The 60,089-nt window shown below is 37.5% G+C and overlaps 5 protein-coding genes across 6 annotated transcripts; 3 read left to right on the forward strand and 2 right to left on the reverse strand.

The window, feature by feature from the left end:
* The first annotated feature begins 5,589 nt into the window (after positions 1-5,589).
* On the forward strand, positions 5,590-11,073 carry LOC103701535 (S-adenosyl-L-methionine-dependent methyltransferases superfamily protein). Its single transcript, XM_008783619.6, has 7 exons — positions 5,590-5,828; positions 6,741-7,389; positions 7,541-7,751; positions 7,880-8,174; positions 8,797-9,186; positions 10,289-10,366; positions 10,557-11,073. Exons 2-7 carry the CDS (start codon positions 6,748-6,750, stop codon positions 10,789-10,791), a joined length of 1,851 nt encoding a protein of 616 aa, XP_008781841.3. The 5' UTR covers positions 5,590-5,828; positions 6,741-6,747; the 3' UTR covers positions 10,792-11,073.
* Positions 11,074-11,807: 734 nt separating this feature from the next.
* Positions 11,808-24,639, reverse strand: LOC103701533 (ATP-dependent 6-phosphofructokinase 5, chloroplastic-like). Of its 2 annotated transcripts, none has more exons than XM_008783617.5 (14): positions 24,255-24,639; positions 22,338-22,702; positions 22,022-22,103; positions 18,531-18,604; positions 18,035-18,146; positions 17,594-17,689; positions 17,393-17,494; positions 17,193-17,267; positions 16,878-17,018; positions 16,622-16,738; positions 16,445-16,549; positions 15,407-15,487; positions 13,943-14,071; positions 11,808-12,390 (listed from the first exon to the last, which is right to left on the reverse strand). In XM_008783617.5, the coding sequence occupies exons 2-14, from the start codon at positions 22,643-22,645 to the stop codon at positions 12,223-12,225; spliced, it is 1,590 nt and encodes a 529-aa protein (XP_008781839.2). In that variant the 5' UTR covers positions 22,646-22,702; positions 24,255-24,639; the 3' UTR covers positions 11,808-12,222. The 2 variants fall into 2 exon arrangements, with proteins under 2 accessions (XP_008781839.2, XP_017696924.2); XM_017841435.5 differs by having other exon boundaries at positions 22,338-22,705; positions 24,255-24,542.
* Positions 24,640-32,072: 7,433 nt separating this feature from the next.
* On the forward strand, positions 32,073-33,291 carry LOC103701532 (sphinganine C4-monooxygenase 1-like). The gene is made up of 2 exons (XM_089923577.1): positions 32,073-32,375; positions 32,609-33,291. Exons 1-2 carry the CDS (start codon positions 32,154-32,156, stop codon positions 33,149-33,151), a joined length of 765 nt encoding a protein of 254 aa, XP_089779703.1. The 5' UTR covers positions 32,073-32,153; the 3' UTR covers positions 33,152-33,291.
* Positions 33,292-35,616: 2,325 nt separating this feature from the next.
* Positions 35,617-36,865, forward strand: LOC103701531 (sphinganine C4-monooxygenase 1-like). The gene is made up of 2 exons (XM_008783615.6): positions 35,617-35,917; positions 36,105-36,865. Exons 1-2 carry the CDS (start codon positions 35,696-35,698, stop codon positions 36,642-36,644), a joined length of 762 nt encoding a protein of 253 aa, XP_008781837.1. The 5' UTR covers positions 35,617-35,695; the 3' UTR covers positions 36,645-36,865.
* A 16,899-nt stretch (positions 36,866-53,764) lies between these two features.
* LOC103701588 (protein PHYTOCHROME KINASE SUBSTRATE 1) lies at positions 53,765-56,303 on the reverse strand. Its single transcript, XM_008783710.5, has one exon. The coding sequence runs from the start codon at positions 55,501-55,503 to the stop codon at positions 54,208-54,210; it is 1,296 nt and encodes a 431-aa protein (XP_008781932.3). The 5' UTR covers positions 55,504-56,303; the 3' UTR covers positions 53,765-54,207.
* Between the last annotated feature and the right edge of the window lie 3,786 nt (positions 56,304-60,089).

Below are 60,089 nucleotides of genomic sequence, written 5' to 3' on the forward strand. Positions count from 1 at the left end.
AAAGATCAGATATATGATCTACTCACAAAACCACTATCAGTAGTGAAGTTCATGCATCTCCGAGACAATCTTCATGTGCAAGAACTATCCATTCGATTGCAGGGGCATGTTGGAACAAACTCACCAATAGAGTCCAAGTCTTCTGCGCAAGTGAAAGAGAAGCTCAATCCAAAAAATTTGTAGCTGTCACAACAGCTGTAAATTTGAATGTCAAATTCATTCAAATTTGAATTTCAAATTCATTCAAATTTGGACTCATCAGAAGAGGAATTCTTAGCCGTCGCAATAGCTATCAAATTTGGACTCACCAGAAGAGAAATTCTTAGCTGTTATAACAACTGTAAATTTAAATTTCAAATTTATTCGAATTTAAATTTCAAATACACTATACTTATATAAATCTGTAAACATGATGAATGTAAAAACATTAAGAGAAAACGAAAAATTCTTTTCCTCAACTCTCATCTTGAATTTCTTTACCACGTGGCCAACTACTCTGGGGATACTCTTTGTAGGGAAAACCCTCCCTCACTTGGTGAGATCACAAATTAAACCAAATGTAACCAACTAAGTGTAAGTTTATCAATACATCAAATACATAGAAGGCATACACAAGAGACACAAAATTTACCGTGGTTCGGTATATAGCCTACATCCACGGGTCATGCTCCGATCAAATTTCTACTATAATAAACATATTACAATGGTTTCTATTCGAGTATTAATATAATCACTTGAGCCAACACAACCCAAAAGAGAGGAGAAATACAAGATTACCTCATGAGCTTGAACAGGCCAACTCCAACACCAAATCTTTCAAACAACTTGTTGGAAGAAACCTCAACACCCTTCAAAACACAAGCTTCAATAAGTATCAATGGACATAGGAGTAGGACACACAAGCTCTCCCCAAACTCTAGCCGCCTTTTCTGACCAAGAGCTCTGATTTTTGTGCTTATGTTTTTATTTAGAAAAAACAACATCTAGGCTTTAAAGTTTGGGCTTAAAATGACTTAAGAGTCCTCATAGGCTTGGACCAAAAGGAAAAGGCCCAAACCACATAACACCCTTTAGGTTGGGGAGAGTGGGTTACCTGGTACGCTTCGGGATCTATTATTTTTCGATTTTTTTGCTGTATCAATATCCGTAATGTATAATACATTCGTTTTAGTATTAAAAAAAAGAAGAAGAAGAAAAAAAAAGAGTGAGAATAATGGGTGCTGGGGCAGTATTCGGGACCCAGAAATGGCAACAGTTACTATTGACTTGGTGCCACCAGGAGAGAAGTTTGATAGGTTGATTGCATTGCTGACTTATGACAGATTTTGGCAGAAGAAAGTTTAGATAAACACATCCATTTTTGGTGATTATGATTTATGATGTGATATATGTTCATTATCCTGGTAATACCATGTCTCTTTTTCCTCATATGCATCATGTTGCATGTATCTATTTCTTTAACAGTGTGCAAACATCAACATAGGACTTCCTTCTTCTCCACTCCCCATATCACAAGGATTCTTTGGCCCGAGTGTTCTGGAAGTCAACAATGTCCTTTCATGGCGGATGTACACCATGGCAAGATGCAGAAGATGAATGCAAAAACCATTGCTTTAATTTCATTATCGTCATTCATACTTGTCTTGGTATGCTTTGGGTTAGTCTGCATTATTTGGAAATGGAAGAAACTTGGAAGACCTCCCCACTGCTATTGGACCTGCAATTCCTTCCCTCAACTCATGTCAGGGTTTATTTGAATTTAAGTGGTATTGAGCTTATTGGTATTATATTATGGATGCTTGTTGAATTAATTAGTGAGAGTAAGTTTTGTCTAATTCTTCTAGAGCTCAAACCTTTCGGATCATCGATACTCCACTCTTTCGGTTTTCCATAGACGGGGCCTAGGCTATGCCATATAATATTGGCTTAGTTATTCTAAGGTTTGTGCCCATGGTTTGATTTATTTGTTAATTTATAAAACCATTATTTGAGCCCTTTAACTGAAACACTTCCAAGTTTTTAAAGTAACTTAAAACCATGAGCTTACCGCTATATATTGTTATTAATTTCAAATATGAAATTATGCATTAAGAAGATCTTGGATTATCATGTTAATCACAATCATAATGTGGATTATAAAACTATAAAGACGTACCTATATCTATTGCCAAAATCTGCCCTTGCTTTTAGAGAGAAGGATCATCCTAACAACGTTCCTCAAGAGTGTCTCAGAATGGTTAGAGGCACAAATTATGTTGTAGGTATGAACCCTAGAGTCTCTCATTTCTTTTATGGGTCTCCCACTATCAAGAAAACCCAAAGAATCTTCTAATAGATTTTCTACCAGGAAGAAAACCAAAAGACTTTTACCAGCAAGAAAACCAAAAAACTCTTTTTAATAGGTCTTCTACTCATAAATACAATTGGACTAGTAATAACCCATAATCATTTAATTGGGTATTATAGGGTGTGTGGGATATTTTAATAGAATATTAATTTAATAATATTCTTACATAAAATACATGTGATGAATGTAAAGTTAAATAACTGAGCCAGCCAATATTTGGGCTATTCCTTAACTTGAAATAAACCAATCTATACTATATACAATATTGCCAATATATTTCTGTTTTCATGCCATCTTGACCCTTGGATTTAGTTGAAACCATTCTATCCATTGGGATTTCAAATTAGTTTTCATTGAACTCTTGCTTCCATCTCTTCTTATATTGTTTAGATCAAAGTTGAAATTAAGAAGTTTCTGTAAGAAACTCTTTTCTCAAGCCAACTCTACTTGTTATCCTCATGCAAAATGAAATCCAAGTGGACTCTCCCAAGTCCCAACTTTGTCAAATAAATACCAACTCCCACAAACCTCCCTGTTCAAGAACTTCCCCCGACTCCTAATATCCCAATCCACTCATTGTGATCCTGGAATCCGGTGCTTATGATGTTTGGACCAATTATGTCAAAAAGTGGTAGTAGAACTTTATTTGTGGTCAACGACCAAAGGCTGTGGTGGTAGGTGGGCTAGGCTTGGTTGTATAAAAACATTATTTGTGTTTCTAAGTCCAATGTAATCTGTTAAGCTTTCAAATTTACACTTGACAATTATATGTTAAATGCTCAGGGGAAGCATATGTGTGATGTTTGTTGTCATAATGCTTCAAGCTAAGTTGATTTGGTATTTACTCATTCAAAAAGTCTCACAAAGACATGATTCTTAAGTAATACCTTAAGGAGTTGAATACAATACATGCATAAAACTCTTTACAATGCTTGCTGAATCAAATTTTTTCTTTACAAACGAATAAGAACATGATGAATGCGGCGACCACAGCTAACTAAAAGAAGCCCTATCACTAAACTCTATTTTGAAAAAAATAAAATATAAAAAAGAGCCAATGTATAGGTTAACCAATTACTTAGTTGTACGGTTATTCATTCCTAATGTAGCTTACGGAGGCCTAATGTAGTTTCATTCTAAATATTTTCCAAATAACGAGTTACTATACTATTGATTTATTTATATGATAACACTTGCTATTAAATCTTCGTTTAAAATCATTCTAGATGATATTATTCTAATAGCAAGGACAAATCCAAAATATGTTTGCATTATCTTTTAATATAATATTGCATGTCAAATTAAAAATTTACAATCCCTTCTTCTTTTTTTTTGGCATCAAGCAATGATATAAATCAAAAATTATTCTTCAGCGAAATCTGAAGTAATAAATTTTATTGTAATGATTCTCGCGCACCTGTCATTTACTACTTTGCATAGCCAACGTGTATATGCAGGTGCATATTTCGTTAGTATTAGCAAACAACTAAATAAGAGCTTAAGCGGCTGCTAGATATCATAAAAAATACCTTCTTCTTTTTTTTGTGTAGAATCATGCTAAACTCTTATTTGCTAATATTAATTATAAAGATCTATCATATCACTATTTATAAGTCAAACCAGATAAATCAATATATATTCCAGAAAGATTAATTCTTTCTGTAAATTACAGATGGACTTTATCTAATTTGATTTGTAAACAGGGATAAAATAATATTGGTAAAATATTGGATGTGTAAAAAAGAAACTCCTAAAAATTATCAAGGACATTAGTATTGCCTATATCTGATTCAGGTGCCTTTGCTGGATGGTTACAATCATAATAAATATGCTACAATTCTAGTATTCTAGACCACACGTTTCTCTATCAATTTTGCTTATTCATGAGAAGAAATAGAAAAATGCATTAAACTTGTAGTCTATGCGCCTTCACATCAAAAATTGTGGAACCAAGCCGTACCGGCTGTATCAAATTGATTTTTCAATAAAAAACGGTTTCGACCTCCTAGAGAGAGAATCTGATTGTATGTGTCCGGAATCGATCGAGATTGGCTGAAATTAGTTTCGTCTGGTTCAAATCAGTGCTAAACTATATTGATCTCTAATCGGTATGGTCCAGTACTAATCCGACAAACCTTGCTTCACAGCGTGATGTTTCATCAGTCAATCCCATTCTTGTTTGTCCGACGGGTCACCAACACCAAATCCAAAAGCTGGCCCAATTTGGATCCCACAGTCTCGGTTTACTCACAGCACCCATTAATGCATCGCTACCTAAATTCCCATTTCCTCAGTGGATCCCAACCGCCCAGCTGTCTACCATTTGGGAGTGCGAGCGCCACTCATGGCATTCACGACCTTTTTGCTCCTGCATCCTCCAATAAATCAGCCGGACAGCTCCGTACACTCCACCTCACTCTACACGTGCCGCACGAAACCCACATATGCTACGCGTCACACATTTGTTTGTCTGTCATGCTGTCTGCTACACTAGATGAAACAGCTGATCAACCTGCCGACAAATACGATTGCCAGTCCCCCAATCCCACAATGACAGCGAATGTTCTGGTCAAGAAAACTCACACTGAGTTGTTAGTAAACCACATGCGTCGATTTCCTAAAAAGGGTAATTTAGTGGCTTACGTGTCAGACAGGCACTGGAGAACTACAACTTTATCCTGTTTCAAAATGACCACTTGATCCCCTAATGGACGGCAGCCTAGATCATTTATTGGCGAGGAACAAAGATCGCGGATCCAAGTAAGTGGCACTGTTTCCGTGGTATCGGCGAGCCCGATCGCTGTCTCGTATACAACAGCATTCAGTGTTTTCGTCGACGTTCTGTATTGCCTTCTCGTGTGGCCCCACTAGTTAGAATTGTTCTTGTTCCGCCACGTCATTACAAAGAGTCGAATAATGTACGGGATACAGCAGACGATCGGCGCCCATTGCTCGTTAACTCTCGCTCCAAAGCGGTGAGGGGACTCGGATTATTGTATACACAGGGATCTTTCTGGCGGTATGGGCACCGAAGACGGTGGAAAACGATATCTCTTAGGCGCGCGCATAGACGTTTATATGCGGACACAAGATCTGCCGTCCACGTTCAAAGAAGAAGCCATCTCATCTAACGCATCATGCCCGTTGAAACGCGACACGAACGCATGACGCCACAAATGAACGGGCGGGACGGGAAGAATTTATGTTCGCATAGAACATTACATGCGTACAAAGTAAAGGTCACACCGTCCCCGCCGCGGCGAGACGCGTCGAATAATTCAAAAGAGGAAAGAGTCTCGCTGTCGAGGGGAAGCCGATATTAAATCCAAACGACGACGATAGCGAGGAAGATGATAGGAGATCAAATCTTGATTACCCCGCCCAAAATCTAGGGTGTTTTCTCTTCGAGATGGAGGAGAGGAGATTTTGGTAGAGCTCTCGGTGGATCTCAGATCCGTTTCTTGAGCTGCTTTCGGGATCGGTACGAGTTTTTCGCTGCTGCATCTCTAAATTCTTATTTGCTTCTCTTGCCGAGATTTTTTAAATTTTTTCGACAATTTTCAGCTAGGATTTGCTAGTTTCTTTAATTACAAGTCTGGAGCTTTTTTATTTCCCTGGAATCTGGGACGTTTTTAGAGGAAATTATATTATTTGCGCATGGATCGTGGTTTTTTCTTGAGCTAGGAAACTGGAGAGTGGAAAGTTAGTAGATTTTTGTGTTTTTTATTCTTGTCTTGGGGTTTCTTAAATTTGATGGAAGCCTTATTATTCGGATCTTGAAGTGGCTTGTTCGTTGAAGTTGTGTTGAGACTAAGGTGGGGTTTCAAAAGATGATACTTTTTATGTTTTTGACTAATTTTCTTGGGCTGGAGAATGATGGGCTTGCTAACTAAGTTTACTTAATCTAGAAATTTTACTGTAAAAGGAGCGCTTTTTAGATTTATCTTGTTGATGAGCTCGCGCTTGCTTTCCTTTTTTCTTACATCAATTATGCAGGGAGTTTGTTTGATTAATGAAGTTATATTTGGTAGTGTTTCTTTACTTGATAGGATATCCTAACTACTCTAAAATTTATGAGAGTAGTTTGAGTTCCAGTTCTTGATCGCTCTCACGAATTGTTTCTTTCTCTATCCCGATCTTGAATCGTTTTTATTGTTTAAATGTCATTTCTTGCGTGATGAAAATAATTTCCACTCTTTGTTTAACTTTTTTGTTGAAATCAGTAGATGCTTGGGTGTACTTTACTCCCCCTTCTTTTTTTCCTTGTTTATGTTTTTTTTTTTTTTTTTTTTTTTTGGGGGGGGGGGGGGGGGGGGGGGTGATTAAAACCTCATATTTTGATTTTTAAGTGCAATTTGGGTTGTATGCTAAAGCTGCATGAGAACTCTTTCAGGTACACCATGGCTTTGAAGGGGAATGCAGCTGATGGCAGGACTCGGAGCTCCATGTCTATAATTATAGTGGTCGGTCTGTGTTGCTTCTTCTATGTCTTGGGTGTTTGGCAGAGGAGCGGTTTTGGGAAGGGGGATAGGATAGCAGCTCAGATAACTGAGCAGACTGAATGCGCTATCTCACCCAATCTTAATTTTGAGACCCATCATAGTGGAGGAGGCGTTCCTAATGATGATGATTCAGAAGTAAAAACTTTTGAGCCATGTAATGACCGTTATACTGATTACACTCCTTGTCAGGATCAAAGGCGTGCAATGACTTTTCCTAGAGATAACATGATTTATAGAGAGAGACATTGCCCCCCTGAACAGGAAAAGCTTTACTGTCTTATACCGGCACCCAAGGGATATGTGGCTCCATTTCCATGGCCTAAGAGCCGTGACTATGTTCCCTATGCCAATGTACCTTACAAGAGTCTGACAGTTGAGAAGGCTGTTCAGAACTGGGTGCAATATGAGGGCAATGTTTTTAGGTTCCCTGGTGGAGGAACACAGTTTCCTCAAGGGGCAGATAAATATATTGACCAACTTGCATCTGTTATTCCAATTGCGAATGGGACGGTCAGAACTGCATTGGACACTGGTTGTGGGGTATGTGAAATATTAATTTAGAATCTGAACTCATCTCCAACCCCTTTTTGGTTATGCTTATGTTATATGAAATGATGTTCATGGTGATTCAGAACTATCATTTTTTTTTTTCTCTTTTTGTGATTATTTTGTTTCCATTGATTACTTTTAGGTGGCAAGCTGGGGTGCTTATCTATTGAAGAGGAATGTCTTAGCCATGTCGTTTGCACCAAGGGACTCGCATGAGGCACAGGTACAGTTTGCACTGGAAAGAGGCGTGCCTGCAGTTATTGGTGTTCTTGGATCTATAAAGCTCCCCTACCCAGCTAGAGCCTTTGATATGGCTCACTGTTCAAGATGCTTGATCCCATGGGGATCAAATGGTAAGGAGTATTTTCTAATTGGATACTTCTCATTTTTTTAGTTAGTATATAAGAGTTCCATATTTTTAACAAATGTGCATAGATTCTGGCATTTATTGTTCAAGTAATGCTGGTATTCTCTTTTTCAGATGGAATGTACATGGTGGAGGTGGATCGGGTTCTTCGCCCTGGTGGTTACTGGGTGCTTTCTGGCCCTCCAATTAACTGGAAGAGTAACTACAAAGCATGGCAACGAACAAAGGAGGATCTTGAGGAGGAACAAAGAAAGATTGAAGAAATTGCTGAACTTCTGTGTTGGGAAAAAATTTCAGAGAAGGGTGAAATTGCCATATGGCAAAAGAGAATAAATGCTGATTCCTGTCCTGGGAGGCAAGATGAGTCCCATGTAAATATGTGTGAATCAACAAATGCAGATGATGTCTGGTATGGTTCTATGCTTGTTTGACCTATTATTGGTTCCTGAATATATACAAAATGAGCATTTTTTTATTTCAGAGAAAGCAATTTTTATTATAGTGAAAATCACCTGTTCCTGAATATATATATGCTACAAGCACGAAAATTGGCGGGCGATGTTCATTATTCATTTGCTCTCTTCCTTTTCCCTTGTATCACTTTCAGTGTGAGTTAACTTTTCAAGAACATGTACACCCTCTTGCTTGCTTGGTTCATACATATGTAACATTGTTTGTAAACTTTAGTGTTAAAACTAAGCTGCAAAGAAAATGCCTAGCTAACAGATTTCATGTTCCCGTGCTGTGAGTCAGCCATATTGGTTCTTTGTTTTCCTGAGTGCAAGCTAGTATGATGTTTTATCTGTAATCTGTGACCAAGAATGAATGTTCAATAACTCACTGGCATTTTCTGTGTGTGATAATTGAGCTGGCAATTTCTGGATTATAATTAAGCTTGCTTCAATGTCCCGGAGATTTTAAATAGTGGATCAGCTGCCCATGTTTTTCTTGCTGTGTTGGTTATAGTTTTTCCTTTTTAGCTTCCCTTTCTTTCACTGTTCAAAAACTTCTCACTCGTTTTAGTGATTTAGGTACAAGAAGATGGAGGCTTGCATAAATCGTTATCCTGAGGTTAACAGTCCTGAAGAGGTTGCTGGAGGTGAACTGAGGCCATTCCCAGACAGGCTAAATTCTATCCCCCCTAGAATTTCGAGTGGTTCTGTGCCTGGCTTCTCTGCGGAGTCATATCAAAAAGACAATAAATTGTGGCAAAAGCATGTCAAAGCTTATAAGAAAGTCAATAAGTTACTTAACACTGGAAGGTATCGCAATATTATGGACATGAATGCAGGTTTGGGTAGTTTTGCTGCAGCAATTGAGTCTCCAAAATTATGGGTTATGAATGTTGTGCCTACTATTGCGGAGCTGTCCACTTTGGGTGTCATATATGAAAGAGGGTTAATAGGCATATATCATGACTGGTATGCACTTGTCTTCTTGTGGAGATCTTTCTGCACTCTTTTCACTATTTAAACTCTGCAGGGAGATAATTGTTTTGGTGTTTATTTTTCTTATTCAACTTGTTTGCACTAAAGCTAGCTGTCTACACTTGTCTGTCATCTAATCATTTTTTTTGAACTTGCTCAAGTTAGAAAAACTTTTTCCATTATTTCCAGGTTTCAGAACTAAAGCAAGACCTATTATTCTTTCATCTTCCTTTATACTGTTTTGGTGTAATGTTAACATATGCAACTTGATTGCCCTTGCATCTCCACAATTTACTATGAAATAAAAATTGGCATAAGGTCATTTTCACAGATAAAGAACTAAAATAGAAAGGACCTCATTAGTTTAAAGTTTAAACTGCTAGCTGAATATTAGTTGGGAAGTTGCATATTTGGGAGATTAGGACCCTTTTTGCGTGTTAAACAGTAAAAACATTTTCTGCAGCATAATTTTGGTCTTTCCTCCTATTGTCCCTTTGCTGACTCTTGCCTTTAATCTCTTCTTGGAGTATATTAATTCTTCCTATTGGAAAGGTACATTAGCATCAAGATTCGCCGTATCGGTATCGGACCCCGTACCACACTAGCATAGTATCAGTACGATACCGGTACCGATACTAAACTAGTACGGTACGGTATGTCTGGTACGGTACGACATACCATGGTTAGCATTCTGATATTCAGCATCTCCTGGTGTTGAAAATAAATCTCACCTATCTGTTTAATTTCTATCTTCTCCATGTATGTGACTTTTCATCCGGTTCGAAGTTTCTTTTGTTTTTATGATATGAAATCTAAAGTGTGTGGCCGCCTCAAGAGGCTTGCAAATGAGAGCTTACTAGTGACCATCGTGCATCTATATTGTAGCTTGAGATGCTTTCATGCTGAAAAGTGTGCATGTTAAATCTGCTGCTTCACCATCCAGTTTCCTCTAAACCTGAACTATTGAAATTATACATTCTTGATCTTTCTTTCTTTTGTTGTCAATATATTTTGTGAGATTGCACCAGGTACTTATTTTTCTTCATTTGTGCTATTTCCCATTTTCATATGCTTTTTTGCTTCTTTCTTGGTTTAGGTGTGAAGCCTTTTCGACTTACCCAAGGACATATGATCTTATACATGCCAGTGGTGTTTTCAGCTTGTACCAGAACAAGTAAGTTGATGTGGGGAGTTAGGGCTCCTTACATAATTTAATTGCATGAATAATATATTGAAAAAAAAAGGGATGAATACTGTTTGGCTTGGATGGAAATGAATTTCTGAATAACATTTATAGATCCTGTTAGTTGCTGGATTAACTACCAGATCTTACTTAATTTTTTTGCTTCATGCAATCAAAACAGGTGTAAAATGGAAGACATTCTCTTAGAGATGGACCGTATTTTGCGCCCAGAAGGTGCTATTATATTTCGCGATGATGTTGATGTCTTGATAAAGGTGAAGAGGATGGTCAGTGGCATGAGATGGAGCACAAAGATGGCAGATCATGAGGATGGCCCTCTTGTGTCTGAGAAGATATTGTTTGCCGTAAAGCAGTATTGGGTTGGTGGAAGCAAAAATAAAACACGCGAGCAGTAAAGAAGCGCCCTTCCTAGAACTCGGCAGTGTTTTCCACACACTTGCTACTACGAAACAAGCTTGAGTTGCGGCAAAGCTATCGACTTGGCGTGTTTTTTTCTCATCTCTAAAAACATTACGGGTTCGGATAAGCATTCTTGGGTTAAGAGTTATTGTAACCATGATTTGTTGCCAAGTAGCCATAGCTTTTCATATTTATAATTGTTGTTTCATCACCATGATGTTTTTTTTATCAAAAAAATAGAGTTGTTCCCCCAGTTAGTGGAATTTGATATTGTTAAACGCGTACGATCCAATCTTCGTTGTTCACAGCTTCAAATATCTGTCATCTTGACTCCAATAGGTTCCCCTCCATATATATGCATCTCTACGGTCGGATACTGCAGTAAAAAGATTAAAAGATGGAGCTTGCCTCCGGTTGGAAGTACTTTGAAGTTTGAACTCCTTGTTCCAAGCGGAAACTATTTGAGGTTGTTCTCCAGCGAGTAAATTCATTTCAGTAAGGTTAGAGAGATCCAATGTTATTGCAATCCAACTGAGCAGTCCTTGTGTACTGATCCTGGGGGCTTGCTTTACCATTTGGTACAGTTCAATAAGAAATTGCTGATCAGCAGGTTATGGGTTCCAGAATTTGACTGGAGCCGTTCGACCTTAATGCTTGAGAAGGCCAATGGTGTTGGGGGAAAAGGATTCAAAAGATGTCTATTTTGGTTCTGGATTAGGTCTAATCTGGGTGCACAAGATTGGCTTGAAAGCAACCAAGCATGGATTTTTGAGTCAGTTAAAGGTACATTTCAGAGCATTTGGGTGGAGGCCCCGGCTTGGATTTCACCAGGAGTCAGGAGCTCTTTTCACAGGAAGTGGATGGGGAACTCTACAGATTGGGTTTCACCGGTTGTTTTTGGAGGTTACAAACTTGATCTGGTCCATCTCGACAGTTGAACGACAGGCATGAAAGGGGTAGAGTTACAACTGAAATTTCCATTCATGGTTATATAAGCAAGAGCAAATCATCGTTACAAACATCAAATTCCTCTTGTGCATTTTATTTAATATGATATCACATAATCAGTCGTTGGAAAAAAATAGAACTACACTTAATGCAAATCTCAGGAATGATTATATGTCTGTAGACAATTGTTGAATTGCAGAAATGTACAAACTTTTGCTTTTCTTGGCTCACCAAACTTCATTTGGCTTCGACTTATTTTTTCTCGAACAAATAAAAGAAACCTGGTAATCTACAAAATTGCTATATAGATAAGACTCCTATTTAGATACTTCCATTTCCACTATTTTGGGGCAATCAATTTTCATGATAATGAATGTATTGAAACGGAGCGCCACTGAGTGAGAGCTTCAACCTTAATAATTGTATCTGTTAAGATGCATCCCTCCTGCAATAACAGGTCAGCATCTCTCTGAATACAATCAGTGGAAGTCAGGTTGGCCAGTTGATGTCAGGCATCGGTGCCACATTCTACTGTTAGGATCAACACACCTCGAAGATGTGATGACTTCTGGAATGGGAAGGTAGACATAATGGGTGTTGCATATGCCCGTTGTAATGCCACTGAACCCCGCAAACGCACCGTGTACCTACACAGAATAAGATATCATTGCAAATTAGTCAAGCTCAAAAGACAACCATTTGAACATACATGTAAATGTTTCTTAGAAAAACTATGCACCTAAATGGAAGCAATGTAGCTCTTATCATATGCATATGCATTAATAAGTGACATACTTTAACATTGATCTAACATTATTTTGTAATTAAGTAGTTGCACACTTGAGTTAAAAGAACAATCAAAAGTCTACATAATAAGGTCAAATTTGTTATACATCTGAATTTGATACTATGGAAACAACTGCTAAAATATAGCTAAGCATACTTTTTTATGACCAAAAAGATGTTTAGGAGTTTAATGATGTGAAGCCTTCTAATGGCTTTGAGCATAATATAAGAGATAGCTAATGCTGAAAGCAGTTCCATAATTCGTTGAAAATCAGAAGGGAAAAAATGGTACAATCTATTATTTGAGTAATGGATGGTACTACATGAGATATAGAATCTGACATCGTGGAAACAACTGCTTAAATATAGCTAGCATACTTTCTTGGACTTTTCTTTCGGAGTTTGAATGATGTGAAACTTTTAATGACTGAGCATTCTGATGCTTCAGGTAGTTCCAAAATTTGTTTAAAATCAAAAATGTGAAACAAATGTTACGACATACATACATGCATGCAAGCATATATGAGATATAGAAATTGGCGTTGTGGAAACAATGCTTAAATATAGCTACATACTTTCCTAGGACAGAAATTTGTTTAGGAGTTCAAATGATGTGAAACTTTTTAAGGTTGCATCCTGATGCTTCAAATAGTTCCAAAATTAGTTTGAAATCAAAAATCGGAAACAAACAATACAATATACAGCATGCATGCATGCATATGGATGGATGGATGTGTGTGTATGAGTGCTAAATAATACAATGTATGAGATATACATCAAGTGAGAAAGCATTCTGTGACTGCTTATGGCACAGTCCATTGCTGGGACATAAAAATTTCCCAGAGCTGTCAGGGATGAGAGTTGTTCCAGAAACAAGAGTCAGAGTAAAATTGAATTCAAGCTTTTCTTAACAACGTCAACCAAAAAGCAACTGTTAACATGTACACACAGACGTGCGCACATGGCAGAAGCTATACATTAGGGCCCATTGCTTGGCAAAAAAAAAGCTGTTTGCAACTTTAGGCTGGACTGTGGAACCCAGTTCATGCAAAAAAAAAGGAAGCAACCAGCAAAAGAAATTATTATAGTATAATTTCAGAGATGTAGGCAAATTGGCTGGCAACAGATGACAAATAATCTCAATAAATTATTATACAGATGATCAGATACAACAGATTAAGCATACGTTCCAGGCCAAAAACTAGACAGAAAAAAGTTAAAGAAATAAAAGAGAAAAAATCTGTCTTCCGTAAATCACAAATCAGACAAAAGAACTACCAAATTGCAGGTTCCAATCTTGTATTGATAATGTTGCCTAAAATTAAGCGAAGATACTTAGATGGATCTAAATCATGCTTCACTTCTGAGAGCAGCAGTGCTATATCATAGAGGTGCATGAACTGAGATTCTTACAGCATTCTGGCCAAGCACAGTGCAAAGGATTGCATCGGATGCATTGGCACGGCATGCTCTGATCATATAAGTCGGATCAATGTATTTCACATCTGCTGGAACGCCTATTTCCTTGAAATGCCTTTTAATCTGTAGGTATAGGTGAATGTCAAGTGTAACCAACACATTGCTGCTAACATGCAGGCAATTTTTTTTAAGAAATATTGTAGCGTATGAAGTAATTACAGCTGGAAAAATGTGCATGGAAAGAAAACATCAGTGCCACAGTTTGAGAAGAAACACATTACTAATGTGATCAGAGGAAAACATCTCTATCACAAGGAACATGCAGTATGGAATTTGTTGATAAAAATGTGGCAAGAATTCACTGCAGCATTAAACTAGAGGAGTTTTCATAACCTAAGTCAGCAGCCATGTGGCGTGTTTGACAAATCTGGAGAGTAGGGAATTTTGATGAGAAAAATGTTGCAAGAATAAACTGCAGCATTAAACTAATGGTGTTTTCATAAGAAGCTATCTCAGTAGCCATGTGACGTGTTTGACAAATCTGTGAGAGTAGCGAGCCTTCCACCGGCACTCCAGTTGTAGATAACAAAGAATCCCTTGTTTTCTGCAAATATTATAGTCTATGACTTTCAAATATGCAGACCTCTTGAAATTTAGTTATTTATTAGTTTATTTATCTATTTCATCTACAAAATATTTTGTCAATGGATGGCTGCAAGATATTCTTGCTCCTAATCAAACATTTATAAGAAAGGACAATCATTAACTGATGTTGGCTGCAATTCCCCTTTAAAGAGTGTACGAGATCTGATCTATGTGTAACCCAATTTAAACCCAGTCCATGACCAAATTCGGACCCATGTGTCGGGTATGGATCTAAACTGAGATCAAAACCTTGGTAGGGTTAGCATGATCTTGCCTGATGTGGCATGGATGGACCTAATTAGAAATGGCAAAAGTTAATTAACAAATCCGGTGTAGTCTCATAAACCAAGAGCCAAGCTAGAATCCTTATCCAATCTATCAAGTTAATGATTTGATTCTGGCTTAAATCTTGGAACCAGCGAACTGCAGAAGTCCAGGTTAGTTCTTGGTACATTAGAACCAAGCCTGATAATTACCCATTTGCAGCCCAATGTCTAGTCCATGTTTTTCACATCTAATTTTTGAATGTTAATCTGTCATACATCGATCAAATTAAGTTTTAGTATAAGGTAGTGCAGCCACAGTTGATTAGCAGTCATAATGGACAAGATGTTCAGGAAATAGCTTTTTTATTTTATATTTCATTCTGCATCCATCTAGTCTCTTTAGTAAACATTTTGACTCTCTAAATAGCAATTACATTTAGTTTACTTCTCCTAATTATGTTCTTCGACTCTTAGAGATACTGCAAAATTGGTGTATCATTTTACCAGAAAGATTTAAGAAACAGAGAGATACTAGTGAGACACAAACCTGCTGTTGAATGTGGACGCCAATATCACTAAGCACCACATTTCCTGATGCATCTGTTGCATTTGATTTTTCCAACAATTCCTGAAAGACATTGAGAGAAATACTTAATACAACTGACTTGAGGAAATTATACGGAAACTTGTCTGGCCACTTTGTCAGTAGATCATAGAAAGCCTCAGTAAACTATGATATAAATCAAATCATAATACTCAACTATGATTCTGAATAAACAAACTTCTTCATGCAGACATTACAATGAATTCAGGACTCTGGCATTTCAAGACTGAATTAAGCAGAACTATGTGTTAGACTCAGAGAAATGAATATATACATTTTAACTAATCTGTCCACCGGAACGTCATGATAACAAATTAGTCTTCTATGGAGGATTGCTATAAGCTCGAGATCTCTCAAGCCTTTCCCAGGATATTAATGAGGTGAGGATTTGTGTTGATTCTATTCCTGCTTATGTGCTTATTTGCTATTCCTCTGGTTCCTATTACACGGTGTCCTGGGCTCAAGATGACCCCACACAGAAATTCACTAAGCAGTCTTGGGCTCCATCAATCAGTGAAGGGGAAGCCAGAAGCTAAAACCTGTTCGGGGCTCCCCACCATCACCTAGTCTGGATCCGGTGGTTCATACCCTCCAGTAGCAGAGACACAAGATGCATGGTGCACATGTGCACACATACAGACGCACGGGCACGGGCACCTGGATAACTAGGGTCAAATTTTTCTTGTAACATAACCAGTGTTTGACGTAACACGAGATTATATTCTAACTTGTCTTGTTATATTCTGCAGAACCTAGGATTCTAAAGTTTGATTTAATTCTGAAAGCTGAGCATACATAGATTTTCTCTTACCAATTTGAACTTGTAACACTTTTCATAAATCCTAGAAACATGGTCATATTCCTATAATCCCAGGGCTGAACAATCATTACAGGATTCATTAAAATTGTATACAAAGAAAATAATAGTAAAATCTAATCGTAAAAAAATGTTCTGATTTTTTTCCTTAAACATGCAGTTACCTGTCCTGCTCCTTCAGCAATGCAAATGACAGCATTCCCTTTAGTTTTTAGCAAATGCTCAAGGTGCTGCAAGACTCCATTTGGTCCCTCCAAAGTGAAAGGTACCTTCAATTGGATATTATTTCATCAGAAACTGTTAATATTACTAAAAAGGAAATAAACATGAATTCTGCATACCTCAGGAATTAAACAGACATCTATCTGACCGCTAGAAAGTGATGCATGCATAGCTATGAACCCACTGCTTCTTCCCATCAATTTCACCAGTCCAACGCCATGGTATGCACTGTGTGCCTAAGAAGAAAAGAGATCAACTCGAAAGATAAGATTAAAAGGATAACATGATATGGAGAATAAATTCCTCTAATTGCTTGGTTGAGCAATCTAGACAGCTGCAGCAGAGCTACCAGAGATCTACAAAGAAATTGATTACCTCAATATATGCAGAATTGATTGCTCGTTGAGCTTCTTCTACAGCAGTATCAAAACCAAATGTCTTGTCCATTAGTAATATATCATTGTCAATGGTTTTTGGCACACCAATGACTGACACTTTCATTTTTCTCTTGCGACACTGCATTCAGCAAGGGTACAGCTAAGCTTGCATGTCAAAGTAAATTATACTGCAACTAGTATAGTGGTTGTGACAGGAAATGACATGATAACCTGACAGTTTATAGCTTTAAATGGCTAGAAATATAGAATGCAATTCGATCGGATCTTTAGTAAAAGATGCAGGCAACGATACCTCATTATGTATTGCATTTGCCCCTGCATGTGTGCCATTTCCTCCGAGTACAAAAAGCATATTGATTCCCCTGGCCTGAAATGGTCGAACATCATAACATAGTCTTCCATCATGATTATGGAAGCATAAAATGTGGAAATCAATTGATGAAAACAAAGAACCTAGTGATCACCGATCAACTGGTGTGGAACTCATTATACCTGAATGCTATCTATAATGTCACTAATGTTACCCCCTCCACGAGAGACTCCCAACAAACTTCCACCATGAAGATTAATGTTTTGAACCACTTGACGTGAAAGCTAGGAGAAAAAACAACAGTTTTAGAACACATAAAAATAGGGACATGATAATACAAACACTCACCTGTGGATCTTGGACTTAATGGAAATTGTTCTCACCGGTATTTCTAGTAAACCCTCATCAAAAAATCCACGGTAACCAAAGGGGATTCCAATGATCTTTGTAACACCATATTTTTCAAGGGTGAACACTATCTGCAAGCACAATAAAATAATGTAATTCTGCTCACTTGAATGATATATACAAGGAAGCTGATATGCTGAAAGGCTCATTATAGCTTTGCGATTGCCTAATTTTTGTTATGTAGAAATCTGAAGGTGTAGCACATTCACAGTTTTAAATTCAATGACCCACCCAATTTTCTAACAATCATGGACATTCATGCCATATGCTCACTTTCTAAAATATATTATTAGGGATCATATCAACAGACATCAGAGCATAAAAGGTCTTTTAAAGTAAAAAAATTGTAGAAAGTATTCATGACTATACAGATGAAGAAAATTAAACATGGAATGATGTCTAAAGAGGCAACAAACCTGTCTAATGACATCGTTGAGACCAGGACACAGCCCTCCACAAGTAACAATTCCAGCTTTTACTTCCTCAGGTTCATAGTATATTTGCTTACGTGGCCCAGCACGGTGAACCCTAGAGTAAGATAAGAACTACAATCAAGAGAGGGAGAGAGATTGATAGATAGAGAGAGAGAGGAAGCTAAGCAGAAAATGATCTTGAAACTACAATATAATATACCATAAGTTTTTTTTTTTCATAGTTCAACAATATTTCTAGAAGGATTGTTTCAATAATCTAAAAGTGAAACTGTAAAATCTGGAGGTTCTCAAAATTTAAGTGCAAAAGGATTAACAAATCCCTGGGAAGGGCAATTACAAAGGAAAAAGATACAGCTAGAAATTTCCATACTTAATTAAGGAAGACAATATCATGCTACTGGCCAATATTTCAGAACTAAAAATAATAAGAGACTACTACTAGCAGTGGTAAGAAGAAGAAGAAGACGAAGAAGAATACCATTGCTCCACCCAGCTGCAGTCAGGATCTATGCACTCAGCTCCAGCAGAGTGTGGTGAAGAAAACTTTATGACCTGAAAGTTGTTGTGCAATTCCTTGGCGAGTAAGATAATAACTACGTATAAATTTATAGTAACAAAGGTTCAAGAACTGAGATAATCAATTCTAGGCACTCTTAACTATTATAAAAAAAGGGTACTTCCCTCATTCATATCTCATGTGGCAACCAATTACTAATACATAAATATGAGGCTAGGAAGATCCAAAACTATGGAAAGTAGGTGCAATCAGAAGCTCTTTTTTTTTTTTTTTTGCTAAAGACGGGTTTTCATACAATACGTGTACAAATACACACAATAAAGTCAAAAAATACTAACTCATGGAGAGCCAGTGGCAGCTCCCTCTCCCCCACCCCAAGGGTATATCCTGAATGATGAGCCACGAAAGCAGCCTTAAATATGCAAAGAATTATTGCATGCATATTGTTTACCAGAATGGTGCCAACTATCATCAACTTTTTGTAAGAATAGCATACATCTTTCTTAATCCTTCACTCTGGCTTGTAGTTAATCATATAAACTCAATATTGCTCTTATTTGTAAGAATAGCATACATCTTTCTTAATCCTTCACTCTGGCTTGTAGTTAATCATATAAACTCAATATTGCTCTTACATTTCATCTTGATAATGTACAATTTTAAAATTTAAATAGAGCCCATAAAGCTTCCCTTAGAAGAACAGGTCCCAAGAAGGTATGTCTTATGTTTACTGAGTGTTTGGTCAAAATGATACTTCTTGACCACTTTCAACAACTTGATCATGGTGGGGGGTTGGTGGGGGAGGATCAGTCAAGAAAATGGAAAAAAAAAAATTACAAGACAATGTTTTGATTCTTAAATGAGTTATAGTTTTTGCCATCTCTCTTTCTCAAAAAAAAAAAAATCCCATAATTTTGCATTTCATCGTATAAATTAGAAAAATTGAGATTACTGAAAAAAATAAATGCCATAACTCCATAATAGAATATTCTTTAAGGAGATAAAAAGCCTTATGCCTTATATTTATGTTCCTTTCTCTCTTTTCTCTCTTTTCTCTCTTTTTTTTTGAAAAGAAAAATAAGAAGACCACTTCAACTCATTGTGTGGAGAATGAAATTTAAGCAGGAAAAGTCTAACATAGGCTAAACCCCCAAACAAAGGCGAACTGCAAATAAAGTCAGGATCTATGTGAAAATCTTCTCATCCTGTCAGTATACACTGCCTTTGCTTCTGGCCAAATCAAGACTTAATTGAAGCTTCTGCATACTTAGGGACATCAAGTGTTGACAAAGATTTCTACATAAAGATCCTCTAGATATACTACTTCCACAGTTTCCAGGAACAGGGTAAGCAAATATTCTCCCGACCAAGAGAGACATTAATTAGTCACAACCCTTCTGCTTCTCCTAATGTCTCAGCTTCAGTGAAGAAGCCTAACCTTCTATTCTAAGAAACACTGCATACCTTATATCTTCAATATCCACTCATACTTGAGTGGAATTGCGAAGAGGCAAATTGCCATCACTAAAAGAAGAACGTAGCTACCCTACATGTTCAAGATGCTTTTTTTCCTTTCTCTTCAATTAGCCTCTAAGAGTTATGTTGATTTGATAACAATGCATACTAATCCAAACATTTGACTTGACAAGAGGAAAAAGCTAGAGGCAGGGACATATGAAACATAACTTTAACTAAATCTTATTATTTTACTAGTTGAAAAAAGGCCATTAGCAGTTAGGGCCCTAGCAATCTGGGATCCTGGGAGGGATGGACAGGGAATAGATTTAGCCTTTGCACTTGTCAGTCCAGGCCATTTACCATTGCAATGCAAACCACCCCCCCCCCCCCCCCCCCCCCTTCCTCAATCTTATTTTATTGATATTGCATAAAATAAAATATGAGCTGTGCTTGGCTCGAGAGCCAAAAAAAAAGTCAAGTTAGCTGGGTTATGTTGGAAGAAGAAATGAAGTTAAATTATTCCATCTTTCCAATGGAGAAATTATTCTTGGATTAAGTGGGTGTAAGTGGATCAGAGTAAAAAGTAAAGCATTAATTGCACATCAAATTTTCAGAAATGCCTATATTACCCTTGAGAAAAAGCAATTTAACCTAGATACACAGTGGCCATTCAGCTGAATGAGGTGGAAGAAATGGATTACAGAGCTTCTATTCCAACTTAACCCTGAACCAGGTGAAGCCTCAAAGATATCTTTGCTAAAGCCTTTCGAAATACAAGTTTCTCATCCAAACTCCCAAATTACCTTGAACATATAAGAAATATGACATTTCACAAGGTTATTCTAATAATATATATCCCTGGCTAATTTGTAAAGAAAGAAAAGCCTAATTTTAACAACATTATGGACATTAAAATGCATTGTTGGAAAAGTCCAACTTGCCACCAATCTCTGAAAGCCGCAACTGAAGAATTTAATAAGTGTTTAAAAGTCATATCATCTAACTTGCCGATGCAAATCCAACACAGTTTCTTCAAGCTAGATGCTAGTTTCCAGGTAACACAAACTACAAGACAGTCTTCATATCTGTTTTTGGTCAGCCATATCATTATTAGTGCTGCTTCAATCCAAAATAATTAGATCGTCATCAGTTCTCTGAATTTACAAAGCCTCCAAATTACCCAGGAATGACAATATTCCTCTTAACCATTTATCGCTGAAAATTGTTTTACAAACTAAATTCAGAAAATGATTAGATCTAAGCAAAACATTGAATCCGAAAACTAATGCAGCTCATGAAATTGCTTCAAAGGTAATAAAATGTGCTGCTTCCTTTATTTAATTGAATTAGATAGGTATCCATTTTAGCTATTTATGGAAATATGAAACATTTTAATACAGAGTGAAATGGCAGCACAACAAAGTAAATCTCAGTAGTTCTGCAACATTTCATTCTGCCTTCAATTTATGAAAACAAATTCCACGACATCAAAATATGTTGGATATTATGATTACAGAAGACTGCAATAATATTGCCATGCCATCACTAGAATACCACATATGAGTCGTGGTTTATATAGCTATATTCAATAGTCAATATCAATGTTTTCTTTAATCATAAGCCTAGTTGTACAGTGATGAATATCTGAATAAAACATTTTGACAGAGAAGAACAAGGGTTATTTGTTAAGCCTAAAGTTTGAGGTACAGGAGCATCACCTGGTAATATTAGAAATTTGGACATATGCATGCAAAAAGTCTCTTTAACATTTCTTGTCAATTCCACGTGTAACAGAAATTTATAGAAACCTTTTGAAATAGAGCTCCATAATTATATTTCAGCAAGATGAAAGTTTTTGCAAAAATGATTAAAACTAGTAATGAGCTCTGATCTTATGAATCTGTCCCATCCAAACAACAAAGCAGCATAGATCATGCAAAAAGTGTGACAGGAGATGGGAAAAGTAATCTAAATATTTATGGATGAGAGTAGACCTTAAGAAGTGCTCTGTCATCATCATTCACATAGCCATTCCACACATCCTTTGGTGCACCATTGCCATCATCCAGGGGACTTCTGTCAAAGTCGGTAGTAACAAATCATGTCATTCTATTTCACAAGAAAAAAGGTATTTCAAACAACATACTTCTACAGAACTACAGCATAAAGCAGCAGATATGAAAGGTGTAATATGCACTTGGAGGAAGATTAATAATTCCAATTGATGATAAGATGAATATATAAATGTGAAATATAGTATTATATGTTTGCTCAGAAAAAAAAGGCTAAGATTAAGTAGGGTAAGATCACCTGCTTTTGAGAGAGAATGTAGTTGGTCTTGGCTGCACATCAAGAATATCCCTCAAATGCGGCAAATTAAACCTTTTGTTAAAATCCTCCTGGAAGTGCATTTTCCAATCTGGATCCTTAAAATCTACCTCTGGCTTAAAAATAACAGCTCTAACATCCTTAATCCGGTATCCGGTTGGGATCCTTCTCTGGAATCTTCTAAGTTTTGAATGATTAGAACTGAACAAGGGGTGATCCCCTCGCAATTGTAAGCCATATTGGCCCAAACTGATTAAACAAACACCATTAATTGATGAAGCAAAAGCCATTCTTAGAATGTCAGAACAATTAAGTAATTTGATGAAGCAAACCAAAAACTGAGTAACCTGCTGGACAAAAAATAACAAACATAGGGTCAACTTAGCCAGTATGCATAGCTTACACCATATATATCTTAGGAATGGGGAGAAAAAACAGAGGGAAAAATGAAATGGAAAATTCTGACATTCTAGTCATAACATTCAAAAAGTTATTTACTAGCCATTAACAGTTAGTTCTTTGAATCCTATCTCCAAACAATATATTCAATATAACAAAAGTTTCTTTAAGATCCGAACTCAAAATTTATATCCATGCTTTCAATATGATTTTCACTTCCCATTCTTATCAACCCTTTGAACTAAATTCCAACATTACACCTAAAAGGCCCATCTCAATCCTTTCTAGCACATTTTGTATCAGTCCACATAATCCAAGTTTCAAGCATCAAATTGTCCTCCAAAAGAACTTAACACAAAGCCTTCTAACAAACTAGAAGAGATTCATATGCACTTCATAGTTTATATATCTATGTATGTAAATCTGTATATTTCTGCATGAATGGACCATCAGTCCACTGATCGCTAAAAATTAAGAACTCTTATGCTTGGAAAAAGCTGTTCCTGTCACAAAGTTTCATACAAGTGCCAAGAACTAGCTTGAAAAGATGTCAGCATGATAGCTCTGTAATATGAACTGCGATGAAATGTCATGAATTATCTGGGGAGGAAATCCCATGAATGGTCCATGGATCTCCAATTTGTGAAATAAAAGACCAAATATAAAGAGTTCAAGCAGCATTCTGATTTAACCATGGCTCTCCATCTTGTTTCTTTGTTAGTAGTATCATCATTTCAACACATAACGATGTAATCTCTAAGCTTATGTCGTATGAACTCAACTCTATCTCCATGTTTCCCCCTTTTTCACTGGCATACTTTCTACAACCACTCTTGCATCATGCATGTTTAACTTCTCCAGTGCCATCACTATTAGGGTTTAGCAATACTTTGACAATTTGGATTCATGAACCATCATAGACATATTTGTAGAAACTTTATAAGAACTTCCTTCTTCATTCCATCCATCCTCCCCTTCATTTGACAGAATACTAAATCTCTATCAGATAAAAACATAATCAACAACAGACAATGGCTTGTTACAAAAAAAGCATTAGAAATATAAGTTTTACACTCCAAAATTTAGAGAGAATTCTACATAAGAAAAGCATGATAGTTGAATCTATAGTTCTTAGGGCTCCACATGATCAATGTTACATCGAAGCCCAGGAAAGACAAAATCCTCAAGAAACCATATTTTTGAGAAACATAGGTATCAAAATTGTAAATATCTCAATCCATTACATAACCAATGGAAAAAAACTATCAAATTATATATTAAACCGCTCCTGTTGATATTGTTATGAATCTAGAAAAACACATCCACAGGTCCAAGCTCTATATATTAACATGATCAGATCCAAGTTCAACAAAGATCATGTCTTTTCTCCCTACAGATCCACGAAACGATGACTCCTCCCTCTACCCACCAAATTACATCAAAAAAATCCCACGAAAAAAGGGGGACAATCGTTGAAACTTGGAGAAAACCAAGAATTACCTCTGACTAGCCGAAGAATCTGAGAAACCAATCCTTGAGAGAAAGAGAGAGAGATAGGAAGCCTCTTGGATGCGGAATCCCTCCGCCCCTCTCCTTCTCGGCCTCGAAATCCAAAACCCGGCCTTTGGAACGAGGAGGGAAGAAAAAGAAGAGGAGAAATCAAAACAGGCGTCGCTTTTGGTTGTTCGATGTTTCGGTCAGCGAGCAACGAGAGAGGAATTATAAACTAGAATACTCCGCCGGTTACAGTCACCGCCTCCTCGTCTCGCGACCAATCGATTTCATCGGAGCGAAGAAAGCGAGGATCTCCGATTCATATTCCGAATCTTGCGATAAAGACACTCCCTCTCGGACGCGTCCGTCTCTGCATGGATACACCCATATTAGGAATGGAGATTAAAGGGGGAACGTATTTATGGAAAAAGGAGGGTGTATGTTTATCGGTATCTAAAAAGTAGGGTGTGTTTAGAGTACCCTTTTAACCTGGATTCGTCTTCCTCCGCGGGTGGGTCTTCCGGCCTCCTCGGAAGCCGCTGGGAACCGCTGGTTTGGTATGCACGTGTTTCATTTTGTAAGGGTGTCGTCACCTTGTTTGGGTCACCTTCCCTTCTTGGACATTGTTGTCCGATGTCCCAGCTAGTTGCCAGAACCGTCGATAAGGTTGAGGAGCAAACGAGATCGGTGTTTCCAATGGTGACAGCAGCTGCTACATTACTTTAGCCCACTGGTATCGTGATGTTTATTGAGACTTATAACCAAATTGGTGATGTGTCACTATTGGTTCCCTTTCGTGGCTCTTTCAAGCACCTCATGTGCGTATAGGTTAGGGAGGCAAACGAGTGCGCTCATTGGTCAACCAAACAAGAAATTGTTGATTGGAATTGATTGGAATAACAAGGAATGGAAGGTATTTCCTGAGAAAATAAATTGATTGATCGAGTGCCGGTGTGTCAGATCGAGCTAATGGAAGGCGAATTCGGTTGAGTCAAGAGACAGGATTCGATCATGCTTGGGTAAGTGAATTTTCCTAATTTCTAGCAAGATGAGAATTGCAACATGTGCTAAAGTGCAAAGAAGGTAATAACTCAAGGGTAAAGTGGAACAAATCAACGAGATTGCTTTCATCAAGATATTTGAGTACAAGGCATGAGAGGAGAAAAATTAATCATAGCAAGAGAGAGATAGAGAGAGAGAGAAATAAGCTATTTTTGTTGCTCCAATCATGACCAATCCTATTACTCGAACACTATATAAAAGGAGTAGGTTAATTTCTTTATCTATATGCAAGACTCAGGCCACTTTTGCAATGATAGAAAGATATTTACCACCAACTTTGCGAGCCACTCGAACTCCAAGCATGGAAAGATCAACCTCCACTATATAAATTTCTCGCCCTTCACGAGCGAGCAAGTTGAACCTCCAATATATGAGAAAATTAACATCTATGCCAAAGTTCATACATGGGCGTAGTGAAACTTCACTCTTTTGGACATAATTGAAACTGCATCCATAGATGGTTTATAGAAGATCATTTACCACCAAGAAAGACTTTGAATACTAGAATCCTAAAAGGGGTTTGCTAAATCAAGTATTCTATAAGATTATAAGATAGAAAGCGACCAGCCTGGTAGTAGAAATGGGTGATGGATGCATTAAAGTCATCAAATGAATCTATCTTATTCCTTTTATCATGCAAATTAGCAGCCACCCATATGTGGCCTCTTGTATGAATAATAAGTGGCCAAATATGAACCTTTTAAGTGTAATAGGAGAAATAACTAACCAACTCTTGTTTGGCCAAATATTTTTGACCATTTACTATAATTGGTCAACAGCCAATTAATTTTTTTGGGAGTAAACAGATGGATGGGTTTTCTTTAAAAAAGTTGGCTATGACTAGTTGTATAGTTTTATCTATTTGTATATAAAAATTAGCAAACTTGCATGTGCAAATGCACGTATATAAAGAAAAACATAATATACAAATAAGAAAATTTCTATTTTAAAATAATATTGATGATGATTTAAATTATGAAAAATTATCTAAATTATATTATTCCATGATCCTTCAGCATACATAATTTTAGATCCTTCATAAGATTGGGAAAAAGGGAGAGTTATTGGACAGAAGTTTGAATTAGATGAGGATGTAGATGGCTGGGATTTGTTCCATAGGATTTAGAGATAAGTTTGAGTTAGATAAGGATTTAGAAGGTTGGAATTTGTTTCATTAGATTCAAAGGTCTAAATTAATTTCTACCAAAAAAGGGGTCCATATCAATATGGAATTACATGATTGAGATTTGTTTCATTAGATTGAAAGGTCAAGAGTGCTTCTAAATAGAAATTACATACTTAGCAACTACAAGGAGATCCTTCGAAACGGAGATTGTTTAAATTTTTCATGGCATCAAGAATAGAGAGAAAGTTTTGGGAAGAAATTTAAGTTAGGTGTGGATCTAAATGGCTAGGATTTATTTATCTAGACTTAGATGGTTGGTATTAATATATTATATTCAAAGATCTAGACTGCTTCTAGATAGAAATTATTGGCATTTTTATGTAGTATAGATGAGATTTTGATATTAAAAATATTCTCTCTTGCTCCCATCTACTAATTTTTATGCCTAAATACCACTTCTATAATCTTTTGAAAAATGCATCACATGCTCCATCCTCCTATTTCTCAATAACCTCTTTCTTAAAAACTATCAATCAAATTAAACTGTCTTTTCTCTAATTTGACTTGCAAACATATTAGATTCTATCACTCACTCCCTTTCTCCTCTCAAAAGTGTATTTGGGCATATTTGGTTAGTTTAAAAAACAAATTCATATTCTTTTTTAGTAAAAAGGAAAACAAAAAACTATCAGACAGGCTTTTGCAAAGTCAAATATTATCTTATCCAACATAAAACTCGTAGAATGTTAGAAAAATTTTAAGTACATATTTGGCTTTAATTTGTCACCACAGTAAAAAAAGAAAAATAGGCTGCTAGTGAGAAGAGTGTAATGGCAGAAAAGAAGAAAGTTTCGTGACTAAAAATTTGCAAAATTATACAACCCTAGGAAATTAATGCCGTAAATCACCTTTTAAAAGGTATATAATATTTCATTCTTTTTCAAGATGGTATATTTATAGGTTACTCTTAGTTACAAGATTTTATTGTCTCTCCACCACTAGCTTTTTCTAGTCATCAAAGTTAGATTGCCAGATTATTATGCACAAAATCTAGTGCACCTTTGATGTCTATTTGGATGATAAAAAACCTTGTCCATACACTACCATCGAAGAGAGATTGTATTGAAAAAAGGTATTGGAAGCAAGAGCTATGTACAGTTAGGGCAATAATTAAAACTGAAATTCTTATTTTAAGGGTAAGGTAAATCATGTTGAAGGTGGAACTCATAATTCCTAAAAAATCATGGTGAGGGGAACTCGAAGCCTTGCTTTTATCTCTTCATATTGAATTCCTCCCACATGGCCAATAGATTCTGTCATCCAAACAAGGCTTGAAAGATTGAGATACCCCTAGCAATACAATGAATAATAATGATCTGAAATTCAAAATAGTGATTGATATAGTAACAAATGTAACCATTTTTTGAAGCATTATATTTATTTTTTTATGATGTTTCATTTCATTGTTCCAGGTGCTCTTATGTTATTATATCAGATAATAATGGTTGTTTGGATTGTTCTGACCATCAAAATGATCTATGATAATTATAGGCTGCATGTAATCATTGTGCCATTAACCATGTTATTGAAATAATGCCAATTCACATAATATTGACATGGTATAGAATTATATATGTCTGTCCTGGTCTATGCTTATTTTGTGCACATATACTTATTTTCTACACAATTACACTTGTCCTATGCATGCTCAAATCTTATTTTCTGCATGGAGCTACAGGCTAGAGTAAAGATAATGAGCTACAGAGTAACTTATTGGTCAACAGACCCTTCTTGTTAAATGGTAGACAGAAGAGTGGTGGAAAGTAATCTTTGCTAATCTTGGATGTTTCTTAAGTACTTGGATGAATTTGTTGAGTTTGTGCCTATTTATTTATTTAAGAATTTGGTTTAAGTTCTGTTGTGTGGGGGGGGGGGCCTTGAATTTAGTCCCACATCGGCTAGAGCGGAAAGGTTCCGTGCCTTATAATGAGGAGGGCGAAGCCTTTTCCTCACGAGGGCCCTTTTGTGGGACAAAACCGTGAGGGCAATCCCCCCGTCAGCGCTGGACGCGCGGGCCGGAAACGTCTCCCTCCGTCAGCGCTGGACGCGCGGACCGGAGCGCCCAAAGCGGACAATACCTCGTGGGGGACGCGGTCTCTTTCTGCTCGGCTCGGTTGGGACTAAGGCTGTTGCCGGGGTGAAAATCCCGCAACAGATGGCGCTAGAAGGAGGGCAGCCTCCTCTCTCCATTGACTACCCTCCAGGACTGTGGGGGCCCGTTGGGGTAAAACCTGGCCGGAACCTTCCCGCTGGGGGGGCTATGTTGTGGGGGGGGGAGGGGGCCTTGAATTTAGTCCCACATCGGCTAGAGCGGAAAGGTTCCGTGCCTTATAATGAGGAGGGCGAAGTCTTTTCCTCACGAGGGCCCTTTTGTGGGACAAAACCGTGAGGGCAATCCCCCCGTCAACGCTGGACGCGCGGGCCGGAAACGTCTCCCTCCGTCAGCGCTGGACGCGCGGACCGGAGCGCCCAAAGCGGACAATACCTCGTGGGGGACGCGGTCTCTTTCTGCTCGGCTCGGTTGGGACTAAGGCTGTTGCCGGGGTGAAAATCCCGCAACAAGTTCCAATGTGTTGCGGTTACAATGTTCTCCTTGATTTCAAAAACATGGCTGAGAAAGAAATCCAATATCCAGGAGTAGAACTCCAGTTTGCCTATGCTCCTATTAGTCTGCGAGAAGAAAAAAAAGACTCATTGAGGGTTTTTTTTTAATTTCCTTCCATAAGATCCGGGCTAGAAGGGTTTTGTGTTAATATGAGCCATGCTCAAATGGGCTTTCTAGTCTATAAATCCAACAGGAAATCCGATCCACATTTTGCTGGATTCTCAAACACGGCCTTAGATGTTGATAACGCTAGACCAACAATTTGGTTCATTGACAATTTGTTGAGCCTTGGCCTGGTCCAACCAACCAGAAAATAGCATTATTTGGGAGGATTGAACAGACTAATTTGTTTTAAATTTCAATTGTGGTTCAGATACAATCCAAACCAGAGATCAGGCCAGACCTACTTGCAATTTAACAGCAGGTAAGCATTTTAGGGTTCTGTCATATATTACCAAAAAAATGGACTCTTTTGACATCAATTTTTTTTTTTTCCCATAATGAAATAAGTGATGTTATCTTTCACTGCATCCACTTTTTGCATTTAGTTGGAAACATAATAATATAACTAATGTAATTGCACTTATCTACCATTTTAACAGGGGGAAATCAATATTTTTCTGTTATTTTAGATTTCATAATTATGTTAAAAAAAATTGTAAACAGGTAAAATATCAAGTAATGACTGCTATTACCATTATATGATGTTTCTTAGCCTCTTACAAGATGAAGGCTGAATAACATATAAGATATCAATATCCTTATTCTACATACTCAAAACTACGTACATTTAAATAACAGAAGGACTTCAATTCTATTATAATGGCTATTAACAAAAGTTTCACTTAACTTAGTAGATGTTTGTGTCTTGATCCATTTGAACCTGCCCATTGCCCCCAATAATATACCTGAATCTACTGTGAAGTGGAGTTGCAAGGCGTGGCAACGCCAGGTACGGCGGATGAGAACAAAGTAATGAACCTGGTCCGGTTCCAAATGGCTCGCGAGATCTTGGTCTGGTCCATGGTAGTCGTAGTGTTAAGTTCTAAAACAAATCAGTCACTGTTAAGCTGATGCAATCACCAATTAATAATTCGTCCACGGTTGGTTGTACGTGTGGAACGGGACATTCATAATTTGAACTTCTCCTGACCAAATTGGGTCAGACATGGCTGCAATCTAACCTAGAATTTTTTGATTCTGCCCAAAATGATTGCTTGAACTAATCCAAGTGCTTAATTAGCTCGAACCAAATCTAGATGATTCATGGTAATTATATCTGGAAAGCTTCCCTTATCATGCATGTGGCAGCCATGGGAGCTAATCCAAGGGTTTTGAAAGACAATATATTGATGTTTACTAATCTCATTGTTCAAGAACAAGATTAGTAAAGATCTGATTTTATCTTGGCCAAGATAGAGAATGAGAAAAATTCAAAAATAACGGATATGAAAGAACCAAAATATCAAAACCACAGCTCTAATTTAGGAATGTCGAAATACAATTACAAAATATTAATTATAATATTTATTAATTAGTAATATATTTAATATTTTAAATAAAATGTAGAAAAAATTTGTTATATTTGATATTGCATCAGCTAATACCTTGAGTTTTATCAACCAAGTAGAAAGGGTGGTTTTTTTGAATATATCACATGATGCATGTCCAATTAACACCACTATAAACCGGTACCTTAGTCATGATAGGAACGGCAAACTGCCATAATGAAAATCTTGAATCGCAAAGTTTCAGGAAAGAAAAGTGGGTGGTTTAAAATTATATGATATGTGGACAATGATATACGATGAGAAGAGAAGGCTTTTGAAAAGGAGCTTATGCTGAGGCATAACAAGTAGTCAAGAATGGGTGGGATAGTCTATTACCCATAACCATCCCATAGACGAAGTGGGCAGATAGAGTTAGATGGGGTGGGTCGAATGAAACAGATCAGGTAAAGTTTTTTACATACGAATTAACTTTTTTTTATACCTTGAGGAAGAGATTTATGAAAAATTTTATAAATCCGAATCGGATTCGGAGTAGGCTTTACCATTACCTATATCTGTTTCGGATCCACCGTGGCCCATGGGTCGGGTAACACCCATCCTATTTAAGCCGGGACTAGTACTCAATGGAACAAGCTGGCACCTTTAAAACACTTCCTTGATAAGTGAACAAACATATATTGTGATTTGCCCATGTTGATGGTATTTGGCTTAGTTAAATTTCAACTAATGCATTATTTTTAGAAAATGATGGTAATGAATCGTTCCTCATTTTATTAAAAATAATGAAGAATTACACATCCCAAATACTATATAAATTTTCTCTTTATCACTGAACAAAAAAAAAAAACCCTCCAACAGACAAGCCTGCGACCACCGAACTACAAGCTTTGTATACTGCGATTGGAAGAGGCAGGCGGATGAGGGTTTCGATTCATTTAATATATTTTTTAAAACATTATACTTATCCATCATATATTAAAAATATTTTGTCTAATAAAACGAAGCAAACCTTTCGATTTACGCATAATTGTGAAAGTAGCTCAAAATATATATATATGAGAATTCCTAAACGCATCACAAGATTTCATCGTTTGAAAAAGATTCGTGCCAATAGCTTGAGTTCAACCTGAAATCAACTGAGTTGAGCTCGTTTACACCTCTTGCACCTGTACATTAATTAGGCCCCATCAACACCCACACTTTAGTTAATAATATCATTTGCACGGGCCAGCTTCTTGACCAAGTCTAACGGATGCGCCTTGGCAATCAACCATTCGATGATTCTTCGAGGGCATAATACGTGGACTTGGACTGGCCATCAAAACCTCTCTCTTTCCAAGTCATTGGAAATCCTTATTTTTTATATAGTCATTTTCTGCCGTCTTCGGCGACTGAGAACTCACAGTTCTCCCTGTTCTTCATCTATATAAAGAGGCCAAGCCTTCTCCAATGCTTCGCACAATTGCACCAAGGTCCCATAACCAAACTGACGACACTCTTTTGCAGCTAGCTAGAGCTCCTTTTCTTTCTATCAGTCCATCATGGCCTTCACAGTGTCAGATGAGCTATTGGGCACCTTCGTTCCCATCGCAGTGTACTGGATATACTCGGGGATCTATGTGTTGTTAGGGGATTTAGCGAGTTATCGGTTGCACACGAAGGCCGAAGAAAATGCGAAGAACGTCGTCTCGAAATGGACCGTCGTCAAGGGAGTCCTTGTTCAGCAGGCTTTTCAGATCGCCGTTTCGATCCTCCTGTTCGCTGTAATTGCACTTCTGCTTGTCATGTTTAGATAGTTATCATGCTCAACATCATTATTTTCAACTAGGAAATGCTGCATAGTGTTTCAGGACAGTCTATTTGGAAGTCTGGTCCATCTCATGAGCTATAGCAAGCCTCGAAATTGGCTGTCAGTTCAAAGACTAATGCTATTAGTGTTTCATGGAATTAAATAGCCTGGCGAACTTATTTAGTCTATTAGTCTTTGGACATGCAGGTCATAAGTGATGGTAATGGGATCGCAAAGCCTCAACAACCCTCCCTACTGGTAACTGCAGTCCAGTTCTTGGTTGCCATGGTGGTTCTTGACACATGGCAATACTTCATTCACAGGTACATGCACATCAACAAGTTCTTGTACAAGCACATCCACTCGAAGCACCACACCCTGGTCGTGCCCTATGCCTTTGGAGCTCTATACAACCACCCCTTGGAGGGTCTTCTGCTCGACACCATCGGCGGTGCTCTATCTTTCCTCGTCTCCGGCATGACTCCTCGGACTGGCATCTTCTTCTTTTCCTTTGCCACAATCAAGACTGTGGACGACCATTGCGGACTATGGCTCCCCGGGAACCTCCTCCATGTGTTCTTTAGCAACAACAGTGCATATCATGACGTCCACCATCAGCTTTATGGTAGCAAATACAACTTCTCACAGCCCTTCTTTGTTACGTGGGACAAACTTCTTGGGACATACATGCCTTATTCGCTCGAGAAGAGGAAGGAAGGAGGTTTCGAAGCCCGGCCGATCAAAGACTAGAGCTAATCAGCCTAGAAATCCTCTTTTTTCTCTGAAAACATAGATATATTGTAAAATGAACTCATCATTAATTCAAGAATGTGATGTTCTGCAGAATTGTATACCCATTTTATCAGTTACTTAATTATATCAATAATTCATTTTTCAGAATGATATAAGGTTAAATTTCAACAAATTTCTGGAGTCACCAGAATAATGACTCTTCTCCTCGAGGGCCCTTCATTGGAATCATATACCAAGTAACCAAGACAGGCTTCACTGCGGATAGACTGGCCAGTATAACTGGTTGAGTTCTAAGATACTTCTGTGCATTTGTTTAGGCCTGACTTAATCACTGGCTATGCATGCCTGGTGAATAAAACTTCATTGTACATACATGATGATTCTCACTGAGCCTCACTAACAAAATATAGACATGGTGTATTCGTCAGTTAAGTTAATTGTTACTTCCAGATATGGGTGCAAATGGATTTCCAACAAGCATTGGTGCGCTGCATGACCCTCAATGCAGGTCAGGTCCTACTTCTGATTGGCCCAAGGAATCAACCGTGGCTGTGCTATGTATCTTATATTGTCCAATTTTTGAGTATGAATCCTCTCTAATTTATGGTTCATAAACGTGCTGTCTCGTATATTGAGGTTTATTCAACCATGGTCAACACTTAATATGTGGAAGACCATCATTGGAAGACCTCTCCAGTTGAACTCTGCAGCACAGTAGTTACCAACTCATTTATCTTCACATGCGAAGGCCACCACTAAACTATGGCTTAGACTAGTGATATTTAGATCTCAAATTCAGTGCATGTCCGCTTCAAGTTCAGAAAATGTAACCGTTAATTTTAAACTCCAATCTGCCAACTGACCTTAGGGTTTTTTTTTTTCCTAAGATGGATGATTCATACATATTTGGTACAGATACATCCAATAAAATTAAAAAATAAAAGATCCTGGAGCGCTCTAGGCAGCTCTCCCTCCCCAACCCACAGGATGCCTCTGGAGTGATTGGCTATGTAAAACGCTACCTAATCCATGGCTCCGTTTGCCTCTCTGAATATATGCTTGGCCTGAAAAGCCACACTATCGCTCACCATAGCCCGAATATCCCGAAGCAGAGGATGGTCCTCACTGACATAGCTAGAGCCACAACGTACCAACCTTAAATCGAGTGGTTGCCATGTCTCTCCAATTCTCTTGGCTGGTGAGGCACAAGTTTCCAATTAACCTTGGTGTGGTGGCATTTCCATCATATTTTTCTTCAAGAAACAGATACCATGCCGCACTTGACACCCACTCAGTTCGCTCTCAGATTTGGCAAAGAGAGAATTGGTACAACTCACAATGATTAGTGGTCTTTCAAAGAAATCTTAAGTTCTAATCTTAATCATGCAAGCACCTAATCTTTTTTCTTCATAAAAAATGCTAGCACCATATCTGACAAGAAACTACATAAAGAGAACGAGCGGAACATCATAGATTTTCCTTTAGTTCACTACATCTAGCACGATCCAACAAGCTAGCCCAGTACCCAAGCCAAACCAACTGGAAATTGTATTCCCAATACGCGTGTACGTAAGAAGTACGTACCTGGGTCAGCCTCACCGTTACCTTCGAAATTAAAGACAAACTTGCCAGGACTATGTGTTTGATCATATGCAGATAGTCAACGTTTGAACGAGTCTAATCAATCTGGAGGCCTTTCGAGCATCAATTATTTGGTCAAGGACTAGATATTACGTGTGGATAGGGATGGAAAATGTGCACCAGATTCGGACCTAATTCTATTGATTAATAGCTCAGCGGATTGTAGGACTTTGATTTGGTCCCCGTCAACACCCTCGAGCTCACTTTATTATTGTTCTCCTTGGAAGGTTGACGTCCAAGGAAGCTTTGCAGTCTACAAGCTTAATCTAATGAATCGATAAGTCCTTGGCAGCCAACCACATATATATAACTCTTCTGGAACGGCAAAAACACGTTTGTTTTATATGTACATGAATGAATCGAGAGTCCTTGGCACCCAACCACATGAATATAATTCTTCTGGAACGGCAAAAACACGTTTGTTTTATATGTAAATGAATGAATCGAGAGTCCTCTGGAACGGCAAAAACACGTTTGTTTTATATGTAAATGAATGAATCGAGAGTCCTTGGCAACCAACCCAATATAATTCTTCTGGAACGGCAAAAACACGTTTGTTTTATACGTAAATGAATGAATCGAGAGTCCTTGGAAACCAACCGCTTATGATTCTTCTGCAACGGCATAAACTCGTTTGTTTTATATGTAAATGTAAATGAAAGCGTAGCGCGGACTGTAGACTCGGTTTCAATTCAACACCATACCATACCAAAGTTGGAAACCACTACGTTATTTCCAGTTCGGTCATCGCAAGCCGTCTTCGGAGACCGAGAACTCACAGCTTCTCCGACTCTATATAAAGAGGCCAAGAGTCCTGCAATGCCTCATGATACAATTGCGCCAAGGTCTCGAAACTAAATAACAGAACTCTTTTGTAGCTCTCCTCCATTTCCTTCTCCCATGGCCTTCACAGTATCAGATGAGATACTGGGAACCTTTGTTCCTATCGCTGTGTACTGGATATACTCCGGGATCTATGTCGTGTTAGGTGATTTAGAGAACTATCGATTGCACACGAAGGCTGAGGAAGATGTGAAGAACATTGTCTCCAAATGGACCGTTTTCAAGGGAGTCCTTGTTCAGCAGGCTTTCCAAATCGCAGTTTCACTGCTCCTATTCACTGTAATTACAGTCCTCTTCTCGCGATCCTCGGATCATCATCATTTTCAGCTAGCTAGGAGTTGCTAGTGTCTGGTTCACTGTGTTGCACTTAAACTATGTCATTTAACATTGTTGTGGCCAATGTTTCGTAGAATTGAATATAGCCAAATCAGTGCACTAAATGATTTTTTATCTGGATATCATGCAGGTCATACGTGATGATAGTGGAATTGCGAAGCCTCAACCCTCCCTGCTCGTGATAGCAGTCCAGTTCTTGGTCGCCATGGTGGTCCTTGACACATGGCAATACTTCATTCACAGGTACATGCACATCAACAAGTTCTTGTACAAGCACATCCACTCCAAGCACCACACCCTCGTCGTCCCCTATGCCTTTGGAGCTCTATACAACCACCCCTTGGAGGGTCTTCTGCTCGACACCATCGGCGGCGCTCTATCTTTCCTCGTCTCCGGCATGACTCCTCGGACCGGCATCTTCTTCTTTTCCTTTGCCACCATCAAGACTGTGGACGACCATTGCGGACTATGGCTCCCTGGGAACCTCCTCCATGTGTTCTTTAGCAACAACAGTGCGTATCATGACGTCCACCATCAGCTCTATGGTAGCAAATACAACTTCTCACAGCCCTTCTTTGTTATGTGGGACAAAATTCTTGGAACCTACATGGCATACTCACTCGAGAAAAGGAAGGAAGGAGGTTTCGAAGCCCGGCCCATCAAAGATTGATTAGAGCTGTGCATTGGAATTCTTCAGTTCCCCCTTTCTAATATATTTGTAAATGAATCCTTGTGACAAATGCCATTCGTGGGATGCCATTTCTTATTTTTGCATCGCATTTTAAATAAGAGGACAAAGACCGGCAGGACAATAGATAAAAAATGTTTTTATTTCTCGGTATGAGCTAGGATTTATTCCCGGAAAACATGGAAATTATGGTTTTGCTTGATTGAGCATTCATCTCCCAATGAACTCTCTTTCAGGTTTGGTTTTTTTTTTTGAATGGTTCAAGTAGTCATCTGTGGCTGCACTTGCATTCTGTTCCGTGGTCTTGTCACTCGAGGGCGTCATTAGTCATTCGGTTCAAGATCTAAATATGGGCCACTTATTTAAGTACGACTCTATCAACCAAGCATATTTCAGCCTAAATTTTATAGAAAAAAAATCTCCCCTTATAGCCTAAAGGCTATGGTCTGGGTAGGTCCTCAAAAGATGCAAGATAAATAGGAGCGAGATTTTTAGTCCAATCTTATAAAAATATCCAAACCGACACTTGGTTTGTTAAAAATACAATAGAAATACTACAATCAGGTCAAACAAGACCTCTATATTAACTTGTGTGGTGGAAAAAGTAGACCTGAGTTATAGAGAGAGAATAAATTTGGTGCACGACAAATGAGGATGACATTTGCCATATCAACTATATGTAGGCGATTTATTAAATGCTAAAGTACCAATTTTACCCGTGATAGTTTAGAGAAATTCTTTGGTTGAATTAATTTTATGGAGACTTTGAAGGAAACGAAGCATTTTTGCTACTTCATAGCAGGTGAGTGAAAAGCGCTGTCCATCTCTATCTACCTCTACTTACACTAAGAAAGAGAGGAGCTGTCTCTCTTATTTCTTTCTTCAAAAAGGAAAGGGAATTATCTTCCTGACTAAGTAACTAATTATATTAGTCTGTAGGTCAAGTCACAACCATTACACTTTAAGAGAATGGTATGGCTTTAAAAAAAAAAAAAGTAGGAAGAAGAAGTAAAAACATTCATCCATGTGACTCTTGTGGTGATTCAAGCACACCTAATACCTTGCTTCGCAAAGAGTTCTTTGTATGATTCCCATTCCTATTCGCTAGTACAATTCGACGCACGCTTATAATATGGCGTGCATACAAGTAGATTCTTTAATGTACATAAAATAACAACGGGATATCATGAGTACATCACCAACGATTTTACATAAATGATGAATTATCCAATTCAAATATTTTATGGGAAACATCTCCCATGGTGAAACCCCTTTAAAATGAAGGTCTTACGTATGGTAAGTCTTGGTCAAGTGATGCATGGCAGTTCGAAGACATAAACTAAAAGCTTGAGAGATTAAAGCAGGGACAACGCATGATTCTTATATGGACAGCACATGATTATTATGTGATAAGCTGATAGCATGACTTATCTACCATAGAATTGAAAACAAATGTTGCTCTCAGAGATAGACTGTAAAACAAAAGGAGCGTGTGTACTCGTTTTCAACTTCCAAACGCCAGGCCAACTCGTTAGAAGCTCCTTTTCTTTATTCTCGGTCATTGCCAAGCTCATGCCGTCTGAAGACCACTCTATATAAAGAGGCCAAGCTTTCTTCACACGATAGCACGCCAAGGTCTCCAAACCAAAAGGGTAAAAAGCCTCTCTCCAGCTCCTCTCCTTCCCCATCTCTCATCAGTTAGAGAATTCTGTTGGAAAAATAATTTGTAATTTTCTGGAAGCATTAAGAATCATGTGGAAGAACCTAAAAGATGATGGATTAGTCTCCAATGTATTTTGTGTTAACTGTCCATTAATAATGGTCAATAGTCAATAGCTTGAGTAAACATTGATTAAACTAGTCTAGAAAATTCTGTTTAGGCCTATAAATATAAGAAGCCGAAATGAGTTTGTATAAACCAAAAAATATATATAATTAAAAATATACTTTGAGCAGCAGCTAAAGTATTCAACAAAAATCTTTCAAGTTTTCTTTCCAACCTTGCAACTCTTCTGCATTTTCTGTCTATTTTAATCCGCCATCTTCCGTTGACCTAACAAATTTGGTATCAGAGCTTTTAAAGCCCGATCTTAGTTAGTGTGAATCACTTATTAGCTAGTTAACCATCCTTGCTTCCATTATCAACCTTCTGTTCTTGTGAAATTTTTCTTATTTTTTCTAGAATTTTTTGCATGGATATCCTTCTAAATATTCAAATTTGCATGTATACCCTCTTAAAATTGATATTTGTACCTATACCCTTATAAAATACTTTTATTATACAAATGCCCTAATCTAACGATTATTCTAACACCGTAAAAAAAAATTATATTTATATGAATTAAAAATAAAATAAAATTTTGTAATGATAATTTTATCCTTGCTTTCTTTCTCCGCGGATCGGGATCGTGATCTCCAATTGCACTGCTCTTTTGTTGGTATCAAGGGCCTAGCAGGAGAAAAGAATTTTATAAATTAACATCCAGAAACCATAGCGTTTAGAAACAACAGTTTCACTTTCTCAGACATCAACCGGTATTCTTCAATCCCAAACAGCAGAGCTCCTTTAAATATTATGGAAACAGGGAGAAACAGGGAGAAAGAAGTAGGAAGAAACAGGAAGAAACAGGGAGAAAGAAATAGGGAGAAACATGGACAAAGAAAGGAGATTGATCGCGATCGTGATCGCCCGCGAATCCATGGGATTGCCCGCGATCCGCCCGCGACTAGCATCCAAGTAATCCGTCTCCAAGACTTCTTTGCTCATAAGTAATTCATCCCCATTATCTCACGTTACTTTCTCCTCAGATAAACACAAAGAAAACCAATCTGTTTTAATCAAACAATATCCAAATATCATTTTGTGGCTAAATATACTGCTTGCCAATGAAAACAAAAAATGTGGATTCATTGATGGTAAAAGAAAAGGAGGATCATTGCTTTAAAGAAAACCAAACAAATTGCATCAAGTTTTTCTTATCGAACATCACCTGATTGCCATCAAATTAAGATCAAAACCTTCCACCAAAATAGAAAAAAAAGAAGAAAGGAGATTAAAATGGAGCAACAGAACCCAAGATACCTGAAAGTAGAGGGCAAATCTATTTTTTTTTTAGGGAGACAAATCTTTATGGTCTTGTTTTTGTTTGAAACCTCAAACAAATCTCAGGTCTCCCAAACACGGCTGGGGATTCACTACCTTCGCTACGTTCACCGACGAACAGACAAGGGGACAAGATCCTCACATCCTCGGTTCCATAGCGACGGGCGGGGAAGCCCTTGAGCTCAAGCCTTGCTTTTGGAGAAGCTTCTTTGCCAGGATCACGAACACGATCGCCAGCGGATCGGGATCAAAGCTTCTTCGCCGGGATCGCGATCCCGATCCACGGGGAAAGAAAGCAAGGATAAAATTGTCATTACAAAATTTTATTTAATTTTTAATTCATATAAATATTTTTTTTAACGGTATTAGAATAACCATTAGATTAGGAAATTTGTATAATAACAATGTTTTATAAAGGTATAGGTACAAATATCAATTTTAAGAAGGTATACACACAAATTTGAATATTTAGAAGGATATCCATGCAAAAAACCCTTTTTTCTAATGGCGACTATCTTGTTCCAATCATGTTCTCATACTCTCCAAATCAAGTTCCTATTTTTGAATGAGAACACTATGACTATTGGAGTAGCCAAATGAAAACCATTTTCATCTCTCAAGATCGACCTTTGGGAGGTGATTGAAGACACTTATGAAGAACCACCTGCCGAAGGAAGCTCATCAACTTGGACGGAAGAGCAACAAAAGCAATATAAAAAAAATATGAAAAGAGAAACAAATGCACTAAGGCTTATCCAACAAGGGATGAGCAAGGCCATTTATCCTAGGATAATTGGTGCCAACAAAGCAAAGCAAGCATGAGATATATTGAAAGATAAATTTCATGAAAATGATAAAGCCGTCTCCATGAAGCTACAATCCCTTGGAGGGATTTTGAAAATATGGCAATGAAGGAGAGTGAAAGTTCTCAAGAATTTCTCTCCAAAGTTACTGAAATTGTTAATCAAATTCGAAGTTGTGGATATACCATTGAAGACAAGAAAATTATCCGAAAGGTTCTTCGGAGCTTTCCCTCAAAATTTTATCATCTTGTGGCTGCAATTGAAGAATTCAAAGACCTCTCCAAATATACTTTACATGAGCTCATGTGTTCTCTTCAAACTCATGAGCAAAGAATTAATAGATCTTCAAGTTCTCACTTAGAGCAAGCATTCCAATCCAAACTAACCTTCAAGATGGCAAAGTCAAGACAAGCAAGAGAAGTCTCATCCTTCAAAAATAGCAAAGGGCATCAAAACCAAAATGAAGGAGATGGTCAAGCTAACGAAACATACGGAAGCACACAACAAAAATTTAAAAGCTTAAGTGCCGGTTGCCGAATTTGCAAGAAGTCTAATCATGAGACAAAGGATTGCTACTACAAGTGCAAGAAGTGTAAAAATCCCAATCATTCTCAACAGAATTGTTGGTTTCAAAATAAGAAGGATGAAGCCAACTTCACAAAAGATGAACCCGATCAACTCTTCTCTTGCATGAGTATTCAACAAGAAAACCAACAAGTTTGGTACTTGGATAGTGGTTGTAGCAGCCACATGACCAAAAACCGCGACTTGTTTGTGGAGCTTAATCAAAGCATCACTTCTCAAGTTCAACTTGGAGATGGAAAGCTTCAAAATGCCATTGACAAGGGAGTCATTTCAGTCCACACTTATGGAGGTAAGCAAAAACTCATCAAAGATGTTCTTTATATTCCAAATTATGCACAAAATCTCCTAAGTGTCGGATAACTCTTATAAAAAGGATATTCACTAACCTTTAAAGATGGAAAATGTAAAATACTTGACAAAAAAAATAATCTCACTATGGTAATAATTGAGATGACCCAAAACAAAGTGTTTCATCTCTTTATGCCACAAGTTAAAAAAGTTGCTTTCAAAAGTGAGACTCTAGACAAGATCTTCTTATGGCATTTAAGATATGGTCACTTGAGCAACAAAGGGCTTCATTTGCTCAAGCAAAAAAATATGGTTATTGGTCGTCCTACAATAGAGTAAAGAAATCAGGTTTGTGAATGATGCATATATGAGAAGATGCATAGGTTTTTATTTTCCAAGATCTCTTGGAGAGCCAAAGCACCATTGGAGTTGGTTCATGCCGATATTTGGGGTCCTTCAAGAACTCCATCTCTCTACAACAAGAAGTAGTACTTTATTCTTTTTGTAGATGATTTCACAAGGATGATGTGGATCTTTTTCTTGTTCAAAAATCTGAGGTTTTCATCACTTTTCTTCATTTTCAAACGCTTGTGGAAAAGCAAAGTGGTCACCAAATCAAGACTCTTCAAACTGACCAAGGAGGAGAATTTATTTACACTCTATTCATAAATTATTGCAAAAAAAATAACATTCAAAGGCAGCTCACTATTAAAAAAAGTTCACAACAAAATGAAGTAGTGAAAAGAAAAAACCGCATTATTGTAGAAATGGCAAGAAGCATGATGAAAGGCAAAGACCTACCCAAAAATTTTTGGGCTGTAGCAATTAACATGGCTATCTACATTCTCAATCACTCTTCCACTCAAGTGGTAAGAAATAAAACTCCAGTTGAAGCTTGGAATCAAAGGAAGTCGATGATAGATCATTTCAAAGTCTTTGGATATATAGCTTATTCTCATATCTCAACTCAAAATTAAGATAAGTTTGATGCAAAAGGTGAGAAACTTATTTTCATTAGATATAGTGATGAGTCCAAAGGCTATCATCTCTTTAATCCCAAAATAAACAATCTTGTTGTCTCAAGGGCTCCTATTTTTGATGAAATGTCATCATGTAAATGGGAAGAAAATTTCATTCAAGCACCATTTACATTTGAGTTTTGGGAACCATCAACAAGATAAAAAGAAGCCCAACATGCTCCACCACCAAATCCTATTTCAACTCCTCCAATGTCACCAACTTCAAGATTTTCAAACCAAGAAAGTTCAACTTCACCACCAAGAAAGACGCGGGCACTACGAGACATCTAAGAAGCATGTGATGTTGTTTTCTTCTCTTGTAAACCACAAAAATTTGAAGAAGCCACAAAAGAAGAAGTATAGAGGAAAGCTATGGATGAAGAAATTGTAACCATTAAGAAGAACAATACTTGAAAGCTTGTGGACTTGCCAAAAGGAAAGGATGTAATTGCCCTAAAGTAAATTTATAAGACAAAGTTCAAGGAAGATGGTTCTATTCAAAAGCACAAAGCAAGGCTTGTTGCTAAGAGCTACTCACAACAATCCAGAATAGATTTTAATGAAACATTTGCCCCAGCTGCCCAAATGAAACCATACGAACTGTTCTTGCACTAGCTGCACAATTGGAGCTCAATGTTTTCCAATTGGATGTCAAATCAGTATTTCTCAATAGAGATCTTGAAGAAGAAGTATATGTGAAGCAACCACAAGATTATGAAGTAAAAGAAAAGGAAGACAAAGTATACAAACTTCAAAAGGCTCTCTATGGATTGAAACAAGCACCGAGAGCTTGGAATGCCAACATTGATGAATACTTCATTCAAAATGGATTCCAAAGAAGCCCAAGTGAACCATCACTTTATGTGAAGATTGAAGGTAAAAATTTCCTCGTTGCTTGCTTATATGTTGATGACTTTATTGACATGAGCACATATATGTAAATGGTTGAAGAATTCAAGAAGAAGATGATGAAGAAATTTGAGATGACTGATTTGGGCCTTATGAAGTAATTTCTTGGAATTCAAGTCAAGCAATCCAAAGAAAAAATATTTATTTCTCAAAAAGAGTATTTGAAGATTTGTTAAAAAAATTTCAAATGGACAAGTGTAAACCAGTTTCAACCCCTATGAGCTTGAATGAAAAGTTTCAGCAAAATGATGGTTCTGAAAAAGTTGATGCAAAAACATTCAGAAGTTTTATAGGTTCCTTGATTTATCTCATAAATACAAGGCCCAACATTGTGCACTCAGTGAGCATGATTTCGAGATTCATGAGTGAGCCAAGCAAACTTCATTATGCTGCCACAAAAAGGGTGCTTAGATATCTTCAAAGAACAAAAAAACATGGCATCTTATATGAGGAAGAAGAAGATAATAAGCTTATTGGATTCACTAATAGTGATTGGGCAGGTTCCTTAGTTGATAGAAAAAGCACTTCATGCTATTTGTTTTGCCTCGGTACAAAGGTAATTTTCTTGGAGCTCAAAGAAGCAAAAGACAGTGGCATTATCGCAGGGGCGGCCCAATACATCTGGGGCCTAAGGCGAATTCAGTAAATGAGGCCTTTTTTTTAAATAATAATTTTTTTAAATAAATATAAAATACTTAAAAAAATGTTATGGAAATAGATTTCTGTCAAGTAAACTATTTCAACAAAGATGCATGAATCTAATAAAGGTAGACAAAAAGCCTCTTCAGTTTAATATAATTCTTGAATGAAAATATTAAAAAAATATATTTTTTTAAAAAAAAGCCCCATGAAACTGTTCTTGGCAATACTGTTTACCATGTGAAGCAAGAGCAGAATAGGAAAAGGTCATCCCATGGCGCTTCACGGTCAAAGAATTTGTCCAGAAAAGGACATCTCTATAAGAGAAAGTAGGGTCATTATGGGAAATTCACTCCATCTAATTAATAAAAGTCCCATCCCACCATCTCCCCTTCAAGTGAGTACCCAAGCAGCCACTGCAACATCACGGCACAGCAGCCATTCAACCCCCCCTCCCTCCTTCTCTTTCTCTACCCTCCTTTTCTTTTGCTAAAGACCATCTTTCCCTTCAAGTGAGCACCGAAACTGCAACTGAAACATCACGGCACAGCAGCCATTCAACCCCCTCCCTCCTTTTCTCTCTCTACCACCCAAGAGGGGAGAAGAAACCGAGAGGAGAAAATTAAAAGAATCTCCACCCTCCAAGAAGTCCATCTCCAATCCCCCTATCTTTCTTCCTGATGGCCCAGCTGGATCAGGAGTAATGACTTGTGGGGGAAGGCAAACCAAGACCAAAACCAAAAAAGAGAAGGGATGAAAGATAAGAGCGGCTTCAGGCGTGTATCAAGCCAACCAAATCCCTCCTCTCTCTCTCCACCCAAAACAAAACTACTGTCCCCAACTTCCCCAATTGCCCCTCTGCAGGCCAGGAAACCCTCCACCTCCCTTCCATCAAGGGGGAAGACTCGTAGCCAGCTTCTGCTCCCAGAGGCCTTCCATTGGCCCGAGGCCTTAGGCAACCGCCTCGATCGCCTAGGGCTCGGGCCGGTCCTGCATTATCGTCAACTGAAGCAGAATATATAGCTGCTACATATGCTACTTGTGAAGCAGTATGGCTAAAAGAAATTATCTCAGATTTGTATCAAGTTCAATCACAGCCAACTATAATTCATTGGACAATATGTCAGCTATTGCAATAACAAAGAATCCAATGTTTCATGCCAAGACAAAGCATATTGAACTTCCGCATCATTTTATAAGAGACTTAGTTTGCAAAGAAGAGATATGCTTGGAGTTCATCAACACAAACTCTCAGCTAGCTAGATTTTCTTACTAAAATTGTCACAAGTAAAACATTTGAGAACTTCAAGAAGCAACTGAAAATTACAAATTAAGAGGGGGTGTTGGAAAAATAATTTGTAATTCTGTGGAAGCATGAAGAATCATGTGAAAGAACCTAGAAGATGATGGATTAGTCTCTAATGTATTTTGGATTAAGTGTCCATTAATAATGGTCGATTGTCAATAGTTAATTTACTATGTATTTGGAACTTGAGTAAATATTGATTAAACTAGTCTAAAAAATTCTGTCTAGGCCTATAAATATGAGAAGTTGAAATCAGTTTGTATAAGTTAAAAAATATATAATCAAAAATATACTTTGAGCGGTAGCTAAAGTATTCAACAAAAATCCCTCAAGTTTTCTTTCCAACCTTGCAATTCTTCTACATTTTCTGTCTATTTTAATCCACCATCTCCCACTGACCCAATAAATTCACCATAGCCTTCACCGTATCAGATGAGTTATTGGGCACCTTTGTTTCCATTACGGTGTATTGGATATAGTCCGGGAACTATGTGATGTTGGGCGATTTAGAGAGCTATCAACTGCACACAATAGCTGAGGAAATGGGAAGGATATAGGGCTCATTTGGTTTGTGGAAAGATAAAGGAAGAAAGTATAGTCAACGAAAAATTAAGAAATACCTCATATTGGCCATCTCATATTTTATGGGAAAGAAAAATTCATAAAGGATGTAGGAAAGTCCAATTTCAATTGGCTGAAAATTACTTTTTTTTTCAAAAATGCCTTTTAAGCTTTTAGATAGAATAGAGTAAAATCTTTTCTTTATTGAGGACATAAATGATATTTTACATAACTTTCACTAGTAAAATAGATACTCAACCAAACATAAGCTGTTTTAAAATATGCCACTTTTCTATTATCAATCAAATATGTAAAAATTATTTTTTAGATATTATATATCCAGGCATCAACTTTCTACAAAAGATATTTTAGTGAGAAATTTTTTTTGTTTCTTTCTCCTATTCATTGTAATTATGTCAATTACCATCTCTTGACATGTTAGAGTCAAAAGTCTATTTTCAATTGGGTAATCTAGGGCCAAAATTTATTTTCTGGTCATGTCATAGTCATGTTGGGATTGGAGAAGAGCCATCTTGCCCAACTTGAACCTTACATATGCCCATCAAAACCGATATTTGTAAAGTTTTATAATGTTAAATAAACTAGTATTTGTTTATCCTTCAGAAATTATATCTGTGTGCGCACGTGCGTGTGTGTGTGTGTGTGTGTGTCAGCATGTGTGCGTGTGTGCGTGTGCGCGCGCATGCACGCATGCTCCTACATGATCAATAATCAGTGCTTTTCGACACCATTGTCTTTGTAATGCAACAGGGCATAAGGATCATTATGTATAGTAGATTTTCTTGGCCGAGATAGTTGGCTAAGGCAGCGAGGTATCCTATACATATTTTATATAGTGACAGATATATTGACGTATAAGCAAACAAAATTAAAAAAAATTAAATATCAATTTATAAATTAATTTTATTACTTGTCTGAAATAGAGAAAAGAGGAACTTGGGCAAATTAATCTTGTAATATCGTACTCAGATATATCAGTCTTAATAAACAAAGATAATAATTTTCTCAAAAAATCAAGGATAATAAGTGTTTATATTTTATCGAATTACTCCAATGAGTAATATATGATAGAAACTGATTTAATGGATGGGATACAAGCCATGTACATGGCTATGTTTTTTACTAGCATCAACGTGGGTGCCTAGCAAAAATTGCACCCATTACCTCTACCCTCTACCGCTTGTATTTTACGTACTTTTAACTAAAAAGACTAAAAACTTTCCTTTCTAAAGAAACTAACACCAAGCATGTTGAGAGAACAGAGAAACGAAAGTCCAATTAAACTATTTAAGAGTCAAATAAGAGAGTGCAATTTATTTAGCAGTGGAATTGGGAAAAGATGTAGAGTTTAATTTGTTTGGAAGTTTTATGAAACGAGTCAAATTTAATTGAAAAAAAGAGAGGAGAGAATACAGATATAATTAACACATGCAAGAAAGCTATAAGATAATTAACATCCTTTTTAAAATAATTAAAAGGAATACAAGATCATTGAAATATTTATGTATCTATTTAGGTGGTTGAAATAAGCATGGTAATACGTGAACAAACTGTAAAATCTACAACTACATCATCATTGTTTGAATATTTCTTGAGTAAGTTGTATGCAGAGAGTAATTTGAAAAATCAAGCCAAGAAAAATTAAGAACAATATGTATTTTTAATAATTTGGAGAACATTCTTACTGTGGTAAATCACTGAGCCAACAACCTCCTTTGCAAGTGTCTAAGTTAGTTGTCTGATTGCATTTGACGTTCAACCATTTGAAAGTTAAATAATCATCTCCAGAAAGAAGCTCCTCGCTTTCGAATTATCTCATGGAAAATGGCCTCTGCTTGGCTGACTTTATTTCTCTATGGAGCAGTTTCATCTTTAAGCCAATCAGCCTCATCACTTTTTTTGCACGTCTGTTGCCCAGTAGACAACCCAAGAAGAGGGGTCAATTGAGTTCTAAATAAAACTTAGATTCTTTTTGGATTGATCTAATGTGAATTGTGAAAACTTTCTTGATTTTAAACTAAAGAGATTAATCAACTTATAAAGAAAGCAATAAAGTAGAGATGTTCAAAGAACTACAACACAAACACACGAAATTTTATAGTGGTTCGGAGCCAACCCTGCTTCTACGTCCACTCCCCAAGCCTCACTTGGGAGTTCACTATAATCTCTAGGATTACACCCGGTTGTTTTACAAGCTCACAACCTAACTTGTTGTTTTCACGAAATCACAACGAACTTGATCGGTTTTCATAGGCTCACCGACTAGAACCAAACCGATTGTTTTTCTGGGCTCACAATCCAACCCAGTTGGTTTTCTCTGGATTACCAACTATAACCTACACAATGTTGATTTTACACAGGCTCACCAACAACCCTTAATCCCTTTGATTCCATCCCCTGATCGAATCAAGAAACAAAAAACAGAATAAATGAGTTATAGAGTTACAGCACAATATAAACAATATGAAAAGGAAGAAGCTCTCAAACAGATTTTATGCTGAAGGAAGATGTGGCTTCTCCTTTTCTGCATCCTCTCTTGAATATGCCAATGGTTGAGGATCAGATAATCGAGCCTTGAATGTGAATAGTACTTCTGAAATCGATGTAAGCGTAGTTATAACTCTTTTCCTTTTAAAAAGGCTCTAATCTTTCTTTTGGGTAGACGTAAATTTGAATGCCCTTCAATGGATACTTTGTTCTTGTCTCTCCTCTCTTTTTAAATACTTTTCAAAGCTCTTCTTTTCGAAGAATAGCCGTTAGAGGGAGTAAGAGAGCCGTTCTGACATTACTGTGCAGCCTGACAATATGATCGTTGAGATTGGAGCCCTAGGAGTCAACTCGCCAAAAACAGAAGACGGCTCACGACCTTCAGGTATCGACTCGGTTTCAGTGTATCAAAAACTCGGTTTCAGTATATCAGAAACTGATTTTCTGTCTTTCTTGTTGGAGTCAGCTCGTCCACAGTTGGAGTCGACTCGGTATCAAAAGCTTTGAAGACTTGATCTCTGACTTGGTCCTCAGAGTTGACTCGGCCTCAACTAGAGTCGACTCGATCTTAGTGCCGCAGAAAACATTCTTCTGTCATTCTTGTCGAAGTCGACTCGTCCATAGCTAGAGTCGACTCGGTATCAGTTGGCTTAAAAACGAGTCTTCTGTCTTTTCGTAAGAGTCGACTCAATATCAGTTAGAGACGATTCGATATCAGTTGCCTTGAAAACAGGTCTTCTGCCTTTTCGCAGGAGTCAACTCGCCCACAATTGGAGTCGACTCGGGCACTGTACCTTAGAAAATACTTCTCAGTCTTGCTCTTAGAGTCGACTCGCGCTCTGTACTCAGAAATCCTACTTTCTGCCAATCCATCAGAAGTCAACTCGCCCAGATTGAGAGTCGGCTCGAGGGCATGCCTGTTAGCAGCCTTTATGCTAGAGTCGACTCAAGAATCTTCAGAGTCGACTCGAGTGCAAAGCGAAGATTGAAATGGTTCCAAACATAGTAAAGGTTGAACTTAAAATTCATGAACCATTTTTTTAAATCATTCTAGCATATTCAACAATATATTCCCTAAAACACTCATTTGAATTCATTAGTATAATATGAAATATACTCAAGTATTTTAGGCTCATCAAAATCAAATAGGGGAACAACAATCACTCAACAATCTCCCAATTTATTAAATTAAATGCATGTTAGCTAGCCATCATTTTGCTCCAACAAGAAAAAAAAAACAAAAAAAAAATAAAGTGCTTGAAGACATAAAGAGACATTGTAACTTCGTTGATATAATATTATTCTCAAAGAAACGTTGCTGATAATATTCTAAAGTTAGGAACTGAAAAGTTTTAGATCATTACTAAATTGTTAGACTTTGTTACAAGAATTCAACCCATGAGACAAGAACCTGTTCCCTAATCTGATATTAGTGGTACTAATTTGACCCCACAAAAGATAGGTGCCCCTGTATAACTTCCACTAAAATGGACACTGCAAATCCGACAACCATATCCAAGCCAATCCAAGTGCCTACAAATGAGAATAACATTCAGATTGATATAGAAGGAGCAACGATTTCATTGTCACTTTGGAAGAACAACGGGGTCAAAATAGCACGCCCATTGGCTATCATCCACCACCACCTTATCGAAAAAGAACATTTGGTCCTCTAGTAGGGGCCTCTAAAGCATCCATGTAACTGGAAAGGTCCTACATGTGGAACATAGTGATAATTATTGATCTCCAGAGTCACCATCTCCGTAGCAAGCAAAAAATAGCCTTGGTCGATAAGATCCGTTTTCTAGGCCATGCAATTGCCAACATGACGAGCATATTTTCTGAATGACGGCGGACCGATGGCCAGTACTCAGCAGTTTTCGGACTCTCCGAGGGTGCGCAGATAGCCTGTCACATCATCAGACAAATCAATTAGCTACATCAACAAACATATCAGTCAGGCACACTAGTCTGCTATGTTAGTCAGCTATGTCGGTGAGCATATTAGTCTACCGCATCAGTTAGCTACGTCAACATTATCAAACATATCAGTTTGCTACGTAAGCTCCTTGATCTGTTACATTAGTTTCTAAGCTACTATATTAGGTCTATTCTGCATTGTCACATCAATTTGACATATCGGTTTTCCGTCATTTCGGCTTTTGATTTGTTGTGTCAATTCCTAATCTGCTACATCAACTTTTGAGCTGCTATAACAGCCCATGTTCTACCGCATCAAACTCTATACTGCCACATCAGCTCTTGATCTACCACCACATCAAACTCTGAGCTACTGTGTCAGCCCCTAATCTATCACGTTAGTTTTTGAGCTGTTACTTCAACTCTTGATCTAGTACGTCAGTTTCTAGGTACATTTGTAATATAGTTTCAAACTCAAGTTAGCACCTATAGTACCATCTTGAGTTTGAGAGAGAATTTTAGCATAATTTTAGAGATCACGTAACAACTGTACCAGCATAGCTGCGTGTGTGTGTGTGTGTGTGTGTATATATATATATATATATATATATATATATATATATATATATATATATATATATATTAAGCGTGATCTTCTATTGTCTGTATTATTTTTCTTTGTTAGCGTGATCCTGTATCGGTCAGTATTATTTTTCTTTGTTAGCATGATTTTGCTATAGTGATTTTAGAGGTCACATAACAACTTATAACAACGAGTATTATTATTATTATTATTATTATTATTATTGTTAGAATGATCCTATATCAGCCTACATTATTTTTCTTGTATAGACCCTATATACAAATATATATAACTTCTGAGATATACCGAATATGACGGAACATAGAAATAAAATTACTTCTCTCTCTCTCTCTCTCTACTGCAAATATTTTAACACAATCTACCACCAGTGCTGTGCTGGGCTCCAAGTTGAATCACTTTGGTTTGATGGAGGCAGCTGGTTGCATGACACTGCATGAACGGTCTCGAGGAAGCAAGCTTGGCGAGAAGTTCCAACTAGTACGTAGCAGGGTCCATAACAAAAAGGAGACAAAAAAAAAAGAAAGGAAAGGTTACCTCGATGTGAGCCTACTGGGTGAGTTGGAGCCCATTTGGCCTATGAGTCAAGTGGATGGGGTGTGGTGAACGCGGAAACGGTCCTGACCTTAAAACAAGCATACAGCGCATCCATATGTTCGTATGAAAAGGCACTGGCAGGAGTAGATGTTGATGGCAACGTTAAATGGTCGCATGGCTGGCCTTGCACTATTAACTATATATAATGCTAGTGTATTTGCTATATATGCTTCTCATCAATGGCTTTAAGTTCATGAAAGTAGCTTTAAGTAAGAACCAGACGGTCCTCAATTCAACAACGATGAGGAAACCTAGAGTGAAGAGAAGAGAGAGGTCATAATTGTCTCATCTTCCTCTTGGATATTTATACACTACTTTTCCTCCTAAAAGACAATTATGCGTGGCTTAGTGCGACTTTAATTTCATTGATTTTCTTGTAGTGGTAAAGGTCCATACATTGAAACCACAATGGAACACAGAGAATTCTACTTTTATATAATGGTGGAAAATATGAGTTCCACTGAGGAGTTGCAGTCCCAAGTAATCTTTCTTTAGACAATTAGTTTTCAGGAAGGTTTGCTTCATGCTAAACGCATGAAAAAAATTTAGATTTTTTTGCATGAATATCCTTCTAAAAATTCAAATTTGCGTGAATATCCTCTTAAAATTTATATTTATTTCTGTACCCTCACAAAACATTATTTTTGCACAAATGCCCCTAGTATAACTGTTCTTCTAACACTGTTAATAAAAACTATATTTATTTTAATTAAAAATAAAATAAAATTTTGAAATTATTTTTTTGTCCCTTATTGCAGTTGCCTTATAATTTTTTTTTTTTTTTGCATATCTACCCATTAAAGAATTTTAGTCATTTTAATTTGAAACTGTTAATTTTTTAACGGCGTTAGATAGCATTGGTACATATGCAAAAACGAAAATAAAAAATAGGTAGAATAGCAAAAACAAGTGTTTACGAGGATATATATGCATATATCAATTTTGGGAGGGTATTCATGCAAAATCTAAAAATTTAATGCTAATGTTGCCGGTCTACTATTACATGTCCTTATATTAGTCCTTTATTGGCCTGCAAGTGGTTCTCATTGAGTCCAGTTGCTTCTGATCTCGATCCTTTACTTAGAGTCATAAAATGTAAGATTAGATCAAATCTGACTCAGTATTAGTCCAAGCTGGCCCTATGTCGAAGAATGTCACTCATAACAAAACCCATGGTTAGGAACTATGGGCATATAGGTCAGGCCGAAGTTCGGTCAAGCCCAGTCCAGCCAAACTTAGACTGGTCCATGCAATACTTAGACTGGTCCAAAGCCAATGGAAGATAATTGAATTGTACCAAAAAAAGAAAAGGAAGTTAATTGAACATCTAAGATACTAGCATTTTCGTGGCTCACAAATGATGAGCATATATAGCTTTTAATGCACTGATGCAATCCCTCAGCAACTGAGGTCCATGGCGGTGAGCTAATTATGCTTAAGATAAGAACAAAATGGCCCCATACTTGTTACATCTGGCATAGCTCACACATAGCTGTGGGTCTTCCATTGATCATTAGGCTGTCATGCATGATGCAACTGAATGGAACCATACATCAAATCTTTGCATGCCATCACAAGTGTGTTTGCTATGATATGGGGGTTTGTTGAGCCCTGGAGGCAATAATGGTTGTGTAGCCTAGCTACATGCTGAGCCTCAACTTGACAGAGAGGTGGTTGTGTGCGTACGAGTCCAAGGCTGGGACTTGTTCCATAGCTATCTGACATTACCGATGAAAAAGACACTGAGAACGGCTTGCAGATGCCTTTCTTTCTTTCTTTTTTTTTTGGTACAAACAGATGCCTTTCAAACGCCAAAAAAAAAAAAATCATCTGTTGATGGGATTCATGAGTTTTTCTCTTTGATTTTCCCTGGATCAAAAGAAATGTAGGATTTGCATCCATCGTGAAAAAATTATAGGGTAACACAATGTGCATATGGTCATTCAACATTTATTGAGACTCTAGCAAGCGGCGAAATAAAAATTCACGATGAAAATTCAAGAGAAGAATTTTGAAACTCGTCTAAATGAAAGTTACGGACTTTAAACTCTTAAAAAAAATAAAGATAAAAAATTAAGGAACAGCCGACATTAGTGGTGCAACCCTTGTTCGATATAGTTCGCATAAGGTTTGCCCATTTGAATCTATTGTTTTCCTGCGTTAAATCATGTTTGCAAACTAAACAGACTCTATTAAGGCCGATATTTGCTGTTGATTCTGCAATTAATTACTTTGTAGGGTTTCCGAGCTCCAATCACTGCTCCAATTCTTTTCTTTAAAAAAAAAAATGGATTGCATTACAGAAGAAAAGGCAGTATTCCAAACCCCACAAAATCCTGACGAAGACTGGATCCAAATCCCAATTTGTTTTTTTTTTTTTTTTTGGTACAGATACATCCAACTGATACATTTTTAGTTCTCCCGTGCAACCAATACTCTATTTGCTGCACTCAAAAAAATAATACTCTGTTCGGAGCGATACCAACACACAGTCAAGTACCAAGCTTTCACCCATTAGATCGAAATGAGTCCTGCTCTAGAAGACCTTCACTGATATAAAACATTACACCATTCACAATAACCAAAGAAAAGCTTCATAATTTTTGAGTACATAAAAACTTCACAATTATTCGTCACCCCATTTCCCACCTCCAATATCTAATAAAAAAAGCATGCTACACCGAACTCCGCCACCCAGTCGGAACTCTAGTGCATGTAGAGGGCCCGCGACGCGCGCACGCTCGAGACGGCGCCCGGGCCGGGCGCCCGCCCAGCCCGAGCCGGCCCCAAGTCCATCACCCCGCAGCTCTCCCCGTGATGCCTCGCCACCGGAGGGCTCGCTCTCCCCCGCACGTTGTAGTTATAGGCGTCGGCGTTCACATTCACCGCCTTCTCGCTAACGCACCCCAACAGCAGCCCCGGCCGTTGCCGCCTCGGAGCCTTCCCGCCCCTCAGGCCGTCGTCGTTGCACTCCGACGCCACCGAGCAGTTTGCGGCGCTGGCCGTGACGACGCTCCACTCGATGCTCGCCTCGCTCGGCTCGTAACCCCTTGTCGGGAAGAGTGGATGCGAATTCAATGATATGCTCTCGATCTCGAACAACTCGGAGCTCGACTCGCTGCCGAGGTCGTCGTCACTCCCGCCACCGCCGCCGCCGGCGGGGTTGAGTACTGGAGTCATGGTCAAGCTCCTTCTAAGACTGGAGCCTATATCACCTTTCTGAAAAAAAGGAGACACGAACCCCTTGGGAACTCCCCCGACCCTTCCCTCTTCTTTCAGATCCCTTCCAACGGTCACTTTTGGCATCCCAAAATTTAAATTTAGTGGGAAAGCAATTGCCTCTTCTCTGAGCCCAAAACCAAACCTTTCCATTCTCGGGTCCCCTCCCAAGGGCTCCTCCCCTCCCCAGCTCGCCGGACGGCGGTCACCACCCTCCCTACCACGCGCAGTCTTCTTGCAGTTGGTCGGGCTAGTATTGGACCCAGCATCCCGGTCGACCTCGACGGCATTCTTCCGAGAGCAAGAGCACCGGAAAACACCGAGGAATAATCTCTTGGTATTGGCTGGCCTTTGCCCACTGGGGAGAGGGTACTTTCGGAGGTCTCGGAGCAGAGTGCTCTGGCTGTTTCCGCTCACCTCCGAACAAATACTCCTCGTCCTTGACTTGGTTTTGACACTGGACTTCTCTTCTTTATTAGTTGGTGTATTTGGTATGTTCTCAGGTTGTAGCTCTGTATCACCATCCATTCGTCCATTGAAGTACTTCTTCGCATCGAAGATTTCTATCTCGCCGTCACTTGGCCTCCCTGCACCGAGGCTTATTTGGAAGGACAGGCCACTCGGAGCGGAGTTACTGAGCTCTGGTGGGAAGTTCTTACTGATGAGAGTGTAGTATGAAGAGAAGGAGTCATCTCGGGGATTGCTCGAGCTGCTTGCAATGGTGAATGGTTTATTTGTGAGATTGGGATTGAAGCAGGGTGAGGCCATGCTGACAGTGACCATGGAAGCTGAAGACAAGATCCCCTGTAGGTTAGAACCAAAGAAAAGGGACTTTGAGGACTTTGAAGAGGAGTCTCTCGATTCTGTAAGGAAGGGCGAAGCAACCTTTGCAGAGAGCACTCGGGGGAAGGAGTTTGATACAAAAGGAGCTTATTTGCATTACTCATACAAAAAAGCTGGCTCAGAAGAGCATTTTGAGGCGCTGTATAGAATTTGAGGCCTTCAGAAACAAAAGGAGAGGTATTTTGGTTTAGATAAAAGATAAAAGGTGTCTTCCTAGAGATGTGCAGAAATATGGGGAGAGGAGGTGGTGTCTTAAAAAAGGCAACGCGAGATGAAGGATCCAATGCGAGAAGAAGGACTCTACATTAGGTTTGATCATGGAAACATGAGCACCTCTAAATAGCCCAGCAACGAAAGGGGAAAAAAGGGAAATCTGAAGCCATCTAGGCTACAGTCAAAAGATAAGCTTAGGAGAGGTTCTGATTTGGGAGCAGGATTTGTGTGGACAATGCTTGAATTAAGGAGAGCCAGGTCTATAAGTAGGCTTTAGGTGAATGGGACTTAGTGATCTAGGTCCCACTGCTAACAATTGCATTGTGAGTGATGAGGCTGGTTGTATAATGATGGAGGGAAGTATGAAAACTAGTTTATCTTCTGTTGCTTCATAGGTGGTAAGTAAAGTCTTGTTAAATTTGTGTTTTGGTTAGTAGTTTTAGAAGTTATCTACTAACAAGATCTCTACCCTTATAAGGGTCTAAATGAGATGAACTTGAGCTGGACAATCCCTATTTGTAGCCTGGTTCATTATATAATCTAGCCAAGTTCGAGTGGGCCCATTCAATGTTGAACACAACTCAAAGTTATTTAAGATCATCATGTTTTAGAAATCTGGCGAAAGATTAGTATCCTTCCATTTATACTTCAGCTAAGGTTGATGATTGTATCTCGAACTTACAATTAAAATAATTCTTCCCCATGTAAATTAATATTAATTATTTATAAATTAATTTTAAATTAATGAAAAAATAATCAAAATACTATGTAATATATTATTTATATTTTGTTTAGATTTCAAGCTTAAAGTTATTGATCTAGATCAAGCAAAGGCTAACTTTAGTTCGGTTGGCATGCTGACTAATGGAATCTTTATCCAAATTTTGATCCTAACATGCGCTGTTCGTATCCTTAAAGTAGTTTGATAGCCTTACAATTAACATACCATCTAAAATAAGAAGGAAAAATCTATAATACTAAATATATGATCAAATTGATATCCTTGAAAACATTCACAAAACCATAGGGAAAATTTTAGGAAATATATTTTTATTTTCCAAGGAAGACAGACGAAACCTACAGAAACATTAAAGCTCTCATGGAATCTGAAGATTGTTACTTGCTAAAACAAAGAATTGGGAAAAAAGAAATGCACCCTTCATGCACACAAAATTTCTCCAGACCTATTAATACTGGTTTGACAATGTGGAATATATTCAACCATCCTCATATATACTTCACCAATTTCTAATAATTATGTTGATCCTTTAGTGTCATGTGAAAAGAGAATTCTTTTCTTTTTATCATCAAAAAAAAAAAAAAAAAATCATGCACCCTATGGGAATGAGCATGCAGAGGACTTGATCGTGAGCTACCTGGTTGTCTTTCTCTCGAGCAACAATCAATGGTTCTAAGTCATCAATTGCCATGCAAGATAGAGACCCCTTGAGCTACATCTAGTGGGCCACATCAATAAACAGCTAAAACTATATAGGCCTACCTAACATGACTTTTAAACACCTACACATTGAGTCGAGTTCATATCTTGTCTACAGCAAGGTTGGAGTCAGACTAGTAGGTTTTAAATCAAAATTAGATTAAAAAAAATGCAATATGCTTGTAAAATTCAGATATATTTCTTTATCTTAATTAGAAAAGTGTTTATAGATTAGTTCTTAATGTCTTTATCATTTATCTACTAATCATGTCTTTTTATATTAATATTTTAATTTATCAAATTTTAGGATTTATTACTTTATACGTCCCTCAAATTAAGTTAACTAGATGATGAGAAAATATTTTATTTATATTTTTTTTAAGATACTAATTTTATATTTTATGAACATTTTTACCCCTGACCCATGTATTTAACTGCCCCTTAATCCATGCCCCTTCATCGTTGGTCCTGGCTAAGTCTGGAAAGAGAAGAGGGTGAAGTGAGCAAGAGCCATATTTGTTGTTAAGCCAAAGATATTTTGGTCCTTCTACAATCCTAGTAAATCTTAACCAGATTTTAATCTGAAAAAACTAACAAATAATCAATTTGTAAAAATGAAAAACTTTACAAAGATTTTTTTTAATGTGAAAAGGAGGTTGATATAAAAGATAGAAGATTTTAGGAGCTAATATGTAAAGAAATACATTAAAAATCAAGAATTTTGAATTTATTTACGGATGGAGAGGCGAAAAAACGATGGAATAAACCGATAAATTAAATTTGAGAAAAAAAAATTGATGAAAAAGTATGAAAAATTTATGTTGTTTTGAAAGCCTTCACATCAAAGAGAAAATAAAATATTGCTAATGTACTTGCACTTGTATGTTAGCATTGGTGTGATCGGCCTTAATTGAACGACGAGGAGTCCAACATCAATGATTTAGGTTATTGAAGGTAATCTATTATTTTTATATGTATATCAAGTAGTTAAAAATTTATAATTTAAATAAAATAAAATAATACATATTTTTTGATCATTCAATGCATATATTAGGAAACTTTAAATCATATAATTTTTTAACAATAAGCAACCTAAAAATAATATATCACATCCAACGATTTGAAACGGTTGTCAGGCCACTCATTGTCTTATCAGAATAAATCTCTGCATATAACATAGCTTGAATAGAAATTTAACCAAAGGATCTGGGTCCAGCATATTCACAATCCTTTTCATTTGGAAGAGATCTAATTTCAAGATTGGATGGTCCATGTTTCCATCATATACGCATCAGCAACAATAAATTAATAAATAACTTGACATAATTTTTTTAAATAATAAAATTAGAATTTAATGAAAAATATTTGTACGCTTATATTACTTGAAGCCATGAATGGGAGGAAGAAAAAGAGTTTGTAAGAAAAGGCAAACAAGTCCAGCTATCTCCTAAATAAAATTAAGGAGGCTAGCTTTAGATATTTACCATACCAGTCTAATCAATGAAATACCTCAAACAACAAATATCTCTTTGCAAATTAATCAATCTTTGCACTCGAGTCATGTCAAATAAAATTCTTCGAGTGATGATGTTGAGAAAATTCGAAAAATAAAATGCAATAGAAGGACCACCTAGTGACTGGTAACTGATGGAGAAGCAAGATAAATACTAATTAATTGGTCATCTCCTAAAAAGGAGAAGGAAATACTCAGGAAAGATAAACTCAACTAGTAGTTGCCAAGGTTCAAAGAATTTTTAAGAATGCCCTGGCTAGGATAAGGTACCGTCGCCTCTGCGAGGCCACAGAGCCACAGCAGTTGGTGCTTTAAATGCTTTGAATCACGACCCTTCCATGCATTGTACTAATTTCATGGATTACATCGATCTATTGCGAATTATTTTTTTGTGGCATAAATTATAGGTAGGAAAGAGGAAGTAAGAAATATCGTAATCTGTGGGGGACGCATGCACACGTATAAACATGCTTCATTTAGGGTCCTAGATAACAAGCCCTTTTCAGCCACAAGAAGTATGTGGGTTACATTTGTCTGGTCCACCACCTTATTTATTTGATCTTATAGTTTGTTCCTTAAATCCTCACCTAAACTAAATCTTTCCTTAAGTTGTTGTCACTCGCTGTAATTGACAAAGACATGAGACATTTATCATTTGGTGAGCTGAGCTGAATATTTGTGTTACCTACTATCTCTATGAGCAAGCATAGATAGGTGGTATTTGATTCACACTCAGCTTAAATTATATGACAAGAATGTGTCATTAATAGGATTGGCTAGCTGCATGTTCCAGTGCAATGAGTATTCGTTATTGTAATAGGAATGCAAGGTAAGGTGTTGATGTCGAATGTCTTAGTCAGAACATGCTTGACCAAAAATCACGTTAGAATTCATTGCACCTGCATTAGGCTTTTAATCATTTCACATGGAAATACTTCAATCTCAATTTGAGGCTTCCCTTATCTGGATGAATATAATTAGGCTATTTAAGTCTAGTCTTTTTTTCTCAAAAAAAAAAAAAAAAAAAAATCCTGTATCCTAGATTTAGTCAAAAAAGAAAGATTTATATAGTCCTGAGATAATAGGATCATGTCTTCTGCTTCAAGGAAAAAATGTCTTTAGGCAACTCAACTAGCTAAAATATCGTTCAATTACAAGTGTGAGATTATACCCAAAACTAAAGACTCGCTAACAGACATATCGTTTATTTGCATCAGTTAAGTGGCAGTAAATACTGCATTAAGTTGTAAAAGAAATTGTAAGCCACTGTGGTAAATTGTTATGCTAGATGAATGGACGATGAATTACATAAATAGTTCTACTGGTATATCTCTCTATCTAACTTGGATCGAATGAAAATAA

Source organism: Phoenix dactylifera, chromosome 5, assembly GCF_051530095.1.
Source record: "Phoenix dactylifera cultivar Ajwa chromosome 5, Ajwa_hap1_PhDact_Kaust_v1.1, whole genome shotgun sequence".
NCBI lineage: Eukaryota > Viridiplantae > Streptophyta > Magnoliopsida > Arecales > Arecaceae > Phoenix > Phoenix dactylifera.

Coding starts and splice junctions, on each gene's coding strand:
- LOC103701535 (XM_008783619.6), top strand. CDS start 6,748: ATGGCTTTGAAGGGGAATGCAGCTGATGGCAGGACTCGGAGCTCCATG. Junction 7,752..7,879: donor GATCCCATGGGGATCAAATG/GTAAGGAGTATT, acceptor TCTCTTTTTCAG/ATGGAATGTACATGGTGGAG. Junction 9,187..10,288: donor ATAGGCATATATCATGACTG/GTATGCACTTGT, acceptor TTCTTGGTTTAG/GTGTGAAGCCTTTTCGACTT.
- LOC103701533 (XM_008783617.5), bottom strand. CDS start 22,645: ATGGCTTTTGCTTCATCAATTAATGGTGTTTGTTTAATCAGTTTGGGC. Junction 22,104..22,337: donor ACATTCTCTCTCAAAAGCAG/GTGATCTTACCC, acceptor CGACTTTGACAG/AAGTCCCCTGGATGATGGCA. Junction 14,072..15,406: donor GCGTCCACATTCAACAGCAG/GTTTGTGTCTCA, acceptor CTATACCTACAG/ATTAAAAGGCATTTCAAGGA.
- LOC103701532 (XM_089923577.1), top strand. CDS start 32,154: ATGGCCTTCACAGTGTCAGATGAGCTATTGGGCACCTTCGTTCCCATC. Junction 32,376..32,608: donor TTTCGATCCTCCTGTTCGCT/GTAATTGCACTT, acceptor TTGGACATGCAG/GTCATAAGTGATGGTAATGG.
- LOC103701531 (XM_008783615.6), top strand. CDS start 35,696: ATGGCCTTCACAGTATCAGATGAGATACTGGGAACCTTTGTTCCTATC. Junction 35,918..36,104: donor TTTCACTGCTCCTATTCACT/GTAATTACAGTC, acceptor GATATCATGCAG/GTCATACGTGATGATAGTGG.
- LOC103701588 (XM_008783710.5), bottom strand. CDS start 55,503: ATGGTCACTGTCAGCATGGCCTCACCCTGCTTCAATCCCAATCTCACA.